The sequence below is a fragment of the Pristis pectinata genome, chromosome 4, assembly GCF_009764475.1.
Source record: "Pristis pectinata isolate sPriPec2 chromosome 4, sPriPec2.1.pri, whole genome shotgun sequence".
Classification (NCBI taxonomy): Eukaryota; Metazoa; Chordata; class Chondrichthyes; order Rhinopristiformes; family Pristidae; genus Pristis; species Pristis pectinata.
Window position 1 is genome coordinate 90,838,463 of NC_067408.1, and position 53,996 is coordinate 90,892,458.

A 53,996-nucleotide genomic window follows, 5' to 3' on the forward strand; every position below is an offset into this window, starting at 1 on the left:
GGCAGATGGAGTTCAATCCAGAGAAGTGTGAGGTGGTACACTTTGGAAGGACAAACTCCAAGGTGGAGTACAAAGTTAATGGCAGGATTCTGGGTAGTGTGGAGGAGCAGAGGGATCTGGGGGTTCATATCCACAGATCCCTGAAAGTTGCCTCACAGGTGGATAGGGTAGTTACTAAAGCTTATGGGATGTTAGCATTCATAAGTCGTGGGATCGAGTTTAAGAGCCACGAGGTAATGATGCAGCTCTACAAAATTCTGGTTAGACCACACTTAGAGTACTGTGTCCAGTTCTGGTCACCTCATTATAGGAAGGATGTGGAGCATTGGAAAGGGTGAAGAGGAGATTTACCGGGATGCTGCCTGGTTTAGAGAGTATGAATTATGAGGAGAGACTAAGGGAGCTAGGGCTTTACTCATTGGAGAGGAGGAGGATGAGGGGAGACATGATAGAGGTATACAAAATATTAAGAGGAAAAGATATAGTAGACAGCCAGTGCCTCTTTCCCAGGGCACCAATGCTCAATACAAGAGGGCATGGCTTTAAGGTAATGGGTGGGAAGTTCAAGGGAGATATCAGAGGGAGGTTTTTTACCCAGAGAGTGGTTGGGGCATGGAATGCGCTGCCTGGGGTGGTGGTGGAGGAAGGTACATGGGTCAAATTCAAGAGACTGCTAGATAAGCATATGGAAGAATTTAAAATAGAGGGATATGTGGGAAGAAGGGGTTAGATAGTCTTAGGTGAAGTTTAAAGGCTGGCACAACATTGTGGCCTGAAGGGCCTGTATTGTGCTGTACTGTTCTATGATTATCACAAGTATATATTACCTATTATTTCCTGCATATTTCTCTAATTTCAGTGTCTGCAGTGGCCTGCCAAAATGGCACAAAATCTTCATGTAATATAACTTTCAGCACAAGGCTGGCTTTGCTCAGGGCTGCCACCTGACTGTTTGAGATGCAGAGCTCCGCAGTGTGGGGTAAGCAGTAATTGCATTGCATCTGGTTCTCCAGCCACCCCACAGTGCAATGCCACCTGTTTTTAATCTTGTTGCTGCAACTGGTATTTTCAGATCAATTAACTGAAATCATAATTTGAACCAAAACAAAAATTGTTACTTGATGGGATCAACCAAAAAGGTGCCTTGTTCCTGATGACTAAAGCAGATGGTCTTCTATTAGAGATTTGATAATCCTCTGAGTGGGCAGAAGGAAGCCAGCCAGATCTCTGTCCATCCTGTGGAGGCTGTGCTATAACAGCAACTTGCCAAGTTCCTCCAACAATCTGCCTTGCAATAAAAGCCCAGTGACTCAGATGTAGCTTCTTGAATCTGTTCTGCCATCCAGTGAAATTGTGGCTGATTTCTGACCATATCCATTAATACAAAAATCTAACAATCCCAGATTGAAAGTTAGCAATCGACCTGAAATTGGGCCCTTTGGCCCAAATTGTCCATGCCAACCCTGGTACCTGGCTGCGCTAATCTCATTTGCCTGCATTAGGCGCATGAATCTCTACTCCTTTCATATCCAAGTACCTGTCCAAATGTCCTTTAAATGTTATAATTTTACCTGCCTCTATCACTTCCTCTGGCAGCTTGTTCATATATAACCACCATTCTCTCTGGGAAAAACTTGTCCCTTAAGTCCCCTTTAAATTTCTCCACTCTCACCTTAAATCTATGCCTCTCTTCTAGATTCCCCCACCCCTGGGGGAAAAAGACTTTCACTATCTACCCTATATATACCACTCATAATTTTATAAACCTTTATAAAGTCACTCCTCAGCCTTCCACGTTCCAATGAGAATAAACCCAGCCTATCCAATCGCTCCTTATAACCACAGCCCTTCGTTCCAGGCAACATCCTGATGGATCTCTTCTGCACTCTTTCTATTACTACCACGTCCTTCCTGTACTGTGGTGACCAGAACTGTACACAATACTCCAAGTGCCTCCTGACTCGGGTTTTGAACTGCTGCCACATGACATGAGGTTTTTCACCTAGAGAGTGGTTGGTGCGTGGAATGCGCTGCCTGGGGTGGTGGTGGAGGCAGATACGTTGGTCAAGTTCAAGAGCTTGTTAGATAAGCATATGGAAGAATTTAAAATAGGAGGATATGTGGGAGGAAGGGGTTAGGTAGTCTTAGGTGTAGTTTAAAGGTTGGCACAATGTGGGGGCCGAAGGGCCTGTATTGTGCTGTATTATTCTATTCTATTCTATGTCTTGAAATCATCAATTAAATTAAATTGCCATTAATAAAGCTCTGGTTTCTATACTCTCCTCTACTTTGGTGATGTATCTATAGGTATAATTCAAGACCAAAGGGCAATAAAGTATTTGACTTTGGTAAAACAAATTCAATGTAGAATTCAGTGCTCTCATTTAACCTGTGGCATCCAGCAAAATTTAAACTTTATTCTTTTAATCTGCCTGACATTACTGCTGAGAGCTTAATGTAGCCCCTAATCACTGGTCTTTCATTCTTTCCCCAAAACCACAAATGGTTCATGCAATTTTTCACTTCACAGACTGCTCACAGATGATTTCAATGAGTTAATCAAAGTTACACCAAAACAAACTAAACCACATTCTTTGAAAGAAAAATCTACAGGTGTTATAAAGTGATTGCATGATAAAAAGAGGAGGAGCTGTGGTACATATTAGAGATATGGATAAGACCTGAGTTTTTCACATATTCTGCGACTGTGCTACTGTGGCAACCTGGCATAATGCCAGTGTATAATGGGAAATCGTGGTTTAAAAGCAAGGGCAGTGGACCTCTGAATACTCCTGAAATCAAGACCTTCCACAGTAAACCAAGCCCTTTTTATTGACTGCATGACTCTCTTATGATTACTAATGTGAGTCAGCTGCTTTCCTCCAGTAAATGAAAACCAAAACTGAAAATTACCATGACCTGTTAACTATTTCCAGCATTATTTTTTTTATTTCTGCTTTCCTCCAGTAATATTACTCCTACAGTCTATAAATAATTGCAACAGTAAGGGTTTTTTAAATTCTCTTTTTCAGGAGATGGTCAATGGCTAATCCCTATTGACCTTGAAAGGGAGGTGGTGAACCCCCTTCCTAGACCTCTGAAGGTACTCCCAGAATGCTATTAGCAGAGGAGTTCAGGATTTAGACTTGATAATGAAGGAGGACTGGCAATATAGTTCCCAGTCAGAATGAAGGGGGAAATGCAGGTGATGGTATTGTCGTGAGCCCACTGGCCACCACCTTGATGGTTCAGGGGTCACTGTTGTGGGAGATGCTGTCAGATAGCCGATGCAAGTATCTGCAGTGCATTTTGTAAATGGCACACCCTGTAGACAAGGGGCAAAGGTGGTGGGATTGAATGTTCAGAGTGATGAATGGGGTGATAATCAACTGGGCTGCTTTGCTTTAGCTGGCGCTCAGCCTCTTGAGTGTTGGAGATGCTCTCATCCAAGTAAATGCTCCAGCATCTTGTGCATATTGCTGCAGGTAAATGCAGTGTTTTCCATCATGGCACGTGCTTTGTACAAGGTAGTATGGCTTTGCAGCATCAGGAGGTGAGTCATTTGCCAGGCTCTGAGCTACTCTTGTAGCTCTCTAGTCAATGGCGATCCCGAGAAATAGTTTGATGATGGGGGATCCAGTGACCATTGTGTCTTTGAATGTCAAAGGTAAGTCGTTCGACTGTCTTTTTGGGGATGGTCATTGCTTAGCACTTTTATGGCATTAATGTTTCCAATTTTTCTGTCATCAGCAAACTAAATAATCAGTCCATCTACATTTTCATCCAAGCCATTTATTTTTATATGTACACACCAGCACTGATCCTTGCGGTGTACCATTTGTTATGGACTTCCAGTTAGAAAAACACCCCTTGACAACTACCCTCTGCCTCGTATCACCAAGCCAATTTTGGATCTAGTTTGCCCTGCCTGAATGTTGTCAGATCTCAGGGCATGTAGCTGTGAGCCACTTCATTTGATGTGAAGTTGTGAATGGAACTGAACACTGCAATTACCAGCAAACATCTCCACTGTTAACCACTCAGGTGGCAGTAGACAAGACGGAGCCAGAGATTGTGATGCAGTCCTCTAGCATGTTACCTATAAGCTAAAATTTGAGAGTATGATGTGTGCTTGAGATATCTAAACTGGCAGAGCTGTTGGTCTCTTTTGAGGAGGATTTAGCAATATTAGCTGGGATGGAAGCGATACCCAGGTTGTTGCCAGGAGGTCTTTCCAGTTTTATTCCTTTCCTGCTTGAACTGAATGGTTTGCTCCACTGTCTCAGAGGACAGTGAAGGGCCAACCACCTTTTCCACAGGTCAGGGGTCAAATAAAGGCTAGATTGGATAGGGATGGCAGATTTCCTCCCCGGAGGGCTTCACTAGACCAATTGGGTTTCTGTTAGCGACCATCTGGTAATTCTGTGATCATCATAACTTAAAACTAATTGATTTTAAAATTCTAGATTTCTGGGAATTAACTTCCTGTGTCTGGATTGTTGGGTGAGTCCTCTAGGTCATTTTTCCACCAGTTATCCTTTGTTACTGTGTGGAGCTTGTCAGCACCTTCAGTTGTTTTCTTTTTGGGAAGTTGAAAGAGTTACCATTAGGAGCCAAAATACGCCCGTGAGTTTCACTCTAGAGGTTTTCAAAAGGACAGTCCTGTGAGTGTGAATACAAGGCATTTGTACAATTCATGAAGAATATTGGAATTTTTTTTTCAAAATCATCAACAATGTCCATCTCTACAATGGTGGTGTTCCGGCTTGCTCTGTTTTTTTACATGTCCCTGTGGGTTTTCAGCTGCTGAGGACTGAGGTAGGGATGTTCTGTTTTCCATCACCAGCTTCTTCACACTCATTTCATTGACAGTTCATTGGGTATTTTCACTCCTTAACTTTTTTTTCAATTCTTTCTTGGTATCCACACCATCTTGCAACAAGTCATTCTGCATGAGGAACATGAAAGTTCAGTTTCCAGTTATAATGAAACATTCACTGTGCTTACAATGGGGTGCACTGAAATGAAACAAAGATAAATCAGATCACTGCTGAAGATCTTGTTCTGTTTGTGTGGTAAAGTTAGGTACAAGGAAGGCAATTTTTTTAATGCTTTTCACCAGACTGCCTTGTAGGTGCAGTATCTATCCTTCAGAGGGTGCTGCAGTTGAGCTAATCAGTTTCATTTCCTCTCTCCTGAAACTACTTGGCCATTTTTCAATCATTCCAGTTGATTCTTTGTCCCATTTCACCTGTATAGTCAGTATATTTTCCTGGAATTTGCCAGGAGCTCTCTGTAGAACTGCTAGCATTTCTTCACATGAGTGCTAATAAACTTCCAAACTCCCACATCAATGAGAAAGCCCCAAGCGTCTTGGCTGATTTCCACTGGTGACTGCAGGCGGCACTTTACCGGTGCACTCCCTGTGGAGCCCACTGACAGAGCACTTACACTGGGTGGTCTGTTCTCAGATCCAATGGTGTTGTTAGTTTTTACTTAAGTTTGAGTGTTGTCCAGGTCTTGCTCGTGTCAACGTAGACTGCTTCTTCATTTGAGAAACTGCGGATGGAACACTATGGGAGTATCTTAACCAGAAATGCTGCAGCAGTTCAAAAAGTGGTTCTCCTCCACCTTCTTGGGCAGTTAGGGATGGAAAATAAATGTTTTTTTCCAGCAAGCCCCCAGGTCCTGAACAATAAATAAATTTTTTAATAAAACATACAAGCAACATCAAACATCCACACAAAGGTGAAGCAGCTGACTAGAATTTTTTTAATTAGGGTGGTGACTTGGGCTGAGATGACCGGTCCCCTCCAAATGAGTTTACCATCTTCTTTTGTGCTAGGCAATGACTGTAACCGTTAGAGGGATACCTCTCAGATTTTAATCAAGACTACTGTTTTCACTCTGGCAGTGATATACAGTAGAAAAAAAAACAACCCTGAAATAGATAAAGCAAGCATGGCCACTAAATAGTTAATTGCAAATAAATTACTTTGAGAGGAGTCCATACTTATCCTTTTTGTGACCATCTTACCACGCAGCTTCCATGTTCTCACCTATAATACCACTTCCCCATTGCAATACATTGCACACTGCACAATGAGCAGTCTTGGTAATAATAGGAAGCTCAAATAGGACAGCAACAAAGATTTTTTCTAATTAGTCTTGGGATTTTAGTCAATAAATAATAATGGAATAAAAAATTGTGGGTAGGAGGGCTGTGTGGGCCATTTATACTGCATAATATCAGTGGGACAGATTCCAACCACTGGGGTCTTGCACCACTGCAGAGGCAACAGAGGATTTAAGTGAGCTCAAGGTTTCCAGAACTAAATCAAGGTGGCTGATTGCTTGTGTACAAAACTCAAATAAACTTTATACAATACCATTTTCATTAGTTAAAAGGACTTCTCTTCAGAAAAGAACATCATCAAATTATTTGCAAAGAAAGGAAGTGGGGGGCCCTCGTTAGAGAAGCTAAAGGGTCAGTTAAAAAGTTGAGGGTGCACAATTGTATTAGAAATGGCTTCTTTGTGCTTCAATAAGATTTATGTGATTCCAAATAAAATGAACTTTAAAGTGCTTTGTTGGAATACAGGAGGGGTTAGACATTGCATATTGCTTGGAACCTTTGCTGAAGGTGGATTGTCATTTCTGCATAGGACTATGGAGGAGGGATTTCATGCACATGCTTTGTACCAGGAGCAGAAGTCTTGTGGATCCTAAACCTTTAGTGTGGTTACACTCAGGAACCTGGCACAGTCTTAAGAGTTACTTACAAAGTGCAAGCTTATATGGCAGCAACTCTTAAAAGCAAAGGTTCTCATTAGCAACTGGTACTCCATGTAGCTGGCTTTGATCCGAATGGCCAAACCTGGAGTGGCACCCCTTTCACTGGTGAGTGATCAGGAATCATGGTAGGGGAGGTGCACACCTGAGATGAGAACCAGAGAGGTTGGACCAACTCCCCTGAAAGAAACAATGTGGCTATACTTTGATCATGGAGGTCCATTGTGAAGATTCTTTGGCTTTTCATCAGTGAACTCCCCGACACTGGCTTGTGTAAGGACAAGCCCTTTAACTTGTACTCACACCTGACTTCATTCTCCCAATAAGGTCGTCTTTTTGGGATGACTTACTGCTACTCCATTTTGTGGGTTCTGAGGTAGCTAGTGAAGCCAATGTGGAAACTGCAGATTCTTCCATCAATGGGGCAGGTGATGGCTGATGGGACAGGTGAGTGGGTGGCTAATAAGGCATGCTGTGCCTCTGTGTGCTCCGGATGCTTGACCTCGAGGTTCTCAATACGTTGCTCATTCCCTGCCCCGAGTGGTCATGGGCCAGAGAGTCACAGGAATCGATGGGGGTGTTGCATTTCTTCAAGGAGGCTTTGAGGACATTCACCAGCCTTCCCCAAAGTCTACTTGGTAACCTCTTCTGAAGACAGAACTCAGTGGATAGCGTCAGAAATGGGAATGGTGGGGCCACGCCAACCTAGATGGCTGAGTGTAATTACAGCCTCAATACTGGAGGTGTTGGCCTGGGAAAAGACACAGACTTTAGTTTGCTTTTCCTTCATGTGAATTTGGAGAACTTGGAGGAATTCGTATTTTTCCAGTGTCTTCGGCTGTCTGCACTAGGTTTCCAGATCTCAGAAGCATGTTGGAGCGCATGGGAATCAGTGGTAGGCAATGAGCTTTGTGCAAGGCTTGAGGTCGCGACCTTCAAATACCCTTCTCCTCAATCAACCACAGGTTGTGCTGTGCATTGAAAGCAGTGGAACATTGTAGCAAAGGTCTATGCAGTTTCTCCAGTCTGTGTACACACTCTATTTTTGTGGCAATGATGTCGATTGATGTCGGTGACTGCGATGACTGCTGGAAGCCCAGTGGCCTCCATGGGTAGGCTCATCGTGTGCGTCAGAGATTCAGATTCACGTTGACTGCTGCATGGATATACTGATGTTTATTGATTTTCAGATGTACAAATCAATTGCATGAGTCTCAGGTCAGTATTTGTGAATAAAGATCTTAGAAAATTTAGAATACAAGAAGGCAGCCATTCAGCCCATCCTGTTCATGCTGTCAAAAAAGAGCTATGCAGCATACCGGCAGTTGGGCCATTGGCACTGTAGGTCATAGCTCTTCCAATATAGATCCAAGTACTTCGTAAAAGTGGCAAGAGTTCCTGCTTCTATCACTCTTTCAGACAGCAAGTTCCAGCACTTTTTGTGATTTTTGACCTCCCTGCAAAAGAAAATGTACCGCCATTCTTTTATCTTATTCTATCTCTTTTGAAATCTTGCTCATCTGTAATATCTTGAAGTTTTCTTCGTGTCCATACCTGAAATATAAACTTTTGTCTTGTCTGCTTATTCCAATTGACTTCTTGGGTATTTCTAGGGATTACTGTTTTTATTTTGCATCTCCAGTTTCAGAAAGAAAAAGGCTTGTGCTTATGCAGTGTGTTTTACGACTCAGGATGTCGTGAGGCATAGTACAGGGTGTGGAGGGTCATCATTCATGCTACATACTGCATAACCTTGCCATCCAACGATACCAGCAGGAGGCAGTGGAAGAGCAGTATCAAATACCGAAGAGCATTTCTGTTTCTACCACCCTTTCAGGCGATGAGTTCCAGTCCTGCAGGAACATGAGACAGCATGGCGGCGGCAGCAGGATGAAGAGGACCACCAGAGGTAAGGCCACCAGTTTCATATCCCAGCAGACTGGAGGAGGAGGAGGACTTTAACTGGACAGGTAATAAGTGCTCCCTGATTGTAAGACTCTTCTACTAAGCAGCCTACAAAAATACCTTTCAAGACCAAATGACCCTCCCCACACTCCAAACCTTGGCACCAACACAGTTCGCCATTAGTGAGTCAAAAGACCGCAGGTGATGCATAGTAATTCCTCCTATCTTCCTGCACAGAACATAGGAAGTAGGAGCAGGAAATGCCCATTCATCAAGATCATGGCTGATCTTCTACCTCAATACCATTTTCCTATGCTATCCAATACTCCTTGACTCCCTTAATATACAGAAATCTCTCAATCTCTGTTTTGGATTGACTCAGGGACTGAACTACCACAGCTCTTTGGATAAGAGAATTTCAAAACTTCACCACTCTGCAGGAAGAAATTTCCCCTAATGATAGTGATAAATGTAATTTCTGGTTTTAAACTTGTCGGCCAAGGGAAACAAATTCCTTGCATTTGCTTTGTGGAGGCCTGTATTTCGTTATGAGATTGACTCTCATTCTTCTAAACTTTGAATGGATCCTCATATAAGATCTTGGACCTGGAATGTTAACTGTTTCCCTTTGTACACCGTTTCCACCCAACCTGCTGATTGTTTCTGGCATTTTGTATTTTATTTCAGATTTCCAGCATCAGCAGTTTTATTATTTTCACCTTGCTGGTGTCTGGTGCATCTCCCTGACCTCCAGTTCCCTGTGGTCCCAGTCACGGAGGAAGTGCTGTTGGGTGTTGTGCTCAGTGATTTTCATCATCATCATCAACATCCCCCTCCTCATCCTGTTGCTAAGGTGTCTATTCCTGCTGCTCCAGCTCCAGTTGTTGGGAATATGTGGAAAGGGAAACTGGGCCCTCTTTTCAAACTCATTAGAGATGAAACACAGGTGGTTGCTTTTCTAAACTGCAAACAAATATCCTTTAATACAGCAACATAAATGGGAGTGGGGTTTCTACTGTTGATCAGAAAGCACCATTATGGATGATCACATGTAGCACCTGTTCAGGGTCAGTTGCTTATCAGCCCCTCGGAGATGGGACGTTCTCCAGCCTGGTTATCTGCTTCATCCCAGAGGCCCCTTCTCATGTGGATGGCCATTCCTCTCTGTCTTAGCCTGAAAGGAGGAGATGAAGGACACTGAGTCATTATCCTGCAATATGAGGCTTGAGAACAATGTGGGTGGTGTAAAGGGAAGGGTGAAGGCAGGGTGTGGTGTAGGAATGGGTGGATGTGGGGATTAAGGATGGGTTAATAGTTTGTGTGACTAACAACTTGTCTGTGTCTCTTAGTAAGCAAGAACACAAAAGAAGTTTTTTTGTGTGTAAAGCTCACTTTGACATATCCTGTAAGAACATGAAGCTCTTCTGGCATTGCTCCCTTGTATGATGATTCTCACTCCTGGCTGATACGCCAATGTTGACCAAGATTTTGATGACTCTTGCTGAAAATCTTGGATCTCTATCCTGCAGCCTTCCTCCCTCAGTGCCAGATGTTGTTGTGTATTGCTGCTGTCTGTGTGCCAAGGCGAGTGGACCTATTGAGGATGGATGCCCTTCAGTGGTGGTGCATAGCAAGGTGTGCACAGCTAGAATGAATTGGGTGTGGTCCTGTGAGGAAACACTCGAGTTCTGCTTTAGGGCATGATTCCATGTCCGTAATCTGACAGTGCTGCTTTTAACAAGGTATTGCTCTATTTCACAAATCTTTGCTGGGAAAACAAATGAACACCAGGACCATATGCACCGCATACTTAGCATGCCGAAATTCCAGTTTCTAACCTAGTAGATATAGTTGAGTCTATTCTATTTTATCACAAAAAACCAACAAGAAATATAAAAACACAAGGTATTAAAATATGCTTTTTGCATAAATATTTTATAATTCTATACAATGATTGAAATATCTTGATTTAAATAGTCCTGTGGGTGTATAATTTTGTAACACAAATAAAGGAAACTACATGGCCCTTGAGCTTAAGCTGTGGAATGATTTTGTAAGACAAAGACTTTTGTTTTACAATTGCAAATAATATATTAACATTCAAAGCTTTCACACTCACAACTGTAAGGTATTGTGGCTTAAATGAATCACTGTAATCCAAGGTTACCTGTTATTAGGATGAATGTGACCTTGATAGCAATATGTGATTTTAATGTCAATATTAAGCCTAACGTTAGTTAATGTAGACTCTAAGGGTGCATGCAGGCAGAATAATCAGAGAAGATTAAAAGGGAAGTTCATTCCTAATAATATTGCTTTGTCCTTGGCAGTTGAAATAAAATATATGGAAACACAGTCTAATTATAAAATTACCACACACAAAATAATTACAGAGGTTTTATCACTGGTTCATTTCAAGGTATGTCTATGTTATGTTTTAAACAAAAAGCCTTTTTAAATGGTGTTAATTGATTTTTTTTGTATTTTCTATTAGTTCTTTACTTCAATTTTTGGGTGGAATACCTTGTCAAACATCGTGGCTGCAGCTTTGTACACCTCTACAACTTTATTTTGTATTCTGCATCATCAGAACCAACAATGAAACAAATCATTTATTGATAAATCCCCCATACACCAACTTGCTCTGGGAACCAAAGTGTCTTTACAAAATGGAAATGATTTAGCAGCACTCTCCCACCCAGGCTTCAGGCTATGCAAGTTTTATGGAACTTATCTCCACCAGTTCCATTTTTCTTATCTATCATTCAAGGTATGTTCAAGGTACTCAAGGTGGAGCAGGTTAGTGCAGGAAAATGGTGTTGAAGTATATGATCAGCTATGATTTTATTAAATATCATGGCAGACATGAGGGGCCATTTCTTATGCTCCTCTGCAATATTTTCTTTCTGAATGTAGTTTCTACTTGTAGGCATTTGAAACTTTTATCTGGTGTCAGTTTGTTTCCTTCTGCCTTCATTTGACCCTGATTTGAGGTAGTTCTGTACAAATTAACCCTTTACGTCCCTCCCTTCATTGCTTTATTGGTTATATTTCCCTTTTGTTTCAAGTTAAACTTTTTCACTTTACATTTTTACTTTTTCTTACTTAATGTTGATGCTAGTAGGAAAAGAATTGAAACCTACAAGTTAGGGAGATGCTAGTTTCGTGCAGACTGGAAGCTCAGAGTTGCTCCTGTGGACTGAATGCTGGTGTTCTTTGAATCAGTTGCACAATCTGCATTTGATTTCTCCAATACAGGAAAAATAAACATAGTAAGCACTGAATGTGATATACTAGATTGGGAAACATGCAAGTGAATTACTGGTTTATCAGGAAGGCCTGTTTGGGTCCCTGGATAATGGGAAGGGAAGAGGTAGGAGGGCAAGCATTGCATCTCCTATGGTTGCATGAGAAAGTGCTGTGAGAAAGTGGTTGATGGGGAAGGAAGAGTTGACTGGGGAGTCCAAAGGAAATGGACCCTTTTTCTCTTCTTTTGGAATTCAGAAGATGTGTCTGTTAGTGGAATCTTGTTGAAAGTGGTGGAAATTATGATGGATGGTCCATTGAATGTGAGGGCTGGTGGGTGAAAAGCAAGATCCAGGGGAACCCAAACTTTACCCTGGCTTGGTGGGGGAGGGGCTGACAGCAGAGGTGCAGGATATAGATGAGACCTGCTCATGGGGTCTGCCAACCATGGAGAAGCCATGGCTTGGGATAGAATGAAGTACCCCAGAGATATTCCCTTTGTCCCAACCATCCCTTCCCCACCCTTCACTGCAACTCAAAATTAACTTGTTTTCTCACTTTCCCAGTTGTGATAATGGGGCTTCAATCTGAAACTTTAACTCTTCTGTTTTCCACAGATGCTGCTGTTAGCGCTTCCAGCATTTATTGTTTTCATTTCTAATTTCCAGTATTTGCAATTTTTATTTTGGTTTTTGACTCCAGAGGCAGCATGGTGGCACTGCTAAGTAGAGCTGCTGCCTCACAGCTCGAGACCCGGGTTCAATCCTGACCTCGAGTGCTGTTGGTGTGAAGTTTGCATGTTCTCCCTGTGACTTCATTTGTTTCCACTGGTTGTTACGGTTTCCTTCCACATAACAAAGGCATGCATGCTGAAACATTAATTGTCCACTGCAAATTGCCTCTAGTGTGCACTGAGTGGTAGAATCGGGGGGAGTCTATGAGAATGCGGAGACGAAAAAATTGGGATTAATGTCGGATTAGTGTAAACGGTTGGTTATTTGTCAGCACAGACTTGATGGGTGAAGGCCTGTTATTGTACTATACCTCTCTATGACTTTAATCTTGACTCTTGCCCCCTTCCAAACTTGGATGGACTTCTAAGCATCACTACTGCCCATGATTGATGCACTGTAGACAAATAAATCCAAGAAATTGGAACAGGAGAAGGCCATTCAGTCCTTCAAGCTGCCTCCACGATTCAATCTCCAGGCTGATTTTCTCCCTCTACTCAGGTCCCTTGAAATATTTGGTATCCAAAAACAAATCAATATCTTTTAACTATGCTCCATGGTTGAGCATCTGTAGCCTTCTGGGGTGGAGAATTCCAAAGATTTGCATCCCTTTTGAATGAAGAAGTTTCTTCTCACCTCAGTCATAGAAGTTTCGGCACTTATTCTGAAACTGTAATTTATAGCTTCCGACTTTCCAGCAGGAAGAACATGTTCCCGGTGTCTACCCTGTCAAGGCTCTTAAGAATTTTATTGGGAGATTACCTTCATTCTTCTTAACTTTAGGGAGCATAGACTGTGTAATCACTCTTAATAGGACAGTCCCCTCATTCCAGGAGCCAGACTGAAGTCCCTGAAGTTAAGTTATATAAGGAGATGTAACCTGTTCATAGAAATCCAAATGTGATCTCACCGAGGTCTTAATCACAGTAAGACCTTTATATGTCATAAACTTTATGTGCTTTTCACTTCATAATAAAGCCCCAGATTGCCACTGGCTTTCCTACTTCCTAACTGCACTGGCTGGCAGGTTTATTTTCTGTGATTTATGCAGAAGGACACCTAGTTCCATTTGATTACTAAAATTTCCTAATCTCTCACCTGGCAACCATTTTGTTTTACTATTGTTGGCATTTATTTTTAATTCTACCTAATGCTCTCTCTGGGGTGTTAAATACTGGGAACATCCAGTGCTGACTTTGTATATAGGTTGGGTGATCTGTGGGCTAGATTTTAGGATGCCTGGTGCCACACTTGTTATATTAAAAAAGTTCAGCATACAATCAAGCTCAAGAGGACCTCTTTGGGTGAAATCCTTTGCTCTATTCTGTCAACTAATAATGTATAAATACTATCAGGTTTGAAAAGTGATGGAATTCATCTAGAATTTATCCTCAGCAGCAAATATGGAACTAGTCAAATTTCTAGGGAAACCTTTCCAAAAAGGGAAAAACTCATTGGAAATTTTTCACATGACATTTCCTCTTGTCATCAGCCTGTGCCATGGACCATTTTGATTATATTATTGTCTTTATCAAATAAAAATAATTTTGTGCATATGGAATATCACAATCTTTTCTATTGTTATGGTGCCTTTCCTATGAGAATATTCAGGAGGCCTGTCCATAGGTTTCTGCCTGATTTGGAACGTGAATCAGAAGGTGTGAGCTGGAAGTAGAACGGACATTAATCGCACTGTCTTTCCATCCACATTTGTGCCCAGCTTTTGTCCTACTTCGATTTATGCTTGCCAAGAGAATATCCTGCCTTAACCAAGGAGAACCAAATGTGAAGATTAATAACTGGCCAGAGCTCTCCTGCACACAATTTTCTGGCACACCCAATGCAGATATAAATCATGCCTTTATGTTATCGGTCTCTAAGGTTGCTAAGTAGTGGTAACTAAACTATTTAAAGATTACCATCATTAGAGGAAGCATATTCAGCTTTTCCATCCCACTTGTTTTATTTGTATTTGGGTTTTCACCTTCTTGCATTCTTTAATCATTCGTTCCACCCTGGCACCCTTGTCACCAATGGGTTTCTCAGTGGAATTCCCCCTTCTGTTTTATTAGAAAAAATAGGAAACCACCCACGATCAAGCAGGTAATGCAACACATTAGATGTTGTTCAAGGAAATGCCTTTTGAACCACCCCTATTCCAGGCCTGATGTTCAGGAACTTTGTCATTAAATTTTTTAAATTTTTTTTAAATTTTAAATTTTTAATAATTTTATTTACAGTGTAGTAACAGGCCCTTCCGGCCCAAAGAGTCCGCGCCGCCCAGTTTAAACCCAATTAACCTACCCGTACGTCTTTGCAATGTGGGAGGAAACTGGAGCACCCAGAGGAAACCCACACAGACACGGGAGAACGTACAAACTCCTTACAGACAGTGATGGGAATCGAACCCCGATTTCTGGTGCTGTAATAGCATCGTGCTAACCGCTATGCTACCGTACTGTGTCATGAACCAGCCATGACAGACAACCCCTCATCAAGCCTTGTTTCTTTCCCTCCCAGGAGTCCAGCAACTTGTCTGAGTTCTCCCTCTAAGCCATGCAGAGGATGTGACTTGCACGTGGTGCATGTTTCAAGATATTGTGGTGGACCACGGCTAATCAGGGGTGACTCGTTCCTGTAGTTCTCAAATACTCCTAACAGGAAGTGAAAGATACACTTCAAGGACACAAGTTTCTGGTGTTGTTGCAACACCTGCAGGGAGGGTGGATGACTCTACCTACTGTAGTACCTTTGCAAAGGAAGGAAGTGGTCCATGCTGTTTTAAAAAAAATAAATTGTGTGCACAATCCAGAACTTGACAAAAAAGTATCGCATCCTATCATGTCCTGAGAGAAGCTGTTCTTGCATGTACCGGCTGTGAGAGCAGAGCAGCTGTGTGTCAGTAAGACTGAGGCGAGTCGGGTGTCTGACCTTTCATCGTTTTTGATAATCCACAGAGCTAATACCCTCAATACTCTCCAGATAGAGGCTCCTTATGTCTGAGTTTTTCTTTAAAAATGATTGGAAATATTAACATGCAGGAGTTGTCTGCATGCACTTGGCGAGGATTTAGTTTGGTTTTAACAACTGAAAGCAAGTCTTAGGACCACTTTAAAGCTTTCTTTTCCTTACCTAAAATGTACCCCACTAAAATCATATCAAATACAGACAAAGGTACCAGGAAGGAAAAGGAAGAGCCTGAGGTACTGTTTGCTCAGGCCAGGAGGGGAGGGAGAGTGCACAAACAGTAATAAAGCAAACGGAGAGCTGTTGTTTTCATTGTTTGTGGCAATAGGATTTTAAGGTTACCTTTCAGTCACAGAGTTACTGTAGTCAGGAAGAGGATGAACTGGTCATTCGTGGGATTGTTGGCTAAAAGGTCATGAGTATTGCAGATAGCTTAGCTTGCAGTAACTAGGGGAGAGTCTGGAAGGGGATTCTAGTGTCAGCTGTTCCATTACAATTGCTGTAATCTTCCAACCACCTTTAAAGGCATTTCACAACAGATTAAGGAAGTCTGGTTTATTATCATTTACATTTTTAAAAAATCCCTTGTCAGAACTCTTGCACAACTGATGATAATCATATTACTGGCCTATTGTAAATGTAGAGTGCAGAGAAAGTCTTACACTGTAGAGAACGATGATCTGTTTTTTTTTGCCCACAAAAATGGGTAAATGTTAAGATAAAATGCTGGAAACACCCAGCAGGGGAAACAATGATAGCAGGGTGGTGCTTCATGTGATGCAACTGTCTCACAGCTCTCGCAGCTTGATTTGATTCTGACCTCAGGTGCCGACTGTGTGGAGTTTGCACATTCTTCCTGCGACTGCATGGGTTTCCTCTGGGTGATCTGGTTTCCTCCTGCATCACTAAGATATGTGTCTGGGTAGGTTAATTGGTTCCTGTAAATTATGCTCATGGAGGTGAATAATAGGAGAATTGGCAGTGGGGAGGGGCTATGTGTGACAGAACAAGTTACAATCAGGTATGTGAGGGAATGGGATCGTTCTGGGTGTCACCATGCACTCAACAGGTCAAACCACCTTCGCTATCACACAGAAATACGGAATGAACAGATTTAATGTTTCAGGTTGAAAAACTTTCATCAGAACTGCAAATGAAAAGAAAGCCAGTTTTAATTTTGGGGAGAGGGTGGGCTGGGTGAATAAAGTGAAATCAGGATTGCTGCAGGGATAAACTGTTGAAGAAGTAATCTGGTGGATGGTTTAAATATCAAAATAAGTCATTAATTTCAGCCTCTGCCACAATCTTTGTAAGTTTGTCACCTGTTCCATCTCTGTCCCTGTCCACTGTGTGAAGATAAAATAGCTTTGAATTGAATAATATTTTAGTAGTAAACTCCCCTCCCAATCCAATACTCTCCTGATCAGCCTTCCACATTTGGCTTGGTTAGCACCATCTGAGCCAGGCATCCTGTGTTCTACCTTGTTCATCGTACCCTTTGGTCCTTGCCTTTCATTGGGCCTACATTGCCCTTTCCAGACTCCGTTACATCTTCCAGCTCAACCAAGTCCCTGCTGAGCTTTTTATTCCTCTAGGACCTTTTATATATTCTTCCTTCCCTTAGGTAGCTGACCTGTCAGCTCTCCAACCCCCAAGTTCTGCATTTCCCTCCCTAGACCACCCTCCTCTCCCACTTCAAGACCCTTCCCATATCTCGATTTTAGTTTTGGGATTCGTTTTATCTGATTATGGCCCTGTAACGCACTGTGACACTTTTAAAAATGACTTATTATTTTTCTGCTTTAATAACATATGCAGGTACTTTCCAATTGAACCTTGCTTTAGGGCTATTTACATGGGTTGTAGAAGTAAGAGTCTGCATTTCTGTTCAACACACTGTTCATCAATCCCCGTGCCCTATTCCTCTCCCCGACACATAACACAATGTTCACTCCGCCCCTCCAATCATACACACACACACAATTCACTTCCTTTTCTCCTCCTCCAACAAACCGCTTATTGCCACCAGCTCACGCATTCAGAATGTGCACTCTCACATCCCCCTTGCGCGCACACACTCATTATCCTCCCCCACATTACTTACTCTCTCACCGTCCATGACTACTGACACTATTGCTGACTTACTGACGTGTAAAGCTATCACACCAGACAGCCAATCCCTATGTTAGTAAATATCGAGATCCTTTGACATCTGCCTGTTTGAAACCACAGCTGCTGTGATACAGTGACCCATTTTTGGAAGAGCTTAAATTCTAATGAGAACAAGCGTGACAGCACAATTCACACCCTAAGGAGGATTCCCCTTATTTAATTAGTACCTGAGTTCACGTGCACAGCATATTGAAGGCAGGAATTGTTACTCGGCGGATTTCTGCAAATGTCAGTGCAGTGAAAAGGGAATACTGGACCTAAGCCACTGCTGGTACTTAGTGGTTTAAAGCTTTTTACATGGAACTACTGCTCATACTCGTGGTCAAGAGAGTCTGCCAATTGTTTCTGAAACTTCCTTTGCAGTTGAGTGCGGGGCAAACTGCCGCCTAAACTCAGGGTGAGATGGAGCGGCCCCGTTTGACACTTGTGAAGATTGAAGCATTTCTTATATTTTATTTGATTCTCCCATTTGGTGAGTAGTCGGTTCTTTCGATGTACCTCATTTGCCGTGTGGACTTGGTGTTCCTGTATTTCATGTTACGAAATGCCAAAAAAGGATTTAGCTCTGCCAAAAAAATGACGACTTTGAAAGCCGCACCTTTTTACAACTGCTCAATCAACAATTGTAGATCAGAAAGTAGTAGCAACAAAAAGCTTCTTATCGTGGTAATTATTAAACTTTTCAGAGAAAGACAGACTTGGATTTGTATAAAGTCCTTCATGTCTCTGTTGGTATTTATATTGTATGAAATACCCGGAGGTACAATTGTACTTTATACTGTTTCAGCAAAATTGATTGAGAGCTAGTCACATTTGGGAGTGTTCTGCAAAAATAGTACCACGCGTTCTTTCACCTGCTCCTGAGAAGGTAGAATTGCTTTTAACACTGGAGTGCCAGTCCTTAATTATGTCAGAATCAAGTTTATTGTCACTGACATGTTGTGAAATTTGTTGTTTTGCTGCAGCAGTAGTACAGTGCAAGACAGAAAAATTACTGTCACAAAAATAAATAAATAACTCTGAGGTAAGAGTGCCATTGGTAGCAGTCATTTGAATCACCTCACTACAATCAAAGGAGCCTCCCAAAACAAAATGTGTGATGGATGACAGTGACCATGCATCACAAGTGCTACATTATTAAACGTTTGCAATTGCAAATAAAACTTGGAAATTCTGGAAACAATTCAGTAAGTGAGACAGAAACGTGGTAAAAGACCAAACATTTATCCGAAGTAGGTCGACAAGCTTTCTTCAGGAATGCTATTGTAAAGCTTGTTCTGAAATTTACAATGGTGCTCTGAAAAATTAGCCTGGCTCCCTCCAGCTTGCCTGTTTGTTCCAAAATTCACATGTCTTGGTGATTGTGTACACTTGGATAAATGTTAGTTTTCCTCTTATCTGGCTAAAAATGAAGGACACTCTCCCCAAAGTATCAGTGTGTCAGTACAATGCACAGTCGCTACTCTAAACACCGCTCAGAACATTTTGAACTAAGCACTTTAGAAAATGTTTGTTATTTACAATCATGGTATCTAGATATGCAGCAGAAGTTTTTCAGTAAGTACTTGTGGATTAGGCCTCACTGAACTTGCAGTGAACTTAATTCATTAATAAGAACATTAAAAATAGAAGTAATTATTTGGTCCCTCATCTCTGCTCCTCCATTCAATAAGATTATGACTGATCTTTTACCTCAGTGCCTCCTTGCTGTGCTAATCCCTTGATTCCCTTAATATCAAAAAATCTATCAATCTCCAGTCTTGAATATACTCAGTGACTAACCCTCCACAACCCTTCTGGTAGAGAATTGAAATGATTCACTACTCGTTAGGTGAAGACATTTTTCTCATTTGTCCTGAATGGTTGAGCCCTTACTTTGAGACAGTGACTCCTGGTTCTAGACAACCCACCCAAGGGAAACGTTATCCCTTGTATGTGGTCTGACAAACTGTGTATATATTTTATTTTAGAAAAAGGTATTTTTTAATGAGATTACCTCTCATTATTTTAACCTCAAGAGCATATAGGCCCACTCTGCTTTATTGCACCTAACAGGAGAGCCCTCCCGATCTGGTTGAACTCAGTGGGTCAGGCAGCATCTGTGGGGACTGACGGATGGCTGACATTTTGAGTCAAAACCCTCCATCGGGACTCTGCTCCAGATTCCAGCATCTGCATTTTCTTGTCTTCTCCCAATCTGGTGAAACAGTATTGCATTCCCTCTAACATAACTATCTTTTCTTGGGTAGAGAGACCAGACCAGTTCACAATATTCCAGGGCTTTATATAATTGCAGTATGATGTCTTTATATGTCCCTGTGGAATTTCCTTCTCAAATTTGATTGCATGCAGCTATTTGCCTCCATGTTGCATCTAGTTCACGATGGCATTACAAGCTGTGAACTTGAGCGATGCATCGCAGCAGACCCAATCTTAGTGCAGATTCCCATTCAGCAAGGTTTGTCATTGCCCCAGCATGTTTCTTAGTCTTTCTCATGGTATTACTGTAGTACCTAGCCTCCAACCGGCTTCCCATGGGAGTGGAGTGAATTCATGGAATGAATAAGAAATTGTTCGACTTTACTCCACCCTGCCTTCAAGTTGCAGTATGCAGACTGTGCTTGGGTATACAAGTCTTTTTCACTGAAGCCTGGGACAGATTGAGGCTCATCTTTCACATCGGCAGCTTCTAGATGCCCTGCCAACCTACCCCACTGTACAATACTGTCCTCCAACAATAAAGATCCACAATAAATCCTGAAAACTGTGGAATACTTCCCCTATCTTGAGAGATGACTCTCAGCAAAAACAAACATTGGTGACAAAATTCAGCATTCCCTCCAATATGTCAGCACAGTGTTCGGCTTTCTGAGGAAAAGTGTGTTTGAAGATCAGGACCTCAACCCCCCTGCAAAGGTCATGGACTATCAGGCAATAGTGATCTCTGCCCTCCTGAATCCTTCTGTGACATGGACCGCATAGAGTGGGCATCTCACAACACTGGAGAGATACCAACAACGGTATTGGTATTGGTGTCTGTGCAAAATCCTCCAAATCCAATGGTAAGATAAGTGAACCAATGTCAACATCCTTATAAGTGTGGTCAAAGAAGCCTCATTTGCCTCTGATGAATAGCTGATGTCATTTGCATGCCCAACAACAAACTTGTGAAAGAGATGTTCTATTCTGAGCTCTGTCAGCGGAAGAGGTTACTAGGTGCACAGAGGAAAAGATGCAAGATGGTCCTGGGGATTTATCTTCCGTGAAGGCATTGAGTACCTCCTCTCAATTTATGGAGACCTGCACTATATTCTCACCTACCCCTTCACAGAATTCTCCAACTATGAAGTCTGTTTCCTTTGTAAATACCATTGAAAATAATTCATTTCAGACCTCCCCTATACCTTCTGTCTCCATGCACGGATTGCCCCAATTGTCCCTCATGGGCCCTACATTTTCTCTGGTTATTCTTTTCCCTTTAATAGATTGCAAATGAATCCTTTGCTTTTTCTTTACAGTACACTTGCCAATTGGACTGAAACAAATTTGATAGCAATATTTGTATAAAATTAAACTTTATTTATACAGCACGGTAACAGGCCCTTCCGGCCTAACGAGCCCGTGCCGCCCAATTACACCCATGTTAACCTACTAACCTGTATATCTTTGGAATGTGGGAGGAAACCCACGGGGAGAATGTACTTTCAAAGAGCCCTGCCTTAATAACAGATTGTTCTATTTTATCTACTATAGGTGTGTGACTAACTGGTTTGTAGTTCTCTTTCTCTCTCCCACATTTCCTAAATAGCCGGGTCCCATTTGCCTCCTCCAAGTCTGTAGAAACCATTTCAGCATCAATAGAATTTTGGAAGATGACAACCAGTATTGGTAGATACCTCTTCAATACCTTGGGATGTAGGTCATCACACTTAAATAGGATTGCACATTCTATTAACCAAGCAGGTAGTTACTGTTTGCTCTAATAGTTGCAATCCAAACCAAAACTGATGAAATGTTCTGACGTAACATAAATACTGTGTAGTGAATATACGGAGAACAATTTCAAGGCTATGCTATGATTTTGAAGTACAGACAACAGCCATTGCTATACTAAGATTTCCGCTTCAGTTTAAAACTAATGAATCATCAATGCTCTACATCAGAACAGCTAAATTGTTAAACTAATTGTGATTTTAGGAAAAATATGGTTGATCAGTGTTACTCACTGATCAAGGCAATGGTTGAAAGTAACTTCAAAGTTGTTATCTACAGATTTATTGAATATATTGGATGCAGAATAACCTGGAGTGTTTGTACTTGTAATATAGAACCTTATGGTAAATGTCAAGCTAAAATCAAGTCCACGATAGCATAACACAAGAAAATGGATCAGGAGTAGGTTGCACGACCCATTGAATTTTCTTTACGTTTTTTCGTGTTGAAGGCTGATCTTCCACCTCACTACACTTTCTTGACATCTTGGCATTGCAGACTTTAATAACATGCAACCAGGAATGCATGTTATTAAACCTTGCAATGCCATAGTGTAGATGAGGATGTGCAGTCATGAAAGTGAGTCCTCAGACAAGTTTCAAAATCCTGATCATTCCACTGTGGAGCCAAATCAAAGGCTGGGGTTTCTCCACAGAAGCAGAATAAACAAGGATCAGTTCCATTGCTCTTGCACATCTCACAGTGAAGTGGTTACAGACTCGCTGTCAGGGGCCTGGGAGCAGGTTGGCAGCATGTCAGATATTTGAGTCATCACCTCACGTCAGAAGCATCAATGTGGTTTTAAAAAGTGGAAGACGGTATTAATTGTGCATGTCTCTTGCAACTGTTTTAAACCACTTCAATCATTCTGTTTCTGCTGGTACAGTTGTTCTGATAGTCTAACTATATTCAATTATTATAGGATGATTGATTCGTGTTGCATGATAATGAGAAACCTTTTCAGCCAATCACTTACCGAATCAGAGAAAGTTATAGCATAGAAGAATGCCGTTTTCTCAGTGGCCCAGTAATTTGTTGGTCCTGCCCCACTTTACACTCTTGATGTGAGAGTTTAAGTGTCCCATATAGACGTAGAAGTCAAGCATGCATTTTGAATGCTTGACCACATATTGCTGAGTGTGGAGGGCCCCAGCCTGCATTTGCTGAAGAGTCCTATGTTTGCATTCCAGATCCATGCATGAAATTTGCATTCGGCAAATGAAAGCAGGGATGTTGATGCCCATTACAGGTCCCCCTTCCAAAATTTTTTGGTGCCTGACAGCAAAGTTTCTGTGCAGACTGCTGTCAATTTTCTCAGGGCTTAACAGCCAAATCAATGCTATTTTAAGGGAATGCAGGAGGCCAGCTCTCTGTGGTGTTTTTAAAAACAGCCTTATTGAAGAGCTGGGATGAGTAGGCTTTGCAGTAAATTGGTTAGCCATTGGCAACCAACAACTCTACCTCTCAAATCCTGCTTCCACTCTGTTCATAGGCTCACGTGGACGATCCTCTTCTTTCTTGGGACCAGGGAGGAACCTCTTGGACCAGACAGACACAGACACCCTCAGTTTACTGGTAGTGAACAGAGGAGTGCAGTGGACCAATTTCATGGTCTGTTCATTTGCCACAAGGAGGGTACACTCTGTTCTTTGCCTCCCTATCAGAGCAATTGAGGCTGGTACCAGTCCCACTTGCCAACCACAACAACCTCTGGAATCCCTCCCACCCAAACCTCCCTGTATCTGTATCTCCTTCTGCTTCACATATTTTCCCAATGTTCCTTTAAGTGGTACATTTGGCTTGTAGTCACTTGTATTCAGTGCAAAGAATTCCATTCACCAGCCATCCTCAGAGGTAATTGACAATTTTAAATTGAAGAGCCTTCGCTGTTATTCCCTAACCAGAGGAAATATTAATCCTTATTCACACCATCAGAATTCCTCCATGGATTTTTTGTTATTCTCTTCTTTCCACCATGTTTCCTATAAAATTGAACTGGCTGAAGAATTTTCAAGTACATTTTTTCTTGTAAACTTTTCTTTGGGGACAAAAACCTTTAAAGTATGAGTGAAGGGCCATTATTAAAACAGCTTTAATACAGCATTAAACTTTAGCTGAAGCAATTTCATTTCTTTTGTCAATGAAAAAAGGCCAGGGAAGAATAGGTCACACTGAGAAGTCAAGAATTACTGGTACAATTTATAAAATTTCCATCTGAGCAAGGGGGGCCTGAACGTCATGTCCAATATTTCTATTGACTATAGAAGCACTGAACTGTGCTGATCAATGTAACAATAGAAAGTTGCACCTGTATAATGCATTTAACATATAAAATGTTCCATGGCACTTCAAAGGAGTGAAATTAGATAAGAATTGACACCAATTCTTATCTAATTTCCATTTGACAGCTCTGTGTTGTACATTGAGATTTTTTTGATGTATAGACCACTTTTAAGAATATTTCGAGGGTGAGGCTAGAGAATGCATTAAACTCCGTCAAATGATCACTCTCTACAAAATTCAAAATTAGACAACCCTGGTCTAGTTCCACACCATAGATATTTATTACTTTCATATCAATATGCTCCATGAAAGCTGCTTTCAAACTGATGCAGGTTTTCCTTGATGTAAGAGTATTTGATTCTTTGAGAGGTGTGCCTTTGATTTACAGATCTATTTTTCACCAGAACAAGTAATATATCACTCTCTACCCATGGGAATACTCAGTACCAAAATATCCATGATGTGTTCTGTTCAGTTTATTGATTTACAAAATCCTACTTAAGGAAATGTGTTCCAGGAATTCACCCCTTAACTTGAAAAATGACCGTACACCTTGCTATTGTGCCAATGCTTCTAGTTTGATACTTATTACTTAACTCTGCATCCTGTGCTGTGTTACCACAGTTGAAAGCCAGAGCTTATAGTACTAAGAGTTATGAGTGCTTATTGAGCATCAAATGATAATGTACAGAAGCTGACCTGTCAGCCTATCATGTTGCACTGACTCTTTACAAGGTTCTTCAGTTAAGCTGCATTTTTTTAAATATGTTTTCACATAAGATCTGGTTCCTAGAATTAAATCTATATCCTTTGGTTATGAACCTTTCTGCTACTGGGAGCTCATTTAATCTATTAAAACCTATCAAAACTATGAACGTCAAAATGAAATTTTCCTGTAATCTTCTGACTTGAGGAGAATGCTAAGTCTGCTGCACACCTTTTCCAAGTATCGGCATCCATCCTGCAGTGAGTATTCGCAGCTTTTGTGGGGGACTAACCAATGATTTTATAAATGCTTAGCGTAACTCCTTTGCTTTTATATTCTGTGCCTCTATTTAAAGAGGCAATGATTTATTTGTCGTGTCAACAGCTGCCGCCTTTTATCCCACCTCCTTCACAGAATTGCGTAATGTTCCGGGTGTCTCTGTTCCTGTGCCCCAGTTGAAAGTGTAAGATTTTATTTATATTGCTTCTCTTTATTCTTACTATCAAAATTGATCTTTCACATACTTCTGGTTTAAACTTAATCTGTCATTTATCCTATGTTTCCCTGAAATCTATTGCTATCCAGCTCGCTGTTAACCAAATTCATGGATTTTATGTGATCTGCAGACATTGAAATTATGTCTAAGACTGTGTCATTAGGATAGCAAAAGGATGTTTTGGTTGTTTGAATCTGTGTTAGAATATTTAGAATAGGAGATTATTCCAATAGGGAAGGAACTAGGCATATGTCAGTGCAGACAACTTGATCCCTAAAGAGTGATGGAAAAATATAATTAATAGAGCAGCATAGATAAAATAGCACTATTTGTTGAACTAGTACCCGTAAAGGATTCCAGCAGCTGGGTGGTAGAGTCCTTCAGTCTCCAGGTGATATCTGGTTGTGTTGTCCCTTCAGAAAGGAACAAATAGGTTGCACTGACCGTGAAGGCTGCAGGTGGAACATTGGGGTGAAAGACCATGGATGAGGAGCAGACTTTGGATGGAGGGGTGAGTGGGGGGGGGGGTTGGCTAACAATGGCATCAGGCACATATGTTTTGGGGAGGAGTCACAGTTCATTGTGGTTAAAGTTTAAACTTCCCTCTCCCTCCTCTGTCATTTTAGTGTACAATTCTTTGAGATCAAGGAAAGGTAGGAAAGCAAGTTGTGAGGAGGGCACAAACTCTGCAAAGGGATATAGGCAGGTTAAGTGGGAGGGACAAAATCTAGTAAATGGAGTATAATGTGGTGCGAGGTTATCTACTTTGGTAGAAAGAATAGTGAAGCATTGTTCACTATTGTTTAAATGCTGCTACATTTTGGGCTCTGGGTGTCCTTGTACAGAAAGTTAGCATGCAGGAATAACAATTAGGAAGGACAATGTTACATTGGCCTTTATTACAAGGAGAATGGAATATAAATTTAGGGAAATCTTACTGCCACTGAACAGTGGATTGGTGAGACCACATTGGACCATTTGTTCTGGTTTCCTTGGTTAAGGAGAGATTTCCTTATGTTAAAGGCAGTACAGAGAAAGGGTTGTCATTCACAAAGGTTGATCAGATTGAGCCTGTCCTCATCAGTTTAGAAGAATGAGCTGATAATGAAATGTACAAGATTCTGAGAGGGACTGATGAGATAGATGCTGATTGGATGTTTCTGTCACAGGGTATCTAGAACTCCATTTCAGAATAAAGAGTCACCATTTAAGATAGATGAGGAGGAGAGGCAGAAAGCAGAGGAGCTCTGAAAAATTAATAATCCCTGTAATAAATGAACTTTTCAATCATCCCAGAAACCAACTCATAAAAACATGAGCAATCTGCTCATTATGACAAGGCTCATAATAACTTAGATTACCAGTGGGATATATATACTCTAATCCATGTAATGGACTGGGTTTCTAACACTGTTCATTTGTTAAGTATCAAAGGAGTTTATTTAAATTATTCTCCTCAATCTTCATCAGACACATTTGATAAGCAGCAATTCAGTTAAAGCTGATGCCCTGAGATACTCCGGAAAGTTTTCCGTGTTACTCAAATTGCCAGATGCTTAATTAGTTTTGAAAATCTTGGGATTGGCCTGGGGGTAACGAAATGTGCTGGAAAAATAGAAATTCTTCCCTTTAAACATAAGGGTATATTATTGGTGCCATTTTCTTTGTAGCATTCACGCTTCACACACAAGGAGCAGAGACATTTATCTTTTATTGACAGTTCAGATGAGAATGGGTGGTGAGATCCTCTTTGGGAGTCAGTGTATTATTGACTTCAACTTGTGCGACTGCAGTACACAAATCAGGAATGCGCCCAAGGTTGGATGGTGGCACATCTGACCTCCCACTCTACCACAGGACTTGGCACTGAGGCCAGTGGTGGACCTCTGCCATTCTGGGCTGAGGCAGGGATACGTTTTGTATCTGGCCAGTAACCTTCATGTCAGACATGGCTGGTGTACTTAATATGACTCAATTGACCTTGTTAAAAGGTAAGTAGTTTGTTTTTAATTCTTTATTTAATTAATTTTATTTAATTTGTATCAGCTGTTTGTTTTAATATTACACATTCGGCAGCAATGATTGACAGAACTTTGCTTCACTTTCTTTTAAATTTAGTTCGTGCATGTACTCATTAAGCTAATGGTTGATGGAATGGGAAGTTGTTTCAAAGAGTGCCACTCTAAAGTCAGACCAAATGTCAAACCTCAACTGCAAGACTTTAGTGACTTTACCTCCGCCTGCGATCAGCAGACAATTTGAGAAAAGTGCTATGCTTAACCCTGAACCCAGAGACAAGTCTAAATCATTCAAACTTGAATTTAACTCAGTAAAAGCTATCATTTGCCTATATACAAGATGCCTCTATGTGTGCATGATATTTATCCAGCGAGTTTGTTTCAAGGAGGGAAAGATCAGGTCTATATGTGAATAAAAGAACATTTGACATTTTAGTGCTTTTAATGGTATTGATTATTGCCAAAAAGTCTTAATTACAATCTATTCCTGATAGTTATGATATAACTTCCATCATTTTCTCCTTTGTATATTTTAATCTGAACCTCATCAATATAAGCATTTAAGACTTTTCTGTCGCTTCAATCAATGAGCGATAGCTTCTTGACAGCCACTTCCTCTCCTAAGCTTCATTGACATGTCAGTCAGTCTGCTCTTGCAGCAAGTAATTCCAGTTTCAGCATTTACACACAATAGGGTAATGAGTTGTCTCATTCTGATCTAATCACAAAGAATCCTTTGTGAACTCTGAATCTACCCGCTGGGCTGTTTAGTCACAAACACAAGATGTCCTCCATATCATGCCTGCAGTTTCCACAAATGATTGTCAAAATTCCTCTGTGCTTTTTGTTACACATCAGCTAAAACACTTGTTTCATTTTTAACACTCATTGGTCCATTTTCCAGTACATAAACTGAAGGTTTTTTTTATCACAGCATATGATGAAATCATACAATTTTGGTGCAGCACAGAAGAGGTCTATTCATTTCATCAAGTCTGAGCAGGCTCTTTTGAGGAGAAACTTAATTTTGTTTCCCTTCTCATCCTTATCACCATAATTCTTAATCCATAATGTATTTATCCATTTCTCTTTTGACAGCTACTATTGAATCTGTATTCGCTACCTTATTGTGCAGTTGATTGTAAAACCTCATCACTTGTTACGCAAAGAATCTTTTCTTCATGTGATCTCTGGTTCTCTTACCTGTGTCCCCTGATTACTTCCCCATCAATTTCCCTGTATTTCCATTACATAAACTTTTCAGTTTTAAAAATTTCTATTTCACCTCATCCTAGATTTCTCCACTGTAAATGGAACAAACCCAATTTCTCCAGTCGATTCAAATAGCAATAGTGTTTGTCACCAATGTACTAATTTGGGGTGGGGGTGGTTATTCCTGATTGTTTCAGAATTGCATCAAAGTAACAATTACATCAAATCGAATACTGGGTAATTCATTCTCTTATTTGAATAAAATCCTACTTATCTTCAAAAGATTTTGTCAATGCTTTGAGAAGAAATTAGCTGAATTACCTCTCTTGTTTATTTCTTGATACAGATCTGTGCACTGCTCAAAGACAGGTGAAATTACAAGAAGGGCCCCTAATTCGAACTGAAGGACGTCACATAACGATTCAGTGTGATGTAAGCAGAACGCAGAAGTCTCGAGAGCAGAACTTTGAGTGGTTGATCACTCGTCCAGATAGGCCTACGTTTCAAGTCCAGATTATCAGCACTCAAGATTCTGGCTACTCTTATGCTATGTACAAAAGAAGGGTGGAGACCAGGGAGATCTACATAGAGAGAATCAACAATGACTCTGTGAGGTTACATATAACAAATCTGCAGAAAAGTGATGAAGGAGAATATGAGTGCTACACCCCCAACACAGAGAGTATATACTGGGGGACCTATAATGCATTCATGAATTTGACAGGTGGGTTACTTCCACTTTCTCTTCAGCTGAATTATAACTAGTCATTATTGAAAGTATGCAGCAAGGCAATTGCATCCAATTAAATATGCACCAATGTATAATTCCAATATGATAAAAATGAAGCAAAAGAATTCCAAATTTTAGCACATCATAAATCCTATTTTAACAGAAAGAATACATGATTATAAACACGTTCTTAAGAACACAAGAAATAGGAGCAGGAGAAGGCCATCTGGCCCGTCAAGCCTGCTCTGCCATTCAATAAGATCATGGTTGATCTGGCCGTGCACTCAGCTCCACCTACCTTTTCCCCATAACCCTTAATTCTCCTACTATGCAAAAATCTATCTAACTGTGTCTTAAATATATTTAATGAGGTAGCCTCTACTGCTTCCCTGGGCAGACTAACAGCAATACACTTCATGAAATGTTACTATGTACAGCACAAAAAAGCATAAAGTCAAATATTTTATAATGAAATTAAAACAGAGAATGCTCGAGGTACTCAGCAGGTCAGGCAGTATCTATGAATGTGTCCAGGATCCCTAATCGGAGCTCCATAATGAAACGCACTATATTGCTCTATTACAAAACATGCCAATGTGTCAAAATGCAACATTGTGTAATTCTATTAAATGTTTTAAATTCAATTAAGCAAGAAGTAATGCATCATGCAAGATGCAGGTAGGTTGCTTGTAAGGAAGTATGATTCCTTTGTGATTTGTGGGGGGAAGTAGAAAGAGCACGAGCACATTCACTGATCACTAAATCAAATGAATAGACATCTCAAACAAAATAAGAACAGTATTAACCTTCATTGTTTGTTTGTTGACTGTAACTCTTTGTCCCGGGGGTGACAGCAGTAGGCACAGTAGAATTAAGCCCCAGGGATAATGGACTAGAAAGTCCAGTGCATGATGCACCATCCCATTTTATTTTAAATCTGAAAAGCAATCAGCAATGGGGTTTGGCATGCTTTACACTTTGGAACATTGAGTGTGGTCCTCCGTGTACTGACAACGTTTTGCATGGAGACTGCTGGGGCCACGTCAACAATGTCAATCAATGTGCAGTGTATCATTGATGACACTCTTCTAATATTCCAGCACAAATACACACTTCATGAAAAGAAGGCCATAAATGCAAGGGTAGGGCTCATCTTTTATTTTCATTTTTGGAATATGGGTGTTGTTGACAAGTTAGGAATTTAATGCCAATCCTAATTGCCCATAAGAAGGTGCTGATCTTGAACCACTACAGTCCTTCTGGTGAAAGTGGTCTTGCAGTCTTGTTAGGGAGGAAATTCCAGGATATAGACCCAGAAATGATGAAGAACTGGTGATATATTTCCAAGTCTGGAGGTTGGTTGAGGCATGCTGCAGTGTTAGTCAGAGGACCTCTTCCTCCCTGAACCCTTGTCAGGGAGTCCAGAAGTCAAGTATCACTGGAATCTTCAAGGCGGTCTACTTATTATCCATATCCAGGTAAAGGGTCTTGACCCAAAATGTCAGCTGTCCACTTCCCCCCACAGATGCTGCCTGACTCACTCAGTTCCTCCAGCATTTTGTTTGTTGCTGAGGACTCTTGGTTTCCTTGGTACCAATCAATTTGGTTAGGAGCTTTATCAAGGACCTGAGAAGGTAGTCAGAGGTTTACTAAAACAGTCATCAGTAGTTCAGTGGACCTTCTAAAGACAGCTTCAGGTCAAGCACATTGGTGTGAGCTGGATTCTTTTCCTGAAGGGAATTAGTGAAAAAGTTAGCTGAGTAGCATTGGTATACTATTCAAGCTTTGGATGTATTCAACCATAGTTTAACTCTTGCCCAACACCCACACACACAAGCACTTTGCAGCAAGAATCCTCAGAATCTCAAGGGCAGGATTCCTGTCCAATTCAGGATGTTACCAAGTGGGAAAAACTAGATGGTTTATCGATGCCTCAAGGTAAGAGAAATAAGATCGTGGAACTATTGAATTATTGTATGTGACCTATGTCTACCCAGTGAGGAGTCTGCAAAAAATGCTAAAACATGTATTTTTACAGTTGTTCCAGACACGCTCCGTGCATCATTGGTACCTCAAGTCATAAATAAAGTAGAAGGTGATTCTCTGGAACTGGTCTGTGAAGTATCTAAACAAACACCATACCACACGCATTTGTCCGTCACATGGTACCTAAGGAAAGGAGATCAGAATATCAAGGTCATTTCTCTAACAAGAGATTTCATCCTAAGTGCTGGAGAATTATATAAGCAAAGATGGGCATCGGGAGATGTACGACTGGACAAGGTTGGAGCCACGTCATTCAGACTCACCATCCACAAGCTGCAGGTGTCCGAGCAGGGGCAGTTTTACTGCAAAAGTGTAGAGTGGATCCAAGACCAGGACAAGTCCTGGCAGGAACTGACTGAAAGACAGACTGCAAATGTCACGGTGAATGTTAAAAGCATGGGTAAGGCTCATTGGCAATTTCCTTTTTACAACTGCAGTTTTGTTAAATGATTGCTACACCTATTTAGTAAGAAATTCTTGGATAGCACATGGCGAAGTTCCAATATGTTCTTTGGCATGGTGAAATCATATTGAGAAAGACCTTATGACTACCAAGACTCAATTTATTTTCTGAGCCAGCCATATGTATATTAACACCAGATTCGTCACTGAAAGAAAATTTTGACACAAGGATGAAGAATCAGTGATAGAGAGTCCAAAGTCAGGCCATACAAGTAAAGCAATTATGTTTCTTAAATCTTGGGACAAGGTTATTAGCAGAGTTGGGTGAGATTCCAGCATTGCTGTTTCCTCTGATGGGGACCTCACCCACTGCAGGGCAAGAAATTGAGTGTTGCTGCAGGATTTGAGGCCAGCTTGAATTGGCACCCTGGGTTTATTAGCCTTTCAGTTTAGCAAGTTTCTTTGGTGCTTTCCAATGCCTAGACGAAGAAATCTAAGTGTTATACGCACTTATATTGAGTGTGATAAGGTTTGGGTTTTGTCTTGGAGAGAGTGCTGCAACAAACCAAGATGAAAAGACAATAAGAATATAGTGTAAATGGAGCGTTCTTGTTACGAAACTCTCAGAACTGTCCCAGATTGGTTTGTAATCACAATCTGGACTGATATTATCAAATGATTAGCTGCTCCCTCAGTTCCTGTTGAGTTTGGTTGTACCTGGGGCAGATTGGATACATTCAGGCAGCAAGCTGTTCATCATTTCTTGCCAAGCTGGCACAATTTTCAATGGCAAAGTTGATCATGTGCATCCAAGCATGGGCTTGCATATTCAACTACAGGCATTTTGATAGTGGGAAAATGGCATGTGACACATTACAAGGTTGGTATTGTAAGGTGCAAGATGTTGCTTTACATAGCTAGCTTTTTAACAAGGGAAAATGCATATTCTATCTTCCACATTTTCTTCTTGCATATGGCTGGAGCAACATTAATAAACTGAGTTTGATGTTCTTAACCCCCCTGCTCCAAGAAACAGGATCTTCCCTATGCACCACTTCCCCAGCCACAACCTCGTAATTTCTCTCAATCCCCCTTATACATTTCCTCCACAACCTTCCTTATGCCTTTTTTGGAGAGCAAGTTCATCTCAAGAGAGACTCCTGTTGAATTTTTAGCTATCCAAGAGGAAGCTGATTTGAATGGGTGACACCAGACGTTATATTGAAGGGAATCTGAAGCTGGAACTGAACGCACTCACTTCTCATTTTCACAGTGGTAGGGCAGTGAGCCAATGACCAACCTGTTCTATGTCACCCAGAGAACACCTGCAGTCAGAGGGGAAAACCTGCAAATTCCAAATAGACAGCACCACAGGTCAAGATTGAATGTGGGCCACTGGAGACCTAAGCTATTAGTTCTATTGGCTGCAGTATTGGGCTGCCTTGTTGCTGAGCTAAGTAAGGAAATCCATTGTTACATTCACTAACTGTATAGTGCTTTCCAAAGTTGTAAGGGGGTCTCAAGATATAAGCAAGCATGGCACTTAAAACCGCATTCTTCAAAGTGCACTCAGTACCAACCACATGTTGGAAGCTGCACTTAGTGATACCACATCTGTGCCTCTCAATTATGAACATCAATTAGCAATTATGTTGAGCATTATGCTGCTGCTGATGGCTTGGGTGAAGGAATCCACTGTTGACTTATGTGCAGCCTTGCATGCTGATTCATAATGGTAGTCCGTCATGGAGTGGTTAGCACCTCAAGAAGCATATTCATAGTGTCTCTATGTTGCAGATCAGACCCTAAGAGTGCATTCAGTATGACATGATGCTCCACCAATGCTTTGATATCCTTGAGAATTTACAAAAGAGACTCCTGGAGCATGGCTTTGTTAACCTCATTAGTACCAGATTAGTTGTGCAGAAGCTGTCTGGCAGTTCCCCACCCCAAATCTCCATCAGCTGCATCCAACAGATGTTCAGTTTTCAAATAACGTGAATCAGAAATCCTTGATATTGGTCAGCAACATTTACCAGTTCAATCAAAGCTTTTCCCTTTGATTTTTTTTAAATTACAATAAAGCAGGTCATAAATAAGAATTTATATGTGTTACTTCTATTGGATGTCATTCTGGAGGCCAGTTGAAGTAGCCATAAGCAATTACGTTGAAGATCTCTTTGACATCATTAATTATATTTGTATATTAGTGTATTAAAATGCACTCTAAACATTCCTATTTTCCCTGCTTGCAGTTGAATTGCTCCTTTTGGATGGCAACCAGTGAACAGCTTGCAGTGACTCTGACTAATAATGGGAGTGACAGGAGATCATAAGGAATAATAATGCATTGGACAGGTTAATTACAGTGGATGTGGTCTTGGATGCAGCTTTTCTGTTGATGTTAGAGACCCTGACCTTTGATGAAATACAGTATTATATTAATGGAGGGTGAATCACTGCTATTATACCTCAGCAGACTTCAACTGTTGATGTGATCAGCTTCACCTTCAGCGGTACTTTCTGGTTTAACCAGAGGGAGTATACTGAATTTTTAAGGTACTATAACATTTAAGCTTGGGGCTACACCATTCAAAAGTAAGCTTTATACGCACACTTGTTAACTCTGTTTGGATAGCTGCCAATATTGAGCTGCTTGATGGTCTTTAAATTTTGATAGGAAGAGATTACAAAAATTTGCAATGTTTAAAAATTTACATCCATTCTTCCTTGCCTTTTTGCTCCCCAAATCTGTCTCCAAGTTCTCCCTCTCTAATGATTAAGATGTGCTGCTCCTATGCCCTCAATATCTCTGGTCAAATAGTGATGAGCATTGGATTAATTTCAATTTATCTGTGGACAGGAAGTGTCTGAAATACAACAGAAATTTTTAGAAAGGGGCACCCACCTGTGTGAGCTGAGAGGAGACCCTGGAGAACCCAGTAAAGTTTCACATGCCCTAACAGTCTCCATCATTCCTTCCCCTAAAACAAATTCGGTGTGCTGCAAGGAGTGCTGGCAAATGGGATTAGTATTGAAGGGCACTTGATAGTTGGCAGGGACGTGGTTGGCCAAAGGACCTGTTTCTGTACTGTACAAGACTATGACTCTGAGTATTTATGTTGGTTACATTTGATCCTATTTTCTCCATAGCTCAAATTAAGCAGTGAAATGTTGGTTTTCCACTAAACTTATGGCATATTTACTCACTTGTCTTTCGGCTAAACCCAATGCACTAACTGGCATTCATTTTATTTCCCTACAGGTAAAGAGTTTCTTGCTCTTCTTACAGCTGCAAATGTCAATATTAATGTAGGGGGCTCACTGGAGATAACCTGCAAAGTTGAAGCTCAGAATTCTGCACAGCGTTTCTTCTCAGTGGCCTGGTTCTTGAACGACGATGAGATAGTGCGTATTGGACCGAATGCAGTTCTGTCCTTTCATGGTGAATATGGAATGAGAGAGAGTTCTGGAATGGTGGCAGTCAGAAAGAAAAATGATAAGGAATACGTTCTGAAACTTTATCAGATTCAAGTGGAGGATGGTGGGAAATATCACTGTCAGGTGGAGGAGAGTGAGAAAGCTGCATCAGGAGCGTTCTCCTCCAAGAAGTCTAAGGAGATTGTAATCACTGTTCAACGACCACGTAAGAAACACAGAAATTAACAATATTCTTATTTTTGTAGTGACTAGAATACAGTAATAGGAGAAGTAACACATTTTGATCCTAATAAGATCTCCAGTCAATAACCCTATTAAAAACAATGGATTATGCATCCATCTTAGCCAATGAAGCGAAAATGAAAAACTGCTCATTGTTCTTAAGGTATCACTATGGTATCACAGCTGATGATCTGATGAGGTTAGGGTTGGGGCTGCATTGAAAGAGCTTTGCAACTGGATTTAATTCATTCAAAGCTCAGTTAGGGGTACCTGATAGTACGTGGTGGACATATATAAAATAATTATTTAGTTTCTCTCACTTTAAGTAGCACAAACCACTAAAACAAATGTTGTTGCTCTCCTTTAATAAAGCAGTAACACATTACAACAGCAGTTGTGATGACTCTAATGTAAATGTACTGGGGTCCACCAGGGAGAGACCTCCATCCATTCAGTGCTGCCTGGCTTTAATCCAGGCTGTAGAAGTAAAATTACACTTTTGGTCATTTAAGATAAGATATCTTTATTAGTCACATGTACATTGAAATGCGTCTTTTGCATAGAGTGTTCTGGGGGCAGCCTGCAAGTGTCACCACGCTTCCAGCGCCAACATAGCATGCCTGCAACTTCCTAACCCGTACGTCTTTGGAATGTGGGAGGAAACTGGAGCACCCAGAGGAAACCCATGCAGACATGGGGAGAACATACAATCTCCTTACAGACAGCAGCTGGATTTGAACCCAGGTTGCTGGCACTGTAAAGCATTATGCTAACCACTACACTACCATGCCTGCCCTTTAGAATTTCTACAAAGCTGTAATATATAACAACATCTTACATTCTCTGGTAGTCCGTAAAATGCTTATCATTCCACTGTGTGAGCAAGACCAGATACCTTCTTTACTATCTTTCTTATTCCTCTTTCAACTCTTTATTGTACTCTGCTATTCAGTAACTGAGTAACAGTAAAAGAGTCAGAAATGTATGTTTTTTTAATAAGTTGGATGTTTGATAATGTATTGGTGATAAAATAAGTCACAGAACTTTTGACCTTTGCTATCTAACATTTTCAATAAAATCTTAGATCTTGTTTTTCTCTACCAAGTATTCATTGCCTAAAGTACTGCAGACATTAACACCACCCTCTGTTATTTCACAGAAGCCAATCTTAATGTGGTGATCACCAGTAATACCACTGAGATTTTGGAAGGTGGTTTTCTTCAGTTTGCCTGCAATGTTCATTCAGAAGCAGCAACCTATGGCCAGCTCTCTATTGTTTGGCAGTTCAAAAACAAACAGAACATAAAGAGTGATGTAATTGAAATGAACCGGGATGGTGTTCAAATTACTGCTGAGCCCTATCGTGAGCATCTCATTCATGGTGATATCAGAATGGCAAGAGTGGGATTGGATGTTTTCACTTTGGGAATTTATAATGCCTGGACTTCGGATGAAGGACTGTACTCTTGCAAAGTTACGGAATGGGCAGTAAAGGCCAACCAAAATTGGCAATTGATCGGAGAGTATGTCAGCAATGATACAGCGGTGACTATTAAATCACTTGGTGAGCAATTCCGTATCAAGTATCTATGTTAGTTGATTTTACCATAAGGAATTGCTGGGCTTTCAGTTGGGCCTGGATTGTTTTTTTTCAATTGGATGATTCTTGTGTGTAGCTGAGGCAGACCATGCTACATTGAAAAATAAGAATTTCACTTGTCTTGGGGAATTAGCTTAAGTAATGGATTGTTGGGGGAAAAAACGAATGGTTTATTGTGTTTTTTTTAACATTAGAAGAAATCCTTTTTGGGTTTTATGCACCATTTTAATTGAGTAAATTACTAAGGAAGTGAAAGTTTGTTGGGGTAAATTTGCAGAAATCATTGGATTAAAGCTTCTGCATCCACATGTGCTCATTAGGCTATGATTAAGCTGGGAAATCCACTTTGTAGTGTATTTGTCCTTCTGTATCACAGGGTGCTGCACCCACAAGTTATTGAACCATCATGTTTATTTACTTAGAAAATATGTTAAATTAAACTAATTGCAGGAAAATAACATCAAATCAGTGACATATTTTGAATGTCTAATTTATAATGGGTTTGATATGTGTGGCAATGCCAGCAGTTCTCCATTAAGCTGGAATTTCCCTGCTCGGGTGCGAGGAAAATGTAACATTTTTGAACAAAGTCAAGTGCAAAAGCTGCAAACTTTTGTCACTGATTGCACGACTCCACTTGGCTGGTGAAGAAGTGTGTAGTTGTGGCAACCCTCAGCACATATTCTGCTGAATCCGCTCCACCAACCTACACGAGGTTAGATCTGGCACAGGGATGGCTCTGATTTCAATGGGATGAACGGCTGTGAGGGATGAGGAAAAGGATATCCTTTAATTGTTTAAGGTAACAAATCTTTTTAAATGCTTCAATGATTCCATTTATTAATAGACCATAGAACACTACAGCACAGTACAGCCCACAATGCTGTGCCAACCTTTTAACCTACTCTGAGATCAATCTAACCATTCCCTCGCACATACCATTTTTCTATCATTCATGTGCCTATCCAAGAGTCTCTCAAATGTCCCAAATGTATCTGCCTCTACCAGCACCCCTGGCACTGTGTTCCACACACCCACCGCACTCTGTGTAGAAAAAAAAACAACTTACCTCTGATATCCCCCCCCCCCCTGTACTTTCCTCCAATTACCTTAAAATTATGCCCCCTCATGTTAGCCATTTCTACCTTGGGGGAAATAATCTCTGGCTGTCCACTCAATCTATGCCCCTTATCTTACACACCTCTATCAGGTCACCTCTCATCCTCCTCCGCTCCAAAGAGAAAAGCCCTCGCTCGCTCAACCTATCCTCATAAGACATGCATTCCAATCCAGGCAGTATTCTGGTAAATCTCCTCTGCACCCTCTCTAAAGTTTCCATATCCTTCCTATAATGAGGTGACCAGAACTGAACACAATACTCCAAGTGTGGTCTAACCAGAGATCTAGAGAGCTGCAACATCACCTCACGGCTTTTGAACTCAGTACCACGACTAATGAAGGCCAACACCCCATACGCCATCTTAACAACTCTATCAACCAGCACGGCAACTTTGAGGAATCTATGGACTTGGACCCAAAGATCCCCCTGTTCCGCCACATTGCTAAGAGTCCTGCCATTAACCCTGTATTCTGCATTCAAATTCAACCTTCCAAAGTGAATCACTTCACACTTTTCTGGGTTGAACTCCTTCTGCCACTTCTCAGCCCAGCTTTGCTTCCTATCAATGTCCCGTTGTGTCCCTCAACAACCTTCTACACTATCCACAACACCACCAACCTTCCTGTCATCTGCAAACTTACTAACCCACCCTTCCACTTCCTTACCCAAGTCATTTATAAAAATCACAAAGAGCAGGGGTCCCGGAACAGATCCCTGCGGAACACCACTGGTCACTGACCTCCAGGCGGAATACGCTTCATCTACAACCATCCTCTGTGTTCCACGGGCAAGCCAATTCCGAATCCACACAGCCAAGTTTCCCTAGATCCCATGCCTCCCGACCTTCTGAATGAGCCTATCGTGGGGAACCTTATCAAACGCCTTACTAAAGTCCATATGCACCATATCCACTGCTCTACCCTCATCAATGTGTTTTGTCACATCCTCAAAGAATTCAATCAGGTTCGTGAGGCACGACCTGCCCCTCACAAAGCCATGCTGACTATCCCTAATCATGCTGTGCTTCTGCAAATGCTCATAAATCCTGTCCCTAAGCATCATTCCCAATAACTTGATCACCACTGAAGTGGGACTCACTGGTTTATAATTCCCAGGGTTATCCCTACTCCCTTTCTTGAACAAAGGGATAACACTTGCCACCCTCCAATCATCTGATACTACTCCTGTGGCCAGTGAGGATGCAGAGATCACCACCATGGGCTCAGAAATCTCTTCTCTCGCTTCCTGTAGTATCCTGGGATATATTGCATCCGGCCCCAGGGACTTATCTATCCTAATGCTTTTCAAAAGTTCCAGCACATCCTCCTTCTTAACATTGACATGTTCTAGCTTATCAGCCTGTTTTACACTGTCCTCACAAATGTCAAGGTCTCTCTCACAGGTGAATACTGAAGCAAAGTATTCATTGAGGACCTCCCCTACCTCTTTCGACTCTAGGCACATGTCTCCTCCTCTATCCCTAATTGGTCCTACCTTCATTCTAGTCATCCTCCTGTTCTTCACATACAAGTAGAATATATTGGGGTTTACCTTAATCCTACTAGCAAAGGCCTTCTCATGCCCCCCTCTAACTCTCCTAAGCCCCTCCTGGCTACCTTGTAACTCTCTTGAGCCCTGTCTGATCCTTGCTTCCTAAACCTTAAGCAAGCTTCTTTCTTCCTCTTCGCTCGATATTCCACATCTCTTGTCAACCATGGTTCCTTCACACTACCATCCTTTTCCTGCCTTAATGGGACAAACTGATCCAGAACACCATGCAAGTGGTTTTAATAACTTTTAAAAATGAGTCTTGATTACTGTTTTATTTGGAATGTTCAGGAGCATTCAATTTTTGCTGCTTTAACAGTTGGCTAAGCTGGGAGTTTAGATCAGCAGCCAGGCAGTTAAAATTTCTCACCCCTCCTCCTTTCCTCTATCTACTGGCCGTCCTCCCTCTTCACTCTTAGACCTGATGCAGGGTTTCGACCTGAAACATCGACAATTCCTTCCCACCCCCCAACAGATGCTGCTCGACCTGTTGAGTTCATCCAGCAGATTGTTTGTTGCTGCAGTCAAAGTTTCTCCAGTGTTTTTGTGTGGGAAGGGCTTGTGCTCAACCCTCCAGTCACAGTATTTGTAGAGGGTCCTGCATCAGCTGAGCACCGAGGTAAGAGCCGAGTTTTCCTGGCAGGTTGGCTTTGTGAAATATAGAATTTTTTTAAAGATATTTATTTATTAGTCATGTTTACATTGAAACTCACAGTGAAATGCATCTTTTTGCGTTACTGAGAATGAGCTGGGGGTAGCCCGCAAGTGTCGCCACGCTTCTGGCGCCAACATAGCATGCCCACAACTTCTAACTCGTATGTCTTTTGGAACTTGGGAGGAAACTGGAGCACCCGGAGGAAATCCATGCAGACACGGGGAGAACGTACCAACTCCTTATAGACAGCAGCCAGAATTGAACCCGGGTCGCTGGCGCTGTAATTGCTACGCTGACTGCTACACTACTGTGCAGAAGATAGTGTGACCTTTCATCATAGGACAGGTGTAGCGGCTTGCTGCTGACAGCAAGTTCTGAAACAAGGAAGCTGATGTCATAGTGTCTTGAACAATTATTGTCCCCTTTGGAAACACCTGTGCTATGCTTTACTTCAGGCTGATTTCAGTTTGGGATTCACTGAATGTTTTCAGCAGAGCTGGTGACCTCCATTAATTTCGCTTTTTTAATGTTTCCAGACAGCATCTTTAAAGTTACTGCCATGACCCGTACACCATCTGCAAGATATTATGGTACATTTGAACTCCAGTGTTTAATTCAGCCTTCAACCCTCCGCCATCTGCTAACAGCCGTATCCTGGAAATTCCAACCTGCTAATTCTAATGATAGCTACCACCTTGTGACTTTCACTCATGACACTGCGATCTTGTGGGGAGACAAGGGATTGAATTTTAAAGGGAAAATGATAGTAACAAAAACAGCATCCAATTCTGTCCGGCTGAGTGTTTCCAGAGCCAGCAACCTGGAAGCTGGGAAGTTTTTATGTAATGCAGAATTGTGGCAAAGACAACATGCGGATCAATGGGTCATGAAAGCCAGCACAACGTCAAACATCCTGCAAGTGGTGGTTAGTCCCCCAGGTAAGGTTGCTTTTTATTCTTGACATGTTCATAGTCTGGCTTACTGTTTATTGCAAATAAGAAAAGTTGAATTTGAAGATTATATAATAACACTGCGCAAATCTGACTTGAGCCACGTAATTATAATTCCAGATCAGTGCAATAGGTGACAAGGTTTTCCGTGATTTGCATTGTCCATTTTGCCAGAGTTTTTCATAGTCGTTTCTGTCTTTATAAATATAATGCTTTCATCTACAATGTCTAGAATGCCGCCTCCCTTTGAGTTATCAGTGAACTTGGATTACCGGCTTTCTACCTCTTCTGTTAATTAATACCATGATTCGTTGTTGTCCCAAACTAGATCTAGGTTATACCCTGATAAATTGAAAACTCGCTTGTTGTTGCACTTCTCTGTTATGCAACCAGAACAGTATGAATTGACTCCATCATGGTTTGCCATGAGCTAAACTGGTACAAAGAAGTACAATGAAATTATATTGATGTACTATTTTCTACTTTTGTAGTAAGTCTCTTGGAACTTGCGCAACAAGATACAACCATACAAAGAAAGATTGGTGACGTCATTGAATTCGATTGTAGAATATCTGCTCAAACGCAGAATGATTCTCAATTCTCAGTCACCTGGTTCTTCAGTAGGTCACAAGGACAAAAGGAAGCTCTTCTGAACATTAATCGCAATAATGTCATTCAGTACTATGGGGAGTTGCATACCAATGATCGAAAGAGGATGAAATTCCAGGTTGAGAAGACTTCAAATGATCTTTACAAACTAATTATAGAGAGAACTGATGCAACCGATCAAGGGGATTACTATTGTCATGTCACAGAATGGCTTTTGGATCCCAACAATATTTGGTATCAAGTGGGAGATGCTGCATCAGCAATAACAACTCTTCAAGTGCATACACCAAGTAAGCAAGCTTTTTAGTAAATTTCTCTTGGCTGGAACTGATGCCCCTAATTTTAAGGCTGTGTGTGGTTTCTTTCCCTCTGACTCAGAGTGAATTGTACTCCTGCAATTATGTTACACAGATGTATTGACCTTGGTGGAGAAAAATAGAAGCATAGATTCGACAGGAATAACTCCACCTTTTGCACTTCTCATGCTTGCTGCTTGACTGGCCTGGAAAGTTTTAGGTTTCTAACTTAAAGCTAGGGAAATCATAGAAGTGTTCCTTTTATACTGGCTTTCTAAGATAAGCCCCTAGTGATCAGAAAATTGCCCTTCTTGGTGTAAACTAATCAGATTTCTTTGTGTAAACTAATCAGCTGCCAGGGGAAGTAGTGGAAGCAGATACTATAATAGTGTTTAAGAGGCATTTAGACAGGCACATGAACATGCAGAGAATGGAGGGATAGGGATCGTGTGCAGGCAGTTGGGATTAGTTTAATTCAGCATTATGGTCGGCACAGAAAGGGCCCATTCCTGTGCTGTACTGTTCTATGTAAATATTTTCAAAGCTAATCTTGTAGTTGAACCCTGAAGAAAATTATGTTCTAATTATGTACTATTTACGTTCTCTCTAGGTTTAACCCCAGTGCAGTTTCTATCACTTCAAATCAAGCTTCACTGTTTTCTTTCTTTTGTTGGTTCTGCAGATGCAAATCTACAGGTTTCTGATGATAACAAAACTGTATTGGTCAATGAGGATGCTGATTTTGAACTTGAGTGCCTTATTATCAACCAAACGGGGGCCCAATCACAGTTTTCAGTTACCTGGTACTTTCAAAATGAGGAAGTTAAGGCCCAGCAGAAAGAACTTCTCCAAACTGATCGCAATAATGTCCTCCAGTACCATGGCAGCTTGAAGACAAATTTTCAGAAGTTAAAATTCCAAAGTGCAAAGGTTTCCAACAATAACTACACACTGATCATCCGGAATGCAGCACTCAGTGACAGTGGTATTTACTTTTGCAAAGTGGACGAGTGGATCTTGAGTCCCCAGAATCAATGGGCTATTCAAGGAAGTGATCAGTCTGGACTAACAACCCTTCGCATCCAAGCATCAGGTAACACGGGCAAATATTTTACCAAAATCAACATATTTTATTATTCTCCCTCTTTTTTAGGACCTGTCTGTGGAGAAATCTCATGACAACATCTAAAAGAGAATTCTGATTGAATTGTTTTCGCACCTCCCCAGTTCTAATGAAGGATCTTTGACCTGAAAAGTTAACCCTTTCTCTTTCCACAGAAGCTGTCTGGCCTGCTGAGTGTTTCCAATATTTTCTGTTTTATTTTGGATTTCCAGTGTCTGCAGCTTTTTGCTTTTGGATTTATCTTTATCCATACTTGAATCCTAGTTAAAAGAAAATTTGTTCTATCTGTAAATGATAATGAGGTCTATGGAAGTATTTCATTGGCAATAAAGTATATTAGGAAATTCTGAAGTAGCTGCAAGCTTAGCAATTGCACTTCTTTCTTTCTTCCTTTTCATTGTCCTCAGTCTTGCATCAGGATCCTTGAATACCAAAGCTTTTCTCACCAACTTTCTTTAAGTTTGAGTTTCAGTGAAACATGTAATTATCCTAAAGGTATACTTTGAATGAACAAAAGCTTTCTTGGAATAATTTAGATGTTCACATTCAAAAATCCTTGTATATATTTGAAAAACTGAATGTTACCTTCAGAATCAGAGAGCACAAAAATGGGCCATTTGATTCAGCCAGTCTATGTTGGGATTTATTCTCCAGATGGGACTTCTCCATTTTATATAATTGTATATAGTACTCTAAATGTAGTTTAACTAAGTTTCAATATGTGCGTAGCATAACTTCTCTACTTCTGTCTCTCTAGAGATAAATATGTAAGCTTAGTTCACTTTTATTAGAGCCTTATTGACAGAGATCATGATTTGAGTATTTGTATTGCAAAATCTCCTAGTTCTTCTAGTTCATTTAAATTCCACAAATAATCAGTGGTCTCCTTTCAGCAGAAAAATTTAATGCTTCATATATGTGTAGAAATTCATTTTTGTAAATCATATGCCTGTTCTGAAAAAAGGTTTATAACTTGTTGCATTCCCTTCACTTTGGATTTACCTCAATAACGTGGGGGTGTCATCACTAAATTTAAAAATTATATTTGTGAGTCCAAAGTCAAAACACTCGCTATCTTGTCTGACTGTACCCTTTACGCTTTATCCATTTGCTTCATATCCACTAATTACACATGCTGAGACCCTACTCAGTTAGTTTTGATGTGGAACCATCTCAGAAGCTCTTGGAGATAGAGATAAATTACGTCGATTGTGGCAGCCTTCTCTACGTTTACATTTTCAATGAATCTATTGAGGTCAAGCCTAACTCTTGTGAAATTAGCACTGATTATTCTTTTTTTTTGTTTCTTGCTGATTCTGTGTTCTTTTTTCAAAGGGATTCCATTATTTTTCCTATCACTGAAATTAAGCTAACGGGACTATTGTTCTTTGGACATTCCCTATTTCCCTTTTCAGATATCGCATTACTCAAGCTAGTGTTCAGGCCCTCTTTTGAAACTAATTGTTATATTTGTGTAATTGTCTCTGGTAACTGTTCCTTGGATTCTTTTAACACATTGGAGTAATCCATTCAGATTAATACTTTGATTGTCTTCATTTGACTAGTTTATTTAATGTTTCTCTTTTTATTTTAATTGTGGTTGTGTAATTTTAAACTTGTGTTTTGATGTCATTTTTGACTGATCAGCCTCCCTGATAAATACTGAAGAAAAGTCATTACTTAATATCTGTCATTTTAGTATTGTGATCTGTGATTTCATCCTGTTCATCTAATAGTGGTCTCACTGGTATTTCAACTTTTTTTTTATTGATGTCGTACAATCTTCCACTGTTTTAATTTTTTATCCTTTGCTAATTTAATTCCTGTTATTCTTCTTTGTTGTCCTAATTGATTTTTTAAAAAATTGTCTCCTAATCTTTTGTAATCTCTCTTGTCATGCTCTCCCCTGCTGTTCATGTACATAACTTAACTCTTTCCATGTGCTATTTTTTTTCCTTTTGCATCTTTATTCATCCATGGTGCTTCATAGGGGCATATTTTGTTCTTTTTTACGTAGCATATATTTTCCTGGACTCTGGAAGCTGATTTAAATATTCCTATTTGTTGTTCTATCTCATTGTTTGCCAATAATGTTCTGTATTTTATTGACCAGGTTCTATTCTCATCCCCTCGGCATTGCCTATCCTCCAAATTATTTCCCTGGCCGTTATCTTGCCTATGTCCTCAAAAATTATCTTAAAGAATTTATATTATGGTCACTATTGCTTAAATGTTTACCTCCTCTTACTTCTGTTATCCACTCATTCTCTATTGCTTGATCCAGTAGTGAATCCTCCAAATTTCTTCCATAAAATACCATAAAATACAAACAAAGTGCTGGTAATACTCGGCAGGACAAGGAGCATCTGGTGAGAAAGGAAAATGGAATCAATATTCCCGTCGAAGACCTTTCATCAGAATAGGGGACGGTTAAAGAAAAAGAAAGCTTCAGGATGCAGACAAAAGGGGGGAGGGGAGAAAAAAAAACAAAGGGCTGTGATAGCAAAGATGTTAAGTGACTAATGGGGTGGTTGCACAAAGTGAAAGAGTGTGGTCATCTAGTGAAAAGGAGTCCTGTACTTATTGTAGGAACTCTATTCCCCTAGCTCCTTGGCCAGCACTTCCAGCCAATTAATTTCAGGTGGCTGAAATTCCTCATTCTCTTTTTTTTACTCATTTCCCTAATCTGTTTACATACTCAAAATACATCAGGTACTAGATTTGCTTTTATTAATGATGCAGCCATGTTAGTGCCATATCATTCAGTATGTACTGATATTGAAGTATTGTCGACGTTGATATTGCCTTGGGGCTACAAACACATGAACAAAGACCAAATCTGCTGTTCTCACTGGCTTTTGGCACATAATTTAATTACTTCTTTTATAATCTCCCCTTGAAATGCATATAATTATTTCGAGAGCTCTTTATCACATCTAATGTTTCATTATTCAGTGGTTACCTTCTGCTTTAACCAACTCATTGATGCTGTTCTATTTAGTAAGATATAATAAGATCATTGGCATTAAAAAAAATCAGTTAACTTATTGGGATTGCAGTATTTGAAGTGTGATTCTTTTGTGCACTTCAGCTAAATGAAAAGATGTGGAGCTTTGCTACTTGTCTTTAGATGAACTCCTGGTAATAGAACTACTTTTTGTAGCTTGATTTTGCAATATGGTTAGATAGATGAAGTGGGAGTTTTCCTCTTGGTGTAGTCAATGCTCTTGTGGTGCTTTGCCACTTTGAGTCCCTTAAATAACTGTACCCAACTGTTTGTGCAGCTTTGTCCTTTTGGAAGGAGCAGGCTTACTTATGGACAAGGAAAAATTCTGGCAATAGATCCAGTTTGAAGGATTATGCACAGTTGAAGATAATGGGGTTTGTAAATCAAATGTAAACTGCTATTCTGGTAGCTGCCGAGGGGTATTTGGTTTATCTGCCAGATTGAGTCTTTCGAGTGAAACAGCTGAGTTCCTCTGACTTGTTATTCTGAGAGACATTCTGCTTTATATGCTCCTACTATAACATTGCTGTTGGGCAACACATTGGGCAATTTACTCATGAGTATGTCATTTGGTTGCCATGACATTATGGCACTGCTGTAGCAGAGTGTTGCTCAGGTGATTTTATAAGTTATTTTTTTGGGTTCTGGACATTGCTGGCATGGCCAATATTTATTATCCATCCCTAACTTCCCTTGGGACTGGGGCTGATGGGTTTGAAGACAAAAAGACCAGGGGAGAAGGCACAGTTGGCCATTAGAATGGAGGGGAGGGAATAGGTAAACTTGTGGCATTTAGTACTGGTTGGGCCTGCGAAGGCTACTCGTGTGTCAGTGGGCTGACTATCGGAGTCAGATGGTTGGTGAGTCAGGGCTGTGGTTTCCCGTCATTGGATTGGGGGAGATTAGTTCAGGTGACTGATGGATGGGAAGGCTGGGTGATCAAAGGAATGGGGAGGAGCCAGGACAGCAGGAATCCCAAAGGAGGTTAAGTAACTTCAACCCCAGAAAACATTGTAATTGCATTGTGCTACTTTCCTGAATTTCTAGGTGAAACTTTTATTACATGAGTGGTGCCTGTCAGAGTTTAAGGCTGTTGAGTCAAAGGAGGATCTGAGTGTCATTGTAGATAAACTCTCAGGGATCGAGGTCACAGGTGCACACTTGGCATGAAGGCCAGCTGGTCCTTTCCTATCCTCTGTCTTCCTCTGTTGGGATGGCTTCTACTGCCACACACAAGCCAGTGTTTCTCCAGTCTCATCTCAGAACGAGACCTCCAAGAAGAGCAGTCAGCTTCTTTGAATCACCGCTGTGCTTGAATGTCTTTCCTTTCTTCAATCAATGAAATCAAAGATCATGTTGAATGTCTGGATTGTCCAGAACTTAATACAGTTTGATCATGACTACTTCTGCATATTCTGCTGCAATTATACTTCAATGACCTGTTGATTTATTAATTACAGCGCTGTGGAATTGATAAATGTTTTATGTATTAATACTTCAATGTCTTTATTGTCCATTTATTTATTGCTGAAACAATTGTCGAATGCTACATGGCGCTTATTACATATTTAGATCCCACAACCTAGTAATGATATGTGTGGGCTTGTCTGCAAATGGCATGGACCATTTGTACTGAGCCAGGCCTTCACTGGAAGTGAAAGTCTGGACCACCCCTTACTCCGTAGGCCATTTTCGACCCTGACATCCCTGCCCCAACAATAGCAATCTGTAAGAACGGGGCCAAGGTCTTTGTGTGGTTCAACTCATGCAAAGCGTTTTCTATTGTCCACAATGCCTTCAGACTCGTGCGCGGTACAAAATTGGTGTGGGGGCTGTATTACTAAAACACTTGAGTGGTACAATATCCAACCACTGGATGATTAATGGTGATCTAGAATGGAAAATGTGTTTTATAAAAATGTATTCAGGAACTAGAAGGGGTAGATTGTAAGTTATGTGGTTTATTGTTTCAAAGAACTTCATAATTTCTAACCGTTTATCCCTTTATTTCTAGCTCCTACACTTCACTCAAAGGCCTGTGCCTCACCGTTCTTCTTCTACTTCATATTTGTCTACCCATTTATAATCTTTGTAGCTCTTATCATTCTTGCTGCATACTTTTATTGGAATCCGAAAAAACCACCGAAACCTCCTCAAGAAAATAGTCTATGGACACCAATTGAAACAATCATTGCTGATCCGAAAAGTGATGTAGAGGCAAGTGTGATATAACGTATGGAGTTATTTTTGTAACGCTCCATTGTTGCTGGAGGAATCACCAACAGCAGCAAAATAATATGTTGCAAGTGAGAAGTTCACATGTACCCAACCAAAAGAAACATTAACACAAACGAAATCTGAAGCCATCCAGCCAACTTGCATATTAGTTGTCTTTATTTAAAAATTGGCATCAGCTACTCTTGCCAAATGAGAAATGTATAAACACATCTTTACTGGTTGTTAGAAGCTACTTAAGTTCAGCTTTCCTCTTGATTCCTGCACCTCTATTGTTTAATTGATTTAACTTTATTATTGCCAGTATTAAATGTTCTTCTGCTTTCATGTTTCACTTCCTAAATTGAAATCGTATGACTATGTTTTTGCAAATACTTTTGTTTTGCAGTACTTCAGTCCTTTCCATGTATTGAATTTGTTGCCCGCATTGCCCCAAATCTCGAGCACCAGGGAATAAAACATTTCAAGATAATCTCAGAGAACTGGGTTGAGTGAGCAATTGAAGAACAATACCATGTTATGACATAATTGGACTTATCCAGTATATGTCCAACTCATGAACTAAATTTCTAAATCAGTAGAGAACAACTTGATGATATTCTGAAGGTACACAGTGTATGGTCAGATCTCACCCTGTGGCCAATGTTGTTTTTGAAGTATGGAACTTGATAAGCAATATTGGAAAAGAGACGCATAGAGGACGGTAAATTGAATCCTGACAAAAACCCAGCAGGAATAGTCCAAATGGTCCCTGGAGCCTGCTCTGCCATTCCATGAGACCATGGCTGATCTTGTAACTTGAGCATCCTTGCCTGCTCAGTCCTCCAATCCCTTTATTCCCTTGGTATCCAAGAGAAGCAAAAGAAAAATTCCAATTGATAAATGACAAATTCAGGCTCTGTGCACAGAGTCCTTGAGGCACTGTGTAGTCAGTGTTCAAAATGAACTCTTGTGTAATGCAACATGAGCTAAATCCTGGGATAGATGGGATCTAGATGGGAAAATACCATTTGTATTTATCTGGACACTTTGTAATCTCAGGCTGAGAGATACTTTACGTGGAGTGGATGAGGAATTTAAAGGGCCAAACAAAGGTCATTGATTGTATTAAATGTTTTGTTAGGTTTATTGCTTTTTAATATTTTTGTATTTTTATAGAGAGATGTTACCTTTACCTTTTAAGATGTATGTGTTTTTTTTTTAGCCCATTGCTTTGAACATGCAAAGATTGATAAATATAGAAAAGGGCAATATGGCAGATCTTAATAAGTGCAAGAAGTATCTTGTGCAATTACCAGTGGAGAACAGTTAGATGGATCTTGAAGGAAAGCTATAAGTGCAACAAAGTCTTCAAAGGGATTTGAAGAAGATGACTTTTTTCCCCCTCTTATTATGGGGAGGTTGTTGGTGTTTTTACCCATCTTCTTGGCACGAGAAGATGTCAGGGTTGTTTGTATAGGTATGCAGTCTGTCATGTGCGGAAAAACCAAGCATTTGGTTATAGTAAACCTCAGGAGCAGCAAAACTACCGAATCCCCTACAAAAACAAAATGCTGAAAGCACTCAGCATGTCGGGCAGCATCCATGGGGAGAGGAACGGAGCCAACATTTTGGGCCAAGAGACCTTCATCAGAACTGGAAAAGTGGAAAAAATTGAGCACGTGTTAAGTTGCAGAGATGGGGAGGGCAGAGAGAACACACAAAATTTCTGTGACCAAAGTCGTCAAAGTAGTGATTACTTTAAAAATGCGTAATTAGAGACAGAAGAAAAAGGAAAGAAACAAATTCAAAGTACAGCCACATCTGTGGAGTAGGGGAAAATTTGATGGTTACCTGAAACTATTATGTTCAATATTAACTCCAACTACAGAATTCCCTGGCTGTTGCCAGTTAAAGGCAAAACTAATGATGAGAAATTGTTTACAAAGCACTCCATGTCCATTACTTTTGGCTAAAGAAATGCAAGAAAGTGTACCAAAGAGATCAATGGACATCGTAGTTGAAATGTCCAATCTTGCTCGTTGGAATGGAGTATAACCAGGCACCACTGCCTGAATAGGGTCCAGATTGGCAGTCAAACTGTTTAAGGAACTGCCTTCTGTTGGAAGACATCCACAGTCAAAAAGTACAATAGGAATGGTACTATCTGTGCAATTTGCAATAATTCAAACTTTTTACACCTACCTCTTTCAAGGCAAGCAGTAGAATCATTTGCAGTCTTTACTAATTTATTACTGGAAAACTCAACTGCAGGGACATAATTAGAATAGGTGTATGCCCATGGTTCAATACGTGATGTCTTGTTTCCTACATGGTATCAAAGGTGCATCTGAAGTCTAAGGGTGGATTTAGAATTAATTTGCCCATTCTGGCTGCAATCCCGCCTGGCTCTGTGTTGTCACCATGAGGGGGAAGCAGCCAGGAGCCTCATTAAAGTTTGTAAATCAGAGTCATATGACAAGGCTGGAGCAAATACATGGTACAATTGAGCAGTACATGTGACACATAGGCTCCACATTTTTTGTGAATGGCCCATCCAGTTGTCCTTAGAAGGACATGTTTGAAAACTAGCGTTTTTGGTGGGAAATTTGGCATGGGTGAGGGGGTGGTGGACAGCTAAGTGAGTGATGCTCAGAGAATGCCATTGTGTCCCAGAGCTGATATGTCGAGGCAGGGTCTCTGGTTGGTTCTTGCATGTATATGAGGCCCATCTCTAGAAATAGCTCTGGCATCTAAGAATTAAATTCAGCACTCATTTCTCAGCAAAAGGCATTGGGCTAGAAGTATTTGTGTAGCACAACCCTTTTGTGTGCTAAGATAATGAAGTTTATTTTAGATATGTTTGTCAAGTTTGCCTGGGTCTTCTGAGTATGGGTCATGTAGTTCCAGAGATTTGTTCTTGGTCCACCATGTCTATGGAGTGCATTGTCACAGAAGCTGCCAGGGACCCATATGGTATTTCTTTTCACTTATGACACTCATGGATGCTGTAGGCCAGACATACTAATGAAGGCTGTAACTAGAGTGTTGAGACCTGTTTCAGCATTGGTTTAGGAGCACCAGGCTTACCTGCTTCCTTCCCAGTGAGTCTGAGAAGTCAATCTTCTTGCAGGGAGGTCTGTCTTAAGAATCTAGCCTTGTATTCACCCTCTCTCCCACCCACCCCCACTCGGTGCTGTGTTTCTGGGACCATGCTTGGGTATCCGTTTTAAATCTTTCCTTCAGACACAGGCATGAGTGCATCCCTGCCCCCACCTACATCTAATCCTCCCACTGCTTGGATGTTCTAATGCTGCTTCATTCTTCAATGCCAATCCTTCTGATACCATGACAGCTCCCACTGTCTACTGCTCCCTAACTCCAGGCCCAACTCTGTTTATCCACACTGCCCCATCTCACCCTGAACTACCTCCACCAATGTACATATTTCCAGACATAGGCTTGACTCTTCTCTGAAATAGAATTTTGTACCAGATGTCCTTGTACTAACCTGGTGTGTTCCCACCCCACACTTCCATCCCTGCACAGTGCTGCTTTAATGCACCTTTAGTGACCAGAATTTCTAGGTCTATAATTTCAGAAGAGGTGAGAAGAAAGAGAAATTATTGCCTCAGGAGAATATTAAATGAACTCCAGACATTGCAGCCTGCATCTGATTTTGTATGTCTGCAATCTTTGATATATATGGTCTTACTCTGACTTTCACTGAAAAACAATTCATTTTGTATTGCTTCTAATTTAAAATTTATGATCGTTTCTTATGTTTTCAAGGAAACATTGTTGTAAAATTTCATCTTACAAAAATAAAGTAAGAAATAAAATGTGTTTGATTCTGTCACTTATTTTAGAGAGGATGGCACTACATTTAACTGATGGAAGGCAAGTGAGTAATGAAATGTGGGAATGAACATAAAATATGTGTACTTACGGTATAATGCATTGGACAAAGGAAATAACGCTGAGCTCCAGCAGAGCATCTGAGCTCTACACCAAATCTGCATTGCTGCAATGCTAAGACTGCTTAAACATAACAGAATTAAGCAATGGAACATGATGACAAATAATACTTTATGATGGTCCTTTGATGCTTTTGTAATATTAGCAATGCAGTAATAAATGGAAGCCAGGATAGGTCTCCAATCACATTTTGGAAAAGCAGGGGATCTGCCATAAGTTTTAAACCTGAAAAGCCCAGTTCTTGATTCTGGCTCAGATGGCACTTCAGTCGATGTTTCTATTTTTTAATCGGGAGATGAAAATAACCAACAAAAGAACAAAGAACACTCAACATCAATGCTGACCTCTTTCCACCCACTGAGAGGCCATTATCTCTATTGGAGGTTGTTAATGCAACATATTTTAAACTCCTTGTGGTATTCAGTTCAGCCTGTAATTGGTTATTTGCTAGAATATAATCTACATCTGTTTATTTTAAACTTCCCATTTGCAGTGATGAGATCACACAACTTCTTCACAAGGCAGCACTGGAAAAGGGGTTGTGAAATTGTGCAGATGTATTTGTGGTTCTTCGCCTTGGGTGTGATGTTGAGGAAGGACTTCAAGTAGCACGCAGGAGAAAATGTAATTAGCAATATATTTTCCATCTGTGTAAGATTAACTGATGACCTGAGCAAGGCATAAAAAAGGGAAGGGAAAACGCATCTTAAAGTTGAGGTAACAAACCACACACAGACTAATTTCAAGAGCAGGTGAACAAATCAAGTAACTCATTGCCCCAGAAATCCAGCACCTGTGCCTTTTTAAAGGGTTTAATTGCCGCTTTGTTAGTTCTGGATGGAGTTGGCCTGTTCCGAGTCAAGAAGGTTGACAGTTGAGATGATTATGTTGCAGGTGCTTCTCTTTTAACTGTCTTTTGATATGGTTTGGCTGCACTGATATGGGGATGCCTTGGGGGCGGAGGGAATCGAGGAGGTCCGCCTTCCTGAACTTTACTGACGAGCAATATCTGGGGCGCCTTTGTTTAACAAATGAGAATGTTGTTGAGCTTTGTTAGCCATTCATGAAACTTCGTTCATTGCCTGCATCTATCGTGTTCACCATGGTGCATATCTTTTATGCTGTGGGCTCCTTACAGGCTGGAACAATATTATCGGCAAGGTTTCCAGTGCAATGTGATATCAGAGAAGCCAACCAGGATGTGAGTGCCAGCAAAGACACCTCTGTCTCCTTTCCTATTGGCAAGGTGAGCAGGATGAGAGAGCACCAAGCTTTGCCTGAGGTAATACAGACGACATCCATTTGGTTTGGATTGGCATCATCTTCAATCAATATGAATGACTTTCCATTTTCTTGCTACTAGTTTGCAACATCGGGTAGTGCATCAAGTGGGATTATCCTGTCAATAAGTGTGATTTGTTATATCCTACTTCCTTTATCATGCTGCCATTGTTCCAATCGGAATACCGAACTCATCAGGTTAGCTTTTGAGTGCCAAAGAATATACCCACTGGCCTTAGCTTGTCATTCCTGT

The 53,996-nt window shown here is 40.7% G+C and overlaps 1 protein-coding gene across 1 annotated transcript; it reads left to right on the forward strand.

The window, feature by feature from the left end:
• Positions 1–17,788: 17,788 nt before the first annotated feature.
• igsf3 (immunoglobulin superfamily, member 3) lies at positions 17,789–52,304 on the forward strand. The gene is made up of 9 exons (XM_052015329.1): positions 17,789–18,285; positions 28,868–29,245; positions 31,290–31,697; positions 34,965–35,345; positions 36,522–36,926; positions 40,822–41,223; positions 41,727–42,134; positions 42,823–43,233; positions 48,285–52,304. Exons 1-9 carry the CDS (start codon positions 18,216–18,218, stop codon positions 48,500–48,502), a joined length of 3,081 nt encoding a protein of 1,026 aa, XP_051871289.1. The 5' UTR covers positions 17,789–18,215; the 3' UTR covers positions 48,503–52,304.
• Positions 52,305–53,996: the final 1,692 nt, after the last annotated feature.

What these genes read in the sequence shown, in the direction of transcription:
- igsf3 (XM_052015329.1), top strand. Translation starts at nt 18,216, where the DNA reads ATGGAGCGGCCCCGTTTGACACTTGTGAAGATTGAAGCATTTCTTATA. An exon ending in TCTTCAAGTGCATACACCAA is followed by an intron (nt 42,135 to 42,822) that starts GTAAGCAAGCTT and finishes TTGGTTCTGCAG; the next exon opens with ATGCAAATCTACAGGTTTCT. An exon ending in CCTTCGCATCCAAGCATCAG is followed by an intron (nt 43,234 to 48,284) that starts GTAACACGGGCA and finishes CTTTATTTCTAG; the next exon opens with CTCCTACACTTCACTCAAAG.